Here is a 60948-nt window from a genome sequence, read left to right on the forward strand (position 1 = left end):
AATACAATAATAGTAGGGGACTTTAATACCCCCCCACACTGAAATGGACAGATCATCTAAGCAAAAGATCAACAAACACCTTAAATGACACACTGGACCAGATGGACATCACAGATATATTCAGAACATTCCATCCCAAAGCAACAGAATATACATTCTTCTCTAGTGCACATGGAACATTCTCCAGAATAGATCACATCCTGGGTCACAAATCAGGTCTCAATGGGTACCAAAAGACTGGGATCATTCCCTGCATATTTTCAGACCACAATGCTTTGAAACTAGAACTCAACCACAAGAGGAAAGTTCAAAAGAACTCAAATACATGGAGGGTAAAGAGCATCCTACTAAAGAATGAATGGGCCAACCAGTAAATTAAAGAATTGAAAAAATTCATGGACACAAATGAAAATGAAAACACAACTGTTCAAAATCTTTGGAACACAACAAAGGCGGTCCTGAGAGGAAAGTATATATAGCAACACAAGCCTTTCTCAAGAAACAAGAAAGTTCTCAGGTACAGAACCTAACCCTACACCTAAAGGAGCTGGAGAAAGAACACCAAAGAAAGCCTAAACCCAGCAGGAGAAGAGAAATAATAAACATCAAAGCAGAAATCAATGAAATAGAAACCAAAAAAAAAAAAAAAAAAAAACCACACACACAGTAGAACAAATTAATGAACCTAGGAGCTGGTTCTTTGAAAGAATTAATAAGATTGATAAACCCCTGGCCAGACTTATCAAAAAGAAAAGAGAAAGGACCCAAATAAAATCATGAATGAAAGAGGAGAGATCACAACCAACACCAAAGAAATACGATTATAAGAACATATTATGAGCAACTATAAACCAGCAAATTTGACAATCTGGAAGAAATGGATGCTTTCCTAGAGACATATGAACTACCAAAACTGAACCAGGAAGAAATAGAAGACCTGAAGAGACCCATAACAGTAAGGAGATTGAAGCAGTCATCAACAATCTCCCAACAAACAAGAGCCCAGGGCCAGACGGCTTCCCAGGGGAATTCTACCAAACATTTAAAGAAGAATTAATACCTCTTTTCCTGATACTGTTCCAAAAAATAGAAATGGAAGGAAAACTACCAGTCTCACTTTATGAGGCCAGCATTACCTGATCCCAAAACCAGACAAAGACTCCCATCAAAAGAGAGAATTACAGGCCAATATCCTGATGAACACAGATGCAAAAATTCTCATCAAAATACTAACCAATAGGATTCAACAGTACATTAAAAGGATTATTCACCATGACGAAGTAGGATTTATTCCTGGGCTGCGAGTTTGGTTCAACATCTGCAAATCAATCAATGTGATATAATACATTAATAAAAGAAAGAACAAGAACCATATGATACTCTCAATAGATGTTGAAAAAAGCATTTGACAAAGTACAGCATCCTTTCTTGACCAAAACTATTCACAGTGTAGAGATAGAGGGTACATACCTTAATATCATAAAAGCCATCTATGAAAAATATACAGCAAATACCATTCTCAATGAGGAAAAACTGAGAGCTTTTCCCCTAAGGTCAGGAACACAGCAGGGTTGTCCACTATCACTCCTGCTATTCTACATAGTACCTCTAGTACTGTGAAGTACCTTCTAGTACTTCTAGTACTAGATACCTTCTAGTACTAAATACCTTCTAGTACTAGAAGTCCTAGTCTCAGCAATCAGACAACAAAAGAAATAAAGGCATCCAAATCAGCAAAGAAGAAGTCAAACTCTCCTTCTTTGCAAACAATTTGATACTTTATGTGGAAAACCCAAAAGACTCCACACCAAAACTGCTAGAACTCATACAGAAATTCAGCAAAGTGTCAGGATATGAAATCAATGCACACAGATCAGTTACATTTCTATACACCAACAGCAAGACAGAAGAAAGAGAAATTAAGGAGTCAATTCCATTTACAATTGCCCCCAAAACCATAAGATTCCTAGGAATAAACCTATCCAAACAGGCAAAGAATCTGTACTCAGAAAACTATAATGTACTCATGAATGAAATTGAGGAAGACACAAAGAAATGGAAAAATGTTCCATGCTCATGGATTAGCAGAACAAATATTGTGAAAATGTCTATGCTACCTAAAGCAATCTACACATTTTTTTTCAATCTACACATTTAATGCAATCCCTATTAAAGTACCATCAATTTTTTTTCAAAGAAATGGAACAAATAATCCTACAATTTATATGAAACCAGAAAGGACCCTGAGTAGCCAAAGGAATGTTGAAAAAGAAAACTAAAGCTGGCAGCATCAGAATTCCAGACTTCAAGCTCTATTACAAAGCTGTAATCACCAAGACAGTATGGTCCTGGCACAAAAACAGACATACATCAATGGAACACAATAGAGAGCCCAGAAATGGACCCTCAACTCTAAGGTCAACTAATTTTTGACAAAGCAGGAATGAATTCCATTGGAAAAAAGACAGTCTCTTCAAAAAATGGTGTTGGGAAAATTGGACAACCATATGCAGAAGAATGAAACTGGACCATTTCCTTACACCACACACAAAAATAAACTCAAAATGGATGAAAGACCTCAATCCATCAAAATCCTTGAGGAGAGCACAGGCAGCAATGTCTTCAACTCAGCTGCAGCAGCTTCTTCCTAAAAACATCACCAAAGGCAAGGGAAGCAAGGGCAAAAATGAACAATTGGGACTTCATCAAGATAAAAATCTTGTGCAAAGCAAAGGAAACAGTCAATAAAATCAAAAGACAACTGATAGAATGGGAAAAGATATTCACAAATGACATATCAGATAAAGGGCTTGTATCCAAAATCTATAAAGAATTTATCAAATCCAACACCCAAAGAACAAATAATCCAATCAAGAAATGGGCAGAAGACATGAATAGACATTTCTGCAAAGACATCCAAATGGCCAGCAGACGCATGAAAAAGTGTTCAACATCACTCATTATCAGGGAAATACAAATCAAAACCACAGTGAGATACCACCTCACACCAGTCAGTATGGCTAAAATTAACTAATCAGGAAATGGCAGTTGTTGGTGAGGATGCGGAGTAAAGGGAACCCTCCTACACTGTTGGTGGAAATGCAAGCTGGTGCAACCACTCTGGAAAATAGCAGGGATATTCCTCAAAAAGGTGAAAATAGAGCTACCCTATGACCCAGCAATCCCACTACTGGGTATTTACCCTAAAGATACAAATGTAGGGATCCGAAGGAGCATGTGCACCCAAATGTTTATAGCAGCAATGTCCACAATAACCAAACAATGGACAGAACCTAGATGCCCATCAACAGATGAATGGATAAAGAAGTTTGGTATATATACAATGGAATACTATGGAACCATCAAAAATGAAATCCTGACATTTGCAATGAAATGGATGGAATTAGCGAAATAAGTCAATCAGAGAAAGACCATTATCATATGATCTCTCTAATAGGAGGAATTTGAGAGGCAGGGTGGGGGATTATAGAGGGTAAGGAGGGAAAAATTGAAAGAAGACAGGATGGGGGAGGGAGACAAACCATAAGAGACTCTTAATCTCAGGAAACAAATTGAGGGTTGCTGGGGGGTAGGGGGAGTAATAGGGTGGCTGGGTTATGGACATTGGGGAGGGTATGTGCTATGGTGAGTCCTGTGAATTGTGTTAAGATTGATGAGCCACAGACCTGTACCCCTGAATCAAATAATATGTTAATTTAATTAATTAATTAATTAAAATAAAAGAGAAAATAAAACTGAAGATCAATACCCCTTATAAATAAATCTAAATACAAAAATTCTCAATAAAAGGCTAGCAAGGACAAATAAATGTCCCATAATCATCTCAATAGACACAGTATATGATAAAATCCAATACTGTTTCCTGATAAAAACACAAGAGGAACTAAAAAAGAAGAGAACTTCTATAACCTGATAAGCAGCATCTATGAAAAACTTATAACTAGCATTTCATTTAAGAGTCAAAGACTGAATGCTTGTACTCTAAGATCAAGACCAAGACAACAGTGTCTCCTTTAACCACTCTGATTCAATTTCTGTTCAACAGGACAATTAGGCAATAATATGAAACAAAGATATTCAGATTGGAAAGGGAGAAGTAAAACTATCTTTACTGTTAGATGACATGATCTTATATACATAAAAAATCCTAAAGAATATATATACACACGCAAATTATTAGATATGAGAAATGAACCAAACAATGTTATAGGATCAAAATATAAGATCGACATACAAAAGAACCTGTGTTTCTATACACTTGCAATGACAAACCCTGAACTGTATTATTAAACAATTCCACTTACAATAGTATCGAAAATAATAAAATGCTTAGGAATAAATTTAACTAGATAAGTGCAAAACATACCCTGAAAGTTACAAAACACTTTTGAAAGAGATTTTAAAAGACTTTAAATAAATGGAAAGACATTCCATGTTCACGGATTGGAACAAATACTATTGTTAAGATGTCAGTACTCTCCAAATTGATCTACAGATTCAATGGAATTCCTATAAGAAAGCTAGCTGCCTTTTTTTCTTTTTGGCTGGAATTGAGTGAGTTGATTATAAAATTTACATGGAAATGCAAGGGATTCAGAAAGCCAAAACTATATTGAAAAAGAACAAAGTTGTAGTGGATCACACTTCCCAATATCAAAACTTATTACAAAGCTACACTAATCCAGACAGTGTGATACTGGTATAAGGCTAGACATAAAGATCAATGGAATAGTATTGAGAGTCCAGAGTAAATCCTTAAATTATGTTCAGTTGATTTTCAACAGATATTCTAAGATAATTAGATGAGGAATTAAGTCTTTTCAACATATAGTGCTGGGACAACTGGACAGCTATAAACAAAAGAATGAGGTTGAACCCCTACCTCCCACCATATACAAAATTAACTCAAAATGAATCAAAGACCTAAATGCAAGAGATAAAACCATAAAATTCTTAGAAGAAATGATGTAAATATTCATGACCTTGGATTAGGAAATGATTTATTAGCTATGATACCAAATATAAGCAACAACAGAAATTAAATAAATTTGACTTATAGAAAAGTTAAAACTTTGCACGCAAGGACATGAAAAAAGTGAAAATACAATTCACAGAATAATAGGAATTTTTTACAAATCATATATGTTTGATAAGGGACTCGTATCAAGAATATTTAAAGAAGTCTTTACCTTAACAATAAAAAAGACAACCCAACTTAAAAATTGGCAAAAGGTCTGAGTAAACATTTTTTCAAAGAAGATATACAAATGATCAATATGCACATAAAAAGATTTGCATTAGGGAAATGCAAATCAAAGCCACAATGGAAAACAACTTTGTACTCACTAGTATGGCTATACTCAAATAAACAGATAAATGTTGATGATGGTGTAGAGAAATTGGAACTCTCATACATTGTTGGTGAATTGTAAGGTGCAGCCATTTTGTAAAACAGTTTGACAGTTTCTTAAAAATATAGAGTTGCCACATTTTTATCCCAAGATCTATAACCAAGAGAAATGGAAACAACATCTGCCCAAAACTTGTATACAAATGTTTATAGCATCATTCTTTATAATATCCAAAAGGTAGAAACAACTCAAGTGATGAATGGATGAATGTCCACGAGCTGATGAGTTGATCAAGAATTGTGGTATATCCATACAATTAAATATTATTCAGTAATAAAAAGGAAAAATGGAGTACTGATACATTCTACCAAATGTATGAACCTTGAAAACATAAGCTACTTAAAAAAATTGTATGTGAAGGCCATAAATGGCATTATTCCATTTATATAAAATGTCCAAAATAGGCAAATTTAGAGACAGAAAGTAGACCATTGATTGCCAGGCACTGGAGGAAGGATAAATAGAGACCATTTGCTAATAGGTACAGCTTATTTGGAGAATGATGAAAATATTCAGGAATAAGGTGGTAATGAATGACTTCCTGAATATACTAAAAGTCACTAAATTGTATATTTTGGAAGAGTGAATTTTGTGATATATGAATCATATCTCAATAAAGCTGTTATTTAAAAAAACAATGAACAGATGGACACGAGTTGTTTCCATATCCTGGCTATTGTAAACAATGCTGCAATAGACATAGGGGTACATATACTTTTTTAAACTAAGGTATAATGCTAAGTGAAATAAGTCAGTAAGAGAAAGACAAATATCATATAATTTCACTTATATGTAGAATTTAAGAAACAAAACAATGAACAAAGAAAAAAAGAGACAAAATAAAAAACCAGACTCTTAAATACAGAGAACAAACTGGTGGTTGCCTGAGAGGAGATGGGTGGGGGAATGGATTAAATAGATAAAGGAGGTTAAGAGTACATTTTCATTTATCTTGATGAGCACTGAGAAATGTACAGAATTGTTGAATCATTATTTTACATACCTGAAACTAATATAACATTATATATAAATTACACTTTAATTAAAAAATGAGATAACTTTCACAACAACTAGGATGGCTCTAATCAACAATACAAACAATAGCAAAGTTGGTGAAGATATGGAAAAATTAGAACCCTCACACATTGCTATTGGGATTGTAAATTGGTGCAGCTACTTTGGAAAATGATAGTTCCTCAAAATCTTAAATGTGGAGTTTCCACGTGGCCCAGGAATCTCACTCTTAGGTATACACTGAAGAGAAATGAAAATATACATTCCCCAAAAAACTTGTATACAGATGTTCATACAGCATTATTCATAACAGCTAAAAGAGTAAAAACAGGGGCTCCTGGGTGGCTCAGTCGGTTGAGCATCGGACTCTTGATTTTGGCTCAGATCATGAGCTCAGGGTCCTGAGATGGAGCTCTTGTTGGGCTCCACACTCAGCAGAGAGTCTACTTGAGTAGCAGGATGTCTACTTGACTTTCTCTCTCCCTCCCTGGTTGCCCCTCCTCCTGTTCATGCAAGCACACGTGTGTTCTCTCTCTTTCAAATAAATATTTTTAAAAAATTAAAAACAATTCAAATATTCATAAACTAATGAATGGATAACCTAAATGTTGCCTACCCATAGAGTAGAATATTATACGTGATACAATAATGTAGCAAAAAAGCAACAGAAGTTTTTTATGAGAAACAATTGACTATATGGAATTTATAATATTTGATAAATCGCATGCTATACATGCTTTATATCAGTAAAATTTATAATAAATTTCTCTCTATAAACATATACATATATATGCATATATATTCATATTGTAAGTGTATACATACATTTTTAAAATATGAGTTGTGCTAATCCCCTCATTTATGGAACTAGTGTGCCTTTGACTTGATATCTCTACAGCAATGTCACTGACGGGCCAGACCGAATGCTTAGACCATTTATTATATTACTGCAAATCCATTTCCCTCTTTTAACTGTCACAATAATTTCCAAATCTTGGCTGACTACTTCTCCACTCAGGGTTGACATCTTTTATCACAAAACATGAAAAGTGATCAAGCCTCAACACTTGACAGCACAGAGTCAAAGGACTTGCAGATTCATCTGCTCCTCCAGGTCTTGCCACAGAGCCTGTCTGTAATACTTCTTCGTCAGAGGTATTGTAGTAACATGTACTTAGCTCATCTTTGGCAGAGACTCAAGGCTAAGAAGGACGTTAACATACAGTACACACCCAGCCTCCCATACCCCTGTGATTTCCAACCTCAATCTATGCCCAAGTAAGTCAGAAGGTGAAGTTTCTGGCCCATTTTGCACCCTCTTGACAAACTGGTAACACAAATACAGCAAATGACAGTATTTTTCTCAAAATTATTGAGTATTCATGATTTTTCAGAGATTGGACTGAATACTTTCTAAGGTGTCATCCCATTTAATTCTTTTTTATTTTATTTTATTTATTTATTTGACAGAGAGAGAGACAGCACATGCACACAAGCAGGGGGAGCAGCAGAAGGAGAGGGAGAAAAAGGTTCTCCTGAGCAGGGAGCCTGATGCAGGGCTGGATCCCAGGACCCTGAGCCATGACCTGAGGCAGAAGGCAGACACTTAACCAACTGAGCCACACAGGCACCTCCATCCTATTTAATTCTAAGAACTGTATGAAGTACATACTATTTAACTTCCATTTTATAGGTGAGTGAACTGAGACATAGAGCAATTCAGGAACTCACTCAAAGCCATAATTCACTCAAAGCCATATAGCCCAAAAGAGCTGGATTCTAGATTTTTACTCAGGTAGTAATACCAGGTATCACTCTTAAATACTATGTTAAATATGTAATATGTTAAAAATAAAATGAAATAAATTGAGAGACAATATTTTCAATTTATATAACAGAACTATCAGCCTTAGTACATAAACAGAAACAAAAGATAGGAACAGGCAATTCATGACAAAATTACAAAAGCTGAGGTGGAGTCAAGATGGCGGAGAAGTAGCAGGCTGAGACTACTTCAGGTAGCGGGAGATCAGCTAAATAGCTTATCTAAAGATTGCAAACACCTACAAATCCAACGGGAGATTGAAGAGAAGAAGAACAGCAATTCTAGAAACAGAAAATCAACCACTATCTGAAAGGTAGGACTGGCGGAGAAGTGAATCCAAAGCGACTGGAAGATAGACCGCGGGGTGAGGGGCCGGCTCCCGGGGAGGGGCCGGCTCCCGGCGAGCGGCGGAGCAACGGAGCACAAATCAGAACTTTTAAAAGTCTGTTCCACTGAGGGACATCGCTCCAGAGGCTTAACTGGGGTGAAGCCCAGGAGGGGTCAGCGCGGCCTCAGGTCCCACAGGGTCACAGAAGGATCGGGGGTGTCTGAGTGTCGCAGAGCTTACCGGTATTAGAACAGGGAAGCCGGCTACAGAGACAGAGCCGAGGAGTGAGCTCTAAACTTGGGGTTACCTTGAACCGGTCCAGGCTCGGTCAGCTTGGAGCGTGGCCAGAGGCCAGGGTGACGGGAGTAATTGGGCGCTGTGCTCTGACAGCACACTAAGGAGTGGGGCCCCGGGCTCTCGGCTCCTCTGGGCCGGAGACTGGGAGGCCGCCATCTTCGTTCCCGTCTTCCAGAACTCTATGGAAAGCGCTCAGGGAACAAAAGCTCCCAAAAGCAAACCCAGCTAACCAGAGAGGATTACTCAGCCCGGCCCCGGGTAAGGGCGGTGCAACTCCGCCTGGGGCAAAGACGCTTGAGAATCACTACAACAGGCCCCTCCCCCCGAAGATCAACGAGAAACCCAGCCAGGACCAAGTTCACCTACCAAGGAGTGCAGTTTCAATACCAAGGAGAGCGGCGGAATTCCAGAGGAGAAGAAAGCAAAGCATGGAACTCATGGCTTTCTCCCCATGATTCTTTAGCCTTGCAGTTAATTTAATTTTTTTTTCTTTTTCAATTTTATTTTCTCTTCTTCTGCTAAATTTTTTTAACTTTTACCATTTTCTTTTTTAACGTTTTTTAAATAGTTTATCTAATATATATATATTTTTTTCCTTTTTATATTTTTTCTTTATCATCTTTCTTTTTTTTAATAGTTTCTTTTTTTTTTCTTTCTGAACCCCTTTTCATCCCCTTTCTCTCCCCTCACGATTTGGGATCTCTTCTGATTTGGCTAAAGCATATTTTCCTGGGGTTGTTGCCACCCTTTTAGTATTTTACTTGCTCCTTCATATACTCTTATCTGGACAAAATGACAAGGCGGAAAAATTCACAACAAAAAAAAGAACAAGAAGCAGTACCAAAGGCTAGGGACCTAATCAATACAGACATTGGTAATATGTCAGATATAGAGTTCAGAATGATGATTCTCAAGGTTCTAGCCGGGCTTGAAAAAGGCATGGAAGATATTAAAGCAACCCTCTCGGGAGATATAAAAGCCCTTTCTGGAGAAATAAAAGAACTAAAATCTAACCAAGTTGAAATCAAAAAAGCTATTAATGAGGTGCAATCAAAAATGGAGATTCTCACTGCTAGGATAAATGAGGCAGAAGAAAGAATTAGCAATATAGAAGACCAAATGACAGAGAATAAAGAAGCTGAGCAAAAGAGGGACAAACAGCGACTGGACCACGAGGGGAGAATTCGAGAGATAAGTGACACCATAAGACGAAACAACATTAGAATAATTGGGATTCCAGAAGAAGAGGAAACAGAGAGGGGAGCAGAAGGTATGTTGGAGAGAATTATTGGAGAGAATTTCCCCAATATGGCAAAGGGAACAAGCATCAAAATCCAGGAGGTTCAGAGAACCCCCCTCAAAATCAATAAGAATAGGTCCACACCCCATCACCTAATAGTAAAATTTACAAGTCTTAGTGACAAAGAAAAGATCCTGAAAGCATCCTGGGAAAAGAAGTCTGTAATGTACAATGGTAAAAATATTAGATTGGCAGCAGACTTATCCACAGAGACCTGGCAGGCCAGAAAGAGCTGGCATGATATATTCAGAGTACTAAATGAGAAAAACATGCAGCCAAGAATACTATATCCAGCTAGGCTATCATTGAAAATAGAAGGAGAGATTAAAAGCTTCCAGGACAAACAAAAACTGAAAGAATTTGCAAACACCAAACCAGCTCTACAGGAAATATTGAAAGGGGTCCTCTAAGCAAAGAGAGACCCTAAAAGTAGTAGATCAGAAAGAAACAGAGACAACATACAATAACAGTCACCTTACAGGCAATACAATGGCACTAAATTCATATCTCTCAATACTTACCCTAATGTTAATGGGCTAAATGCCCCAATCAAAAGACACAGGGTGGGACGCAGGGTGGCTCAGTGGGTTAAGCCGCTGCCATCGGCTCAGGTCATGATCTCAGGATCCTGGGATCGAGTCCCGCATGGGGCTCTCTGCTCAGAAGGGAGCCTGCTTCCCTCTCTCTCTCTCTCTCTCTGCTTGCCTCTGTCTACTGTGATCTCTCTCTGTCAAATAAATAAATAAAATCTTTAAAAACAAAACAAAAAAAAGACACAGGGTATCAGAATGGATAAAAAAACAAAACCCATCTATATGTTGCCTACAAGAAACTCATCTTAAACCCGAAGACACCTCCAGGTTTAAAGTGAGGGAGTGGAAAAGAATTTACCATGCTAATGGACATCAGAAGAAAGCAGGAGTGGCAATCCTTATATCAGATCAATTAGATTTTAAGCCAAAGACTATAATAAGAGATGAGGAAGGACACTATATCATACTCAAAAGAACTGTCCAACAAGAAGATCTAACAATTTTAAATATCTATGCCCCTAACGTGGGAGCAGCCAACTATATAAACCAATTAATAACAAAATCAAAGAAACACATCGACAAGAATACAATAATAGTAGGGGATTTTAACACTCCCCTCACTGAAATGGACAGATCATCCAAGCAAAAGATCAACAAGGAAATCAAGGCCTTAAATGATACACTGGACCAGATGGACATCACAGATATATTCAGAACATTTCATCCCAAAGCAACAGAATACACATTCTTCTCTAGTGCACATGGAACATTCTCCAGAATAGATCACATTCTTGGTCCTAAATCAAGTCTCAACCGGTATCAAAAGATTGGGATCATTCCCTGCATATTTTCAGACCACAATGCTCTAAAGCTAGAACTCAAGAACAAGAAGAAATTTGGAAAGAACCCAAATACATGGAGACTAAACAGCATCCTTCTAAAGAATGAATGGGTCAACCAGGAAATTAAAGCAGCAATGTCTACAATAGCCAAACTATGGAAAGAACCTAGATGTCCATCAACAGACGAATGGATAAAGAAGATGTGGTATATATACACAATGGAATACTATGCAGCCATCAAAAGAAATGAAATCTTGCCATTTGCGATGACGTGCATTGAACTAGAGGGTATCATGCTTAGCAAAATAAGTCAATCGGAGAAAGACAGCTATCATATGATCTCCCTGATATGACGGAGAGGAGATGCAATATGGGGGGTTAAGGGGGTAGGAGAAGAGTAAATGAAACAAGATGGGATTGGGAGGGAGACAAACCATAAGGGACTCTTAATCTCACAAAACAAACTGAGGGTTGATGGGGGGAGGGGGGTTGGGAGAGGGGGGGTGGGGTTATGGATATTGGGGAGGGTATGTGCTATGGTGAGTGCTGTGAAGTGTGTAAACCTGGTGATTTGCAGACCTGTACCCCTGGGGATAAAAATATATGTTTATAAAAAATAAAATTTAAAATAGTAAAAAATAATAATAATAAATAAATAAGGAACGTCACTATCTTTCTTCCAGCCAATTCTCTCCTGCATTGCATAAAAGCAATCTGGTCTGATTTTTCTACTATACAGTAGTTTTAGCTGTTCTGGAATTTCACAGAAATGAAATCATAATTATGTACTCTTTCATGCAAGGCTTCCTTCATTCTGCATAACTTTTTGCATTTCATCCATGTTGTTGTATATATCAATAGTTTATCCCTTTTACCACTGGGTAGTAATCCATTGTGTTGATATACCACAGTTTGTTTATCCAGTCTCCGACTGAACTGCTTCCACTTGGGAGCCATTATTTACAAAAATGGCTGAAGATATATTTGTATAAACCTTTTTGTGAATGTATGTTTTCACCTCTCTTGGAGCAATACCTAGAAGGGAATTGTTGGCTCCTCAGGTGAGAAAGAACTAGAACTTTTCCAATGTAATTATATCATGTACATTCCCATGCTATATTCTTGTTGCTCCCCAACTTTGTCAACATTTGGCGTTGTCAGTCTTTTTAATTTTAGCCCTTCTGGTAAATGTGTACTGCTATGGAAGTAGCTACTTTTAATGTTTTTATACATAGTGAGACTTTTCTCATGCTAAATATTGTTCTAAGGCATGATTTTGGTTGGCCACATACTCTTATTAGTACTAATGCCCTGTAATTCATTTAATCACTTCCCCTGTTATCTCCTTTACAGATAAGTAAATAAGAAAGTATATCTGGACAGTGAGAGCAACCTTGAATGAAAGGAAGGGTTTCGAATGATGAAAGCAGAAATAAGACTTCAGCATTTGCTAAGAAACTTTTTTCTGACAACTAAATATAATGTTTTCTATAAAATATAATGTTAGCCTCTCCAGAATGAATGTGACCCATCCGGGGCCAGGAGCAAGCGGGGACAGTTGCTGGGCCATCTAGTAGCAAAGAAGTCAATGATGTTAAATGATGGTTTTTGTAAACTTGGAGTCCCTATGTACATAAAAGCTAAAAACAAAGTCTCCAGAAAAAGAACGATTACTAATCCTAAAATAGTAGGGGATGAAAGAAACAATGTGTAGATTAATTTTTTTCCAGATTTATTGAGATATAATTGACATATAATTTTGTGTGCATGTAAGACATACATTTTGATTATTTTTGAATGAAATGCCCCATCATTGCCATCTCTTTCACCAGAAAGCAACTTTATACTTTTTAAATGATAAGAGCAAGTACTTTAATAGCACAAGGACAACTTATTGGACTATGGCTAGTTGTTTCTTCGTTACTTCAGACACTGAGAGAATTTAGCAACCATTAAGCCTTACAGAGTACAAATTACTTATTTCAACAGAAATGAATAGAACCCCCTCAAATTTGTGAGCATGTGTGTGTGAGTGCTTTTAGTTCAAATAATGGAGAATTTTGTTTTGAGAATGAAGGATCAAAAAAACTAAGTGCATTGCCAGAAGAATATTAAGGATATTTGGCAAGTTCCTCGTTTCATTTAGTGAAAGAGCACTACAACTTCTTGCAAGGCAACTCTATGAGTTCCAGAATATTTGTGGATGGATTATGTCCCAATTCACTGTCTCCACCAGAGAGAATATAGAACAAAATCTAACATTCATCCAGCGCCTGCAGGTGCCAGGTTCTGCTTGACACTTTATTGCATGCACTTTATCACACTTAAAAAAAAATGTGCATGCACTTTATCACACTTTAAAAATGTGTGGCTTAGGGACACCTGGGTGGCTCAGTCAGTTAAGAGTCTGCCTTTGGCTCAGGTCATGATCCCAGGGTCCTGGGATTGAGCCCCATGTTGGGCTCCCTGCTCAGCAGGGAGTCTGCTTCTCCCTTTGCCTCTGCCTTTCCCCATGCTTGTTCTCTCTCTGTCTGTCTTCTCTCTCTCTCTCAAATAAGTAAAATCAAAGAAGAAATGTGTGACTTAGAAAGAATAAATAATTTGTAAAGTGTTAAACAGCTAATAAGTGCCAGAGCAAAGTTTTAAACCAAAGATTAAAATCTGATTATAGATCTGAAGTTCTTATCATCGGGATATACTCATCTCCTTGTTATCAGTTACTAGCAGAATAGAAAACACAATCAGTGATACACTGTTATAAGATTATGTTATTAATAAACCAGTACTGCCCTCACTAGTTATATCTTATTCGACATACTTTTGCATACCTGCCTTTTGTAGCACTCATCACACCTATGGTTGCTTGTGTAACTAACATTTGTCCTCCTTGCTAGACTGCATGCTTCAGCAGGACAGGACACATTTTTCTTTTCAATTGTTTCCTGCTTCATGCTCCGGGGCTTAGTACATTACCAAACACAGAATATGCACACAATAAATACTTAAGTTGGGCGGAGTTGAGCAGAACTGAGCTGAAGTTACAGTCTTTCGGTCTTCAAAGAATCAAACCAATGGTTCTCAATTTCGGGTGCCTGTTGGCATCTCCTGGGGAACATTAAAAACTACTAATTCCTGGGCCCTACCCCGACAGAACTCTGCTTTCATCAGTGTGGTCTTCATTCTAGTTGTTGCTACCATTTGTTAGTCTAGTAAATAAAGATGTACATAGTCTTGCCACAGAACCTAGCAGATGAAAGATATGGAAAAATTGTGGCCTGGGCATTGGGGCTTTCCAAAGCTCCCCAGATGTAGGACTGACTTATTTCTTATTTAACCACACATGCATAACATGAATAACTAACAATTCACACTTTATGTAATTCAAAAGTAATCTTCGCAAGGAAGTCTTGTTGACGCCTCTTAAAGGATTCTGACATTATTTTTTTCTCTTGGTCTGCTTTTTTCTAGAATAATATCACCAAATATGATGACAGCTCTTGCTGCTGACCTTGACGTGGATGTTTGTGTGGCTTCTTTCAGAGGGAGAGAGAAAGCAAATGAAGTTCAGACTGAAACTGAGAGGAAACACCTACAGCTGAAGCCTCAAATATGGAAATGATATGAAATGTACAAGGATAGACTACCTAGAGCTCCTTCCAATGCGAAAGCATTCTCACCCACCAACAGTTCCTGAGGTCTTCGAGAGTGCCAACTTTATTCCCAGGACATGGTCAGCACACTGATGATTCTTCTAGGCATTCAAACTATGTATGCAGTTTCTCCTATCATTTTTTTAATCTTTTTTTTTAATTTTGTTTATTCATTTGACAGATCACAAGTAGGCAGAGAGGCAGGCAGAGAGAGAGGAAGAAGCAGGCTCCCTGCTAAGCAGAGAGCCCGATGCAGGGCTCGATCCCAGGACCCTGGGATCATGACCTGAGCTGAAGGCAGAGGCTTTAACCCACTGAGCCACCCAGGTGCCCCTCTCTTTTAATTTTCCCTTTAGTACCTGAGGCTGTCACAGCCATTCCAATAAGCTCAGTGAATATAACGTTATTTACAAAAACATTAATGCAAATTGACCCAAATTTAATTTTTAAATAGATAATATCTGGTACTTTTAGAAAAGGGATAATTAAAAATAATTGCCTTGTAAATCAGTGTTTTAGGCTGATAATTTTTCCAATCAGATTTAAAGAAACATACTAGTTTTGTAATGAAAAAAAAAATACAGTTTACCTCACAAAGTGAAGGCTTATTTGTGTTGCCTATTAATTCCGACTGGAGTTGGATGATCATAACAAGGTCCTTAGTGGGACTGAATCTGCTTATTTGTTAAATATAAACTTGTAACTAATCACATTTGTTTGCATCTGGATGTGTTGAACAATTCCTAAGTTCTTTACTCCATAAGGGAAAAGGTTTACCTTCGATGGCTATATACTACTGGTTTGGGAAGGAAAATTATCTTCTTAATTAAGTCAATAAGGTATTCTCAACACTGATGTATTTGAATACATGATATGAACTCCCTTTTTTAAAAAAGTCTATACTTACTTGAATGTGCAGCTCACATACCAGTCATTTGGCAAACATTCTTTTTGTAAAGGATTTTATTTATTTATTTGACAGAGAGAGAGAGAGCTCAAGTAGAAGGAGTGGCAGGCAGAAGAAGGAGAAGCAGGCCCACAAGGAGCTGGATGCCAGGCTCCATCCCAGGACCCTGAGATCATGACCTGAGCTGAAGACAGACACTTAACAGACTGAGCCACCCAGCTGCCCCAATTTGGCAAAAATTCCTAACACCGTCTGGGTTTGGAATGGTTCTTGAACCATAACCACTAAACATCAATCTAGCTTTGCCTCTACAAGGTTCAAGAGCTAGTCAGTCATGTTAAAACCAAAACATGAAATTTCAAATAAATTAAAGTATATATTCTGTTAACCAAAGAGGGAGGATTCAATATATAAGATTTATCCCATTATATGAGACATAATATTTCTACATTTATACAAAGAAAGCAGTTTGACTTGATATGAACAAACTAGAGAAAAATTTGGGGACTAACAGAGAACTAAAACATTCCAAAATACAGTATTTTTAAGAGAATGAATTTACTTTTAACTATCTTTTAACTTATAATTATCTTTCAGTTATCTTTTACAATTTTGATACCTCTCTGCCTTCTTAAGCTAATAATTCAAAGAATTACTTAACCTTTCTTTATGTCTCAGGGGCATTCACATATCTTCTCTAACCAGGTTGACACTCAGCAGTGACTTTTGAGGGGCCCTTTATCTCTAAATAGACTGGTCCACACGTCCTCACTGAAATATCAGAAGATCTACCCTGTCAGCTTTGACTGCATTCAGACAAGAATGTATCCTGCTTCTAAGTTGGGCCTAAGGAGAGTCTTTTATTCATTCACTGATGCATTCAGGCGACACATATTTCCTGTGTATCTACTATGTGTGGCACTAGAAAGGATAGCAAGTAAGATAGTCACTAAATAAGGTAGAAGACCTATGTGACAGCTGTTGGCCACATAGAGCCTTTGGTTTGGTTGGGTTTTGACTATTTCCCAATTTATGTTGGAAGTTCACTCAGCTTCTCATTTAACAGATTTACAGTATTTCGAAACAGCATAGTCCACTCCTCTGTTATCTTTCATTTGTATTTATGCATCACAGGTAAAGTGTTAACAAAACCTTTTGTTTTTCTGCAAGAGAATTTTCTCTTAGGTTAACTTCCTATAGCTCTGTTCTCCTAGCAACCTATAAAAGCCAAATGTCAAATATGTTTCTAAGCAACGCTGCTTACGACTAAAAAAAAGAAAGAAAAAAGAAAAAGAAAAAGAAAAAAGGATCACCAATTGGTAACTTGCATCAGACTGAGAGAAATTATAAATGAATTATAAACTCTTGATGGGGAGGAGCACCATTCACTGGGCTTCCTGGAGCTAGAGGATTCTGGTAACTGGGTTTGCAGAATTTATGCCCATGAAACTGTGGGTCTATGGAGCATGAGACTTTAATGCCTGGGCAGATCCTACACTTGGCCTGTATCAGTCTCCTAACACCAGAGCTGGATCTGACAAGAAGTTTCCTGGACATGTGTGTTGAATTCTGTAAGGCCTACCCCCATACAAATCAGGGGAGTGTCTGCCACTGCCCCCTGGCCCCTGAAGCTCCTCTCATACCCTCTGGGTAGACTCTCACCACACCTGCCTTCTGAGTCTGAATGTTGAGTTGAACCTAACAAGACTCCCTAGTGGGCATTGAACTTTTCCTTCCCCTTTCAGCAACTTGGAACTTTTAGAATATGTAATAGTGTCCATGTAACTCTTCCAGATCTTCACATTTAGTCATGAAATCTATCCAATCAAAACTACAAAACTGAACTGATTGTGTCTAAAATTTGGTCACATCTATTCTTTTCTTCCACCAAGTTTTCAAAAAGCAGACCAGTTACTATAACACTTTCCATGTGAGGTCCTACCTTGTGTGATCACAGTACTTAAAGCATTTCTAGGCATGTTGTTTTGGAGAAGAGAAGATTCATTGGTAGTTACTCTCCTTCCACAAGTTTTCCTAATCAAATGCAATTAAGAATAGTCCAAAATGTTAACATGTGGAGACAGTATTTAATAATGAATTTGCCATTTTTAAACTAAATACTTGAAAAAAATTTAAAAGCTGAGGAGATAGGAATCGTTTTTGAGGACGCTAAAAGAGACAACTAGAATCTTCTGTGGGTTTTAGGAAATAAGAGCACTTTCTCTTGCAAAAGTTCTTTTCCTAAAGTAAGCCTTTCCTTTCCTTGATACTGGAAAAGACACAGATTTTGGCTTAACATAAGAAGGAACTCGGGATGTCTGGGTGGCTCAGTCAGTTAAGCAGCTGCCTTCAGCTCAGGTCACGATCCCTGGAGTCCTGGGATTGACTCCCACATCGGGTTCCCTGCTCAGGAGGGAGTCTGTTTCTTCCTCTGCCTGCTCTGCCTGCCACTCTTCCTGCTTGTTCTTTCTCTCTCTGACAAATAAATAAATAAAATCTTAAAAAAAAAAAAAAGAAGAAGAAGAGGTAACTGTCTAATACCAACAGCGGCCTGAGATCAAGTGACTCTTAAGTTTGACTCTTGAAAATGGACTTTTCCATTTCTGAAAATCAAGGGTTAATGACTAAATTATCTGGGTCCCTTCCTATCCTGAAAATCTCTATTTAGGGTTTATTTTTGCAATAAATCTGTATTGAAGAACTACATGTAAAGTATAATATTTGTGGAATTACTGAGTGTACTTTTGACTCATAAACAGAACTCAGTAAGAGAAAAAGGAAATAGGAGAGTCTGGGGTCACTTTGCAAATTTGATAGAACAATGAAAAGTAAGCAGAAAAGCCAGAAATAAAATAGAGAATATCTTATTTTAGAAGAATTATACCTTAGGGTGGAACGTGCTTTTTCTGGAAGGAATATTAGAAACTTCTCAGAATGAGGAATGATCCCCCACCATGAGCCAAGAGGCAAGATGGAGAATAGCAGGCTCTTCAAGCAAGGCTCTCAACTGGCTGTTGGGTCACTTGGGTATGCAAACTTCAGTTTAGGTCTGAATTGTCTAGGACATTAGGGTTCTTGAGACATGATGTGGGGAAAGAAAATTGTGATAAGCTAACTAAAGAGCAGAGGAACTTTCAGGGTGGGGACAAACTCCTGAAATGGAAAATGTTATTGTGCTTCTCCCATATGTTATGTGATAAAGCTTATTTTTCCCATCCATTCATACCACGCTTCACTTAGCCCCCAAGGAACTGGATCTGTCTTCGATAACACTATTAACATAAAATGGTAAGTAGGGTCTTCAGGTGCATTCAGAATGGAAGCAGAGTTGGCCCAGAAAAGTTCTACATACTTGGGTCACAGGGATGACAAGAAAAAAGAATATATGTATATATATTTTTTCTCTCTCTCTCTCTCTTTCTCTCTCTCTCTTTCTCTCTCTCTCTCTCTATATATATATATAAAAGAAAACAGTGAGGAAAATACACCATCCCTCCTTAAAATGAAAAGATGTGTCCAGCAATCATCCCAGACTCAGGAGCAGGAAGCAGGCTCCTGGATCACCATGGTCTCAGTAGCTTCAAGGCACTTCAGTGAAGAGGGGCCCTGGTGTGAGGACCAGGGAGCTGTGTGAGGCTGGGACAGAGGGTGCAGGGCTCAGCAGAAAGTAAAATGTGGGGATCTCTGTTCAAAAAGCAGGGAAAAGTGATCATTCTGACACATGGACAAACCTATAAATTTTTTTAAATTTGTTTCCTAGTTTATATAATACAATAAATAATACGTAGGTTATGATAACTTTATTGATTAGAAGATTTTCCTGGCTCTATTTTTTGCAGATTCATTTCTTAAACTACCAAAATCCATATTTTTGCAACTTCATTTTCAATCGGTAGAATCACTCTAGGCAAATAAAAGACTGCAGATAATATTTTTAACTTTGAAAAGGAACTTTCTGCTGATGAAATTGTTGCTAGAACTTATGAAATTATATCATAGACTATAACACTATGATAATTTTTTTCAATAGGACACATTTCCTGGTAAATTATTTTGAAACATAAATGTTACTACATCTAGAGCTGATAAATCTTATGGAACTTTTGTAAAAATATTAAGTCCTAATACAATCCAGATGCATGTGAAGTTTATATCTAATTTTAAATGCAAATGTGTACAATGGCATTTTAATGTTTTCTCTGACATTTCCTATAACTTGTGGCTGTTGTACAAGGAACCAAGATGTACTTCATGGTTTGTTCATAATTCAAAATGCCTGTTGATGCCTTCTGTCGCTGTATCTTCAATTACAAGAGAAAAAGTAATTTTGAAATTGTTTTCCTTACTAGTAATTGGTTCATATGAAACTGCAACTGAAAGGTATTTTTTCCATCCTATGCAAGAAACCTTAACTTTAATTTCTAGGGGCATCTGGGTGGTTCACTCGATTTAGTGTCTGTCTACAGCACTGGTCGTGATCCCAGCCAGGGTCCTGGGATCAAGCCCTAAGTGGGGCTCCCTGCTCAACGGGGACCCTGCTTCTCCCTCTCCCTCTGCCTGCTGCTCTCCTGCTTGTGTGCTCTCTCTCAAATAAATAAATAAAATCTTTTTTAAAAAATAAATTTAATTTTTATTCCTGAGTCTGTGAATGTTTGCTTGGCAACATACAGCAGTTTTCACAACCAGAAGTTCTAAATCTTTGAGGAATTCTAATAACTCTTTGATGTGCTTTATTACAATGTCATGTACACTTTGATTTTGCGATGATTTACCGACACAGTTTACTGCCAGGGAACTGGCCATTTCTGTGCTCGTGCTCAGATGGGAGATTTAATATTTGTGCAGATGCCTCAGGGCCAGGCTATGGGGACAATGAGCAAGACTGCCTTCAACCCCTGATCTTGACACTGCTCCCCACGTGGGACTTTCTGTCTCTTGCATCTATCACCACTGCCAACTCCCTGGCTGCTGCTGCTGCCACTGACCAGGGCCCAGGTTCAAGCGTAGCCACCTCCTGGGGTCTGTGGTACCCCAGACTGCCCCAAGGCACACGCATGCACGCAGAGCCCACTGTTGTATGTGCGCCCTCCACCCTGTACATGGGCAGCTGAGGACCACAACGCCATGAGCACACTGCCACGCAGCTTACTGTCTGTACTCATGCACACGCTACAGTGGGCTATCAGACTCAATTTATAAAAGTCAAGTTCAAAGACAAATGGTGACAAATTTTAAGATAGCAAAGGCAGACACAACACTGAGGATAAGGCTCTCCTTAGTGCAAGACCTTAAGTAGTTTACATATTGAAGGTCCTTAAAGTGGTCCCTGTACCTGTGTGTCACACACTATGCTGGATCTCCTATGAGAGAGACCAGGGGCCAGCTGGTTCAGACTCAATCCCCAACTTACCCACTAGTTGACCTTCACCAAGGTTGCTCAGCCCTGGTTAATCTAACCTGTAAAATGAGAGTAATAACATGCCACGAGTCAGAAAAGTGAGGACATGATGGATGTGGGGTGGGGTTGGGGGTGAAAGGATTGCTTTACAATAACCCACATAAAGCTCTTAGCACAGTGCTGGCATAGAGCAAATACTCAATAAATTAAAGCTCTCGGGGAGCCTGGGTGGCTCAGTGGGTTAAGCCTCTGCCTTTAGCTCCGTTCACGATCTCAGGATCCTAGGATCGAGCCCTGCATCAGGCTCTCTGCTCAGCAGGAAGCCGGCTTCTCCCCACCCCCCGCTCTCTGCCTGCTTCTCTGCCTGCTTGTGATCTCTCTCTCCCTCTGTATCAAATAAATAAATTAAATATTTAAAATTAATTAATTAATCAATTAATTAAAGCTCTCAATATTTTATTGCCCGTGATTAGGAGAAGGGGAGCATTGCAGCCAAGATCGTGGTCCTGATTCAAATGCGTTCCTGGTGCCACCAATTGCAAACCATGACTCCGGGCAAGTCGATCTGTCTGTGCCCAGGTTTCTCATCTGTAATAAAACACATTGATGAATCCAGGCAAAGAACTTAGAAAAGTGCATGGCACACTGCAAGTACTTGGTACTGGCTATTCATATATGTCAGTATCATAATGTATTCTCAGTGTGTGTTGTGATGCTCACCTTATGGATAAGAAACCAAAGCTCTGAAAGGTCAAGTAGCAGCTTATCTGGCATCACACAGACGTAAGGGGTAGAACCAGCTCTCAGACACATGCTACTCCACCACACCCAGCCCTAGAGCCTAGACTCACACCCACTAGCTATTCCCCAAAATAGAAGACATTCAAAGCAAAACTGATATAGTTGACTGGGCACTGAGGGTTCCACAGTGCCAGAGTTACTTCTGCAAAACCACATTAGAAAACTTCTGGGATTAACTGATTTCCAAACCCTTTCTGCTCTAACACCCAATAAATCCAAATAAAAATATTTGATCTTTTCTCCGTTTGAGTTTCACTCACTGGTGGCTTCCATGGTGTACACCCGAACTACCCTCGACAGTGAGGATCCTGTCCTGAACCCTGGAGGAGATCAGCAAATGATGACCACACACTGTTATCACCGGATAGTATCAGCTCTGACTTCAAGCTAGCTGTCTCAATTACCCACCGCCTGCCCCAGTTTCTGCTGAGCCAAGGGCCAGTGCAATTTTTACCACACTTCCCCATCCATCCCTGGAGGCCCTCTCCTCAGGCTCAGCCCTATGGGCATACCAGACACGCTGGTCCAGTCTCGCCCCAGCAGGGGGAAGCGGGCAGCTGGCTGGGAGCAGAAAGGGGACAAAGAAAGACCTCCCACAGTGGAAGACAAGTCAGGTGCAGGGACTGCTGATCTGTACAGGGGACAGGTATTTGTCCCTCCCAGGGAGAGGGCTCCCCACAGGCAAACCAAAAGAGCTGTTTCTCCAGAAGTTTTTATTTACTACTGTCATTCTTCAAACTGTGAAGATCCCTCCAGCATACGATGTGCAAAACTCACAATCATGAATTTGATTATATGGAAGCTCTTTGTGAATTGCTCTCTTAAAGACTATGAGTCTACAGTCAAACTTATTTTCTCAAGATTTTATTTATTTGAGAAAGAGTGAGAGAGTGAGCAAGCAAGAACACAAGCAGGGAAGCTGCAGAGGGAGAAGGAGAAGCAGACTTCCTGCTGTACAGGGAGCCCCAAGTGGGGCTGGACCCCAGGACCCTGAGATCATGAACTGAGCTACCCAGGCGCCCCCACTGTTAAACTTCCGAGGAATCAGAAAGAGATTGCCTGTCTTGGCGCAGGACTCTCCTGCTACATGTGCCGGACTCACCTGGGAGCACTGCAGGGGTGGGTGAGGCGAGTGGAAGGACCTGCGTGGGTAGGAAGGGAAGAGTGGGAATGGGAATGTGCAAACTGGGGTGTGTGCTTTGGTGCAGGTGCAGGAACAGGCACCACGTGCTAACGGTGGGAGCACCCCGAGCCTCCTTCTGGGGGCGCTGTGCACTGCACCCATGCACAGCTCTGGAAGCTTCACAGCGTCCTCACCAAGCACGAGCCTTTGCAATTTGACAAGAAAATCCTCAGGTGGACCTGGAATTTTTAAAAGCCCACTTTGGCCCTGCCAGAATGAGAGGTGCTGGAAGAAACCCAGCCCAAGTGAAAGCTTGTTGCATATGACTGAACTCACCATTACACCTATTTGGCAGGGACTGCCCCTGCCCAAAGGGCTGCAGGACATGAAGTCTTAACAAAGTGGAACTACCTAAGAATACTCAGTGGCACAACCAAGCTGCATTTTCTGCCCAGGCTCAGGCTGAAAGATATTCTACACGACAAACTATTCACCTGAATACCATCACCATTATTGGCAACAATAGGAGGTTGGTAAAATCAGGGGATACTTCACATAAAATAGTTGCCATGATTTCAAGTTGGTGAAAGCAGCACAATGTCTTTTTGTTTAAGTAAACTTCCTGTTGAACTACAACCTACATTAAGGCAAGTTCACCAAGTATGTACAGCTGGATCAGTTTCTCCATAGGGAACACACCTGTGTCACCTCTGCCCAGATCTACTTGGGTCAGTCTTTTGCTCCACATTATGTCGGTGAATTTTTTCCACAAATTGTGTTCAGCAGTACTTCAATCTTTTTCATTATCATATAATATACTGCTGTATGAAAAGGCCACAAGTGATCGGGATATTTGGGCCGTTATAAATAATGCTAAAATAAACACTTGGTATAGATTATAGAATGAGGTTAACAAATCACCAAGCGCTTTTTCAACTCAAAACTAATTTCTAACCCTAGCAATTTATATTTGATATTTGGATATGCTGTTTACTTTATTCCCTGGCTTCTAGCTAGATGAAGCAAGTTTCAAAAGTTTTACAAATTGGTAACTATTAATTGCAACATCTATTACTAACATGATAAAATGCTAAAATGGTCATTATCAAGGCAATAGAAAAGGCAATAAAAAATTTTTAAAGAAAGAAAACTTGCTCTATGTCAATGGTCTTCTAACTTGTCTGAAGAGCCCCTAAAACAACTTTTGTAGTGATATATCTTCTCATACATTTTTAACTTGTCATCTGTAATTTTTTATATTTTTAAAAATTATAAATGTAAGTAATTGAAAAGATGCAATTTCTTATGTACTGTGTATTTCATGTACTTAAAGTATATTTTTCATGATAGCTTGAAGCTGTAGAGTGATGTCTGCCATGTAAATAACAGAGCCAGTCCTCGGGGTCAAATGATTGTGAAGCAAAATTACACTTAACTATTAGAAGAAAATCTAACTTGGGTTTGAAAATCTCTGGGTAAACATTTTTTTATCTTTTTTTTTTTTTAAAGATTTTATTTATTTGACAGACAGAGATCACAAGTAGGCAGAGAGGCATGTGGGGTGGGGGGGAGCAGGCTCCCTGCAGAGCAGAGAGCCCGATTCGAGGCTCCATCCCAGGACCGAGATCATCACCTGAGCTGAAAGCAGAGGCTTAACCAGAAAAGTGGCCCCTCATTTCCTCTTTTATTTTTTATTTTTTTTTAAGATTTTATTTATTCATTTGACAGAGAGAGATCACAAGTAGGCAGAGAGGCAGGCAGAGAGAGAGGAAGAAGCAGGCTTCTGAGCAGAGAGCCCGATGCGGGGCTCGATCCCAGGACCCTGAGACCATGACCTGAGCCGAAGGCAGCGGCTTAACCCGCTGAGCCACCCAGGCGCCCCTCATTTCCTCTTTTAAAATCATCAGTTCAGGTGCACCTGGGTGGCTCAATCAGTTAAGCAACTGCCTGCATCAGGCTCCTTGCTCAGGGGGAGCCTGCTCCTCCCTCTCTCTCTGCCTGCCAATTCCTCTGCTTGTGCATGCACTCTATCAAATAAATAAATAGAATCTTAAACATGAAATAAAATAAATGAAATAATAATTCAGTGCAGAAAAGGAGCTAGGTAATAAGAAAGTAAAATTACTTGGGGCTAAGGCTATGTTGAGCTGGTTTGCCAGGAGTTTGTTTGAGTTTGTCAGGAGGTAGGGAAGAGGGGTATATCTGTCCAAACTGGGTGCTCATGTACTGGGGAGAAGAGGCAAAAACACAAAGCCTATAAATAGCAAGAGGATTGGCTGGGAACCATCCATATATGCCCAGAATCCCAGAAAGGTTACACTGCTAAGGGTGTTGAACTAGGGAAGAGGGGAGCGCCTTAGAGACAGTGTGTTGGGGCCAGAATTTACACCATATCTGTTACCTCCACTCTCCGATAAATAAGCCAAATAGTGAGTTTAAAGTGCTCCTAAGAGAAGATATTGGGGTGACTGAATGCACCCCAATAAGGCACACCTGCACAACAACGTAAATTTACTAAAACCAGACTAGACACTGAAAATAAGTGAACTTTCTAGCATGCAAATTACACTTCAATAAAACTTTATAGGGTGGGGGTTGAAGAGGGGGAGGATTGCCTGTCTTACTTCTCATCCTGATCACGGATCCATCCACCAGCAAATTGTTCTAAAGCTAATACAAGCAATTAATGTCCTTCAGTAGTAGTATTTCCACTGATTAAAGATAGAATGAAAAGGGGGAAGAAACTCAAGAAGAGAAAAGCAAAATAAAGAGAGGAGAAAACTTATAGGTGTACCATGACACACTGGCTGTGTTTGAAGGATCTCCCAGAATGATTACACAACCGAGGCAGAGAAAACCAGGTCAAATCTGCATACGTTCATTACTAAACTCATGATTGCTCAAAATTTTTTTTAAAAAGTTCGTTACAGGCGATAATGATCTTGGAATAAATAGAGGAGCAAAAATAAACTATAACACCACTTCCTTTTGTATTTTTCCGGGACAGGCAGAATGGGAAAGTTTGGCAGTGTGCTGGGCACAGGGAATTCCAGTCACATACCCTGTCCCATCACTGTCTCCCCTGAGCCTTAGTCTTCTGAAACTTCTTAGTTTCTTTGGAATATGATTACTTTCCCAGTAAGGTGGCAGTAAAAGTGTCCCATCTCTTTCAACCCTTGGATTACTATTCCTATGTGTTGTTCTTCGTACACTTTCACATGAGTCAAATATATCTAATACTGCTTCTTGTCATGGTAAGTGCAGATCTACCTATCAATGAATTCTGTTCCTAAATTTTAGAATCTCCTGCTACCAAAATCAAGTCTCCCCAGATAATATATTTTGGTAAAACTACTATATTTTGAATGCATCATTGGGTGACTAGATTTCTTCCACTATTTTGCAAAGTAATCCCCAAAGACAATACGTTCTTAAAATAGAGTCCTTTTTAGACAGCAAGTATGTACATTTTAATCATTATTTGCGTTTTTGATATAATAAAACAATGCATGAAATTTGTTTAAAAAATCTAATAATACAGAAACAGACATCAGAACATGGGAAGTCTCCTTTCATGCCTCTTAATTTTCTTTCCTGCTGGGGTAACCACTGGGAATGGCCCCATCTGTATTTACAAACACACACACACACACAGAGTCACACACTCACAATGTACTCATAAATTTGACTTCAGTGGAGTAATTCTGTACTTTTTTGTTCACTTAACACACCCTGGAGATCTTTTCCTGCCAGTAAATATAGTTCTAACTTCATTCGTTTTATATAGTTCCCAGAATTCTATTATGTGACTACACCATGATTAATAGGGTACATGGGCCTTTAAGTAGTTTCTAGTTTTTTACTATTGCAAACAAGCTTCATTGATTCCTAGACTTGGAGGAGAAGCATCACAAGGCATGATGGTTACTGCCCAATTGCTTTGCATAAAGGATGGGCCAGTTTATACTCCCACGCACAATACATGAGAATGCCTGTGTTCTCACGTGTTCACCATTCCTGAATTTTAATCTAACTTTTTAATGTCTCAGTATTGATGGGTAAATAAAAATAATATTCCAATTTAATTTGCATTTTCCTGAATATCAGGGAAATTTAGGATCTTTTCAGAGTCATTTGTATTTATTTGCCTATGAATTGTCTGTGCATTTCTTTTCTAAGTTTTAAGTTTAATTCCAGTTAGTTAACATATAGTATAGTATTAGTTTCAGGTGTACAATATAGTGCTTCAACTTTTCCATGTATCACTTGGTGCTCATGACAGCAAGTGCCCTCCTTAATCCCCACTACCTCTTTAACCCATCCACCCTCCCACCTCCCCTCTGGTAACTTCTGTTTGTTCTCTATGATTAAGAATCTGGGGTGCCTGGGTGGCTCAGTCAATTGAGCTTCCACCTCTTGTTTCCAGCTCAGGTTATAATCTTGGAGTTGCGAGATAGAGCCCTGTATTGGACTCCATGCTTAGGTGGGAGTCTGCTTGAGGTTCTCTCTCTCTCCCTCTCCCTCTGCCCCTCCTCCCACTAATGCATGTACTCTCTAAATAAATAAATAAAATCTTTTTAAAAAGAGTCTGTTTCTTGATCTGTCTCTCCTCTTTTTTCCCCCGTTCTCATTTGTTTTGTTTCTTAAATTCCATGTATGAATGAATTCATATGGTATTTGTCTTTCTCTGACTGACTTATTTGGCTTAGCATTATACTCCCTAGATCCATCCAGATCATTGCAAATGGCAAGACTTCATTCTTCTTATTTTATTTATTTATTTAACAGAGAAAGAGACAGCGAGAGAGGGAACACAAGCAGGGGGAGTGGGAGAGGGAGAAGCAGGCTTCCCATTGAGCAAGGAACCTAACACAGGGGTTGATCCCAAGACCCTGGAATTACAACCTGAGCCAAAGGCAGATGCTTAACGACTGAGCCATCCAGGTACCCCAAGATTCCATTCTTTTTTATGGCTGAGTAATATTTCATTATATATATTGCCTCTGCATTTCTTTACCTGTTTTTCCTACTGCCTTACTCAAATCAGTTTATAGAAATGCTATAAAATATGGCTTATTATCAATTCTTTATGTGAACATATTTTCTCCTACTCTATTGTGTGTCATTTTACATTGCTATACAGTATCTTCCCTTTCAATGGAATTTTGGGGAAAAAACAGGATATAAATGCATATACTCAGTTTACCAGCTTACATGGAGATGTCTGTATATCTGTATACTCTAAGAAACATTTTTATTTGGAAATACAAATATGTACATAATGGGAAGTTTGGAAAATACAAAAAGACACAAAGAAAAAAGTTCATCTATTTGAAAAGAAAAAAATGCTAAGACATTGGTGTATTTACTTCCAGCATTTCTAATGCATTCTAATGAAGACTATCAGAAAAACTGGATCATATATATATTTATTCTTATACTATGTTTTTATTTATTTAGTAAGTTAGTTGGTTTTAAAGATTTTATATATTCATTTGACAGAGAGTGAGAGAGAGAGGAGCAAGGGGAGGGGCAGAGAGAGATAGAGAAGCAGACTCCCCTCTCTGAGCAGTGTGCCCAACATGGGGCTCTGCCATCCCAGGACCTGATCCTGACCTGAGCCAAAGGAAGATGCTTAACTGACTGAGCCACCCAGCCACCTCAGTCTTATACTATGCTTTTTAAATAAACTAACATTATGTAAAAGTATTTTCCTATATACCCTTAAAAATATGATTTTATAAAAAATGGTTGTAGAGCCCTCAATCTGTGCATATTTGTTAGAAAATAATGATCAGTTTGTTTTTATTAACCTGCTCATTCCCCAAAAGAATAATGCATGATTCAATACAGTCTAAAATCTCCCTTCCAACCCATGACTCCCACTGACCAGTTTCCCTTCCTGAAGTCAACAAATGACACCTGATTATTTTCTAAATATAAAGTCCCATTGGTGGAACTAGGTGAGAGGGTATAAACCTTTCTAGCTCTCGATACATACTTGCTCTTCAGCAATGTATAAATTACACCACTCCCTTATGAAGACATGCTCTTTTTTTTCTAATATTTGTCACTTTGTAAGGCAAGAAACACTTCACTACTCATTTCCCTAAGAATAAAGTTAGAGCATGTTTTCTTTCCTATGTTCATCAGCCTAGTCTACAACTTCAGTCATTACATAGGCTTTTCCCAGCCTTTGCCACAAAAGACCTTTTAAAAATATTTTCTTGGGGTGCCTGGGTGGCTCACTCAGTTAAGCGTCTACCTTCAGCTGAGGTCATGATCCCAGGGTCCTGGAATTGTGTCCTGAGTAAGACTTCCTGCTCAGCGGGGAGCCTGCTTCTCCCTCTTTGCTCACTTGCGCTCTCTCTCTCTCTCTCAAATAAATAAAATCTTAAAAAAAGATAAGAATACATTCTTATCTTTCAGGATCATAGTCGACCTGCTGAGTTTCCCCTACTTCAAGTCAAATTGGGGTCTTCTCCAAACATCAAGGCTTATATTTTCCTTAATGACATCATTTATGAAATTGCCACTGTTTTACATTCAGACTTTGTTTTAACGGGATTTCTAATAATGCTTGAGATTTCTTTCCTGAGGTCTACTCTGACCTTCTCATTAGAAAGAAAAGTAGCAGCTCAGAACTTCACTCAAAGAAAACATGAAGCGTTCATGGGCTGGTGTTTTCCACTGGCCACCCATCTGACCTCTTGCAGGCAGGTGATGTGAGCTGGAGCCAGGTGAGACTAGTCTGCGCCAGAATTCACTACCACTCCCAGGTGTTGCTCACCTCCCCACCTTGGCCCATTCCATCTCCAAAATCTGAAAGACCTTTCCAGTTACCTCTCCTCATGGTGCAGGCTGGTTAGAGGCCCCTATTCTATGCACCCCAGGCACGGGGGTGCATGTCTATTGTGAAAATTAAAAACAAAACAAAACAAACCAAGAAAACAGGATGAGCCTTGAAAATTCGGAGCAGACAAAGCCAGTTGAGTCATAAGAGCAAAGTTTAATTTAGCTTATTTTATAAGACTAACTTGACCTGAGCTGTTTCTTGCTTATCCCTCTGACAAAACTTGCAACTGTTTCCCAAGGTCGATAGGTGGTAACCACTGACCAATTTCCTATCATTTAAGAAAATTCTAATATTATAACCAATCTCAGTGAAGAATAGTCACTGCCGTCTCACTATATAAGCTGCTTTAATATGAGACTCATTCCAGGTTTTGGTTTGAGCATTCCCAGTCTGCAAACTTTCTGGTGTCCGCCATAAACTTTCACTGACAACTAGTTCCTTGATTCACTGGTCTTATGTCTATTATTTCTGTACTTTTGACACTAACATCCACACATGTACAGTCCATGGATGTGCCCCCTTCACCTCCCCCACCCAGCTCCCCAAAGCTCTGCAGTGCTCCAGAGCCAAACACCAAGCTGGGTACAGCACTTGCCCGGCACAACACATGCCGGTAGGCAATGACTGCTGAGCTGAAACCCGTCCACACTCACCTGCCCCATTCACCTTCAGACATCACAACTATGCACTTTGCACAGCTCACCACTCCCTACAGAACACCCGTAATGCACCAAAATGACCTTCACAGCTCTTCGCTGCACTGGCTTTTCCAGACTTATACAACCCACCTGTTTCTTCTCATGGTCAAATAAAGAAGGAATGTTTAGTTCCTCACACAAAAATTGGGTAACCTGCTCTCCCTCGAGGTTTCACCACTTGTGTGTGTCTGACACAACCCTGAGTCAATTCCAAACACGGTCTTGTCCTGACTTGCTGGTTTTCCTTCAGCACTCTGTAATTTATGGATATTTCAGCTTCTTATATCACCCAACAAACTCCACCCTATATAATAAGCATTTCAGCAGTGACTTATTCTATATTAGAGGATTAGCTAATGTTGACTGAACATTTTTTTGGACAGCTATACCATTGTTATACTGTCTAGGTCTTGGTACACAGAGGTGTTCAGTGAACACTGATTGGACCAGAGTATGTTGTTGACTTTTTCTCCACATCATCTCCTTAGAACAAACCTCGCTCTCTCCTACTTCTTGGTCTCCCGCCAGTCCCGCACCCACTCCTGCCCAGCACCCCACCTTCCTTCCAAGAAGTCCCACACTTCTTTGGGCCATTGGGCCAGGGAAGCTGTTGTTGACCTTGATCCCAACTACAGGAGTCAGATTCTGCTGGGGAACTCCTGCCCTGCTCTGCACGCTGCAGAGAACTGACCCGGCTCCCTGCGCACTCCCTGCCGCCCACCCAAGGACTCCTGCTCCTGCCTCCTTTTTGGTCTCTAACACAAGGGTTCCCACTGGCCCTACCCCTCCAGGTTGTGCCTGGGGAACCTTCCAACCCATAAATTCTGACTTAATAATCCATGATGCATCCTGGATATCAGGATTTTTCAACATCCAGGGTTGATTATTGTATTCGAACCGTGTGCGTCCAGCTATAGCGATCCAATGTCCAGCCTTTATAACTGGCAGCCTGGGGGAAAAAGAGGAAGGGGAGGGTGGAAGGAAGGGAGGAAGGAAGGAAGGAAAGAAGGAAGGGAGGGAGGGAAGGAAGGAGGGAGGAAGGAAGAAAGGAAAGGAGGGAAGGAAGGAAGGAAAAGAAAAGAAAAGCCGAGTCAAGGGAGCCCCAAGGCGGGGCCCCAAGGTGGCTCCACCCAGTGCGAGGGCAGAGCCGTCCCCACCTCGGACTTGGCCTGGGGCAGACGCCGAGACAAACTCAGGAACCTCGCGCAGCCTGGAGCTTGCGACGCGGCGCCGGTGCCAGACTACTGCTTGTCGACTGATCGCGAGGGCTGCGTGTCCCGGGTGAGTTCCCGAAGTCCAGACCCGGGGCCGGACGAGACCTACGTGAGGAGGGGGCGCTGCACCCCTCCGAGGCGCCCGTGGCTCGGCGTCCAGCCAGCCACCCGCCTGCCGGCGGTAAAGCTGTGGCGGGGTGGCCTGAGGAAGGGGGGTGGGTGGCGTTGCGAGAGAGGGCGCGGGCCGGTGAGCCCCGGCCCTGAGGCTGGGAGTGAGCGGGCGAGAGCGCCACGCTGCTCTCTGCTGCCCAGCGCGTCTACCACTCTCTCCCCACCGTCCCCAGTTCATCACATACCTCTCACCAGGGCAGCTTGCTGCGTCCTGGCATGGGAGGCAGAAGACTTGTTTACATTGCATCAAGTTAGTTCAGCATTTTTCCCCCCCGAAGTAAGCTCTATGCCCAACATGGGGCTTGAACTCACGACTCTGAGATCGAGAGTTGCTGCTCTCCCGACTGAGCCAGTCAGGTGCCCCAAATTATTTCAGCTTTTGAACTAAGTAGTCAGGCCCTTTACACACCAAAGTGTGTAACCTGATTAAATTTAATGTGCCCTGTAACTTCCTAAGACAGAGTCTTTACACTAAAACAGAACCTTACATTTACTTTTGTTTTTAAGTATACTAACTGTTACCATCTTTCCTTGCTATGGGCAGGGATCTAATTTATATGCTAGCAGGAGCACCAGTCATAGCTCTAGCCAGTCCAGCCATTTTGCTGTTATGGGCCTGGCATTGTTCTAGGAAGGCCTCCACATTATGGGCATTAGGAGTGGAGACAGAGGTGATATGTAACTTGGCAGGTGCTGAAATCCAGCCCAACTCCTCTGGCCCCACCCCCACCCTATACACCCTGGAAGGAGGAGCTGTGTTCAGGGCAATGAGAACCTTAGCTCCCACCACCAGTTTGCTCAGAAATTTCATAAGGGATCTTAGGGACAGTATTACACACCTTAACACTTTACTGGTATTAAGTTTTAACTTCCACAGCTCCCCAATTGGTGTATCCTGCAGAATCCCCTTATTTAGAAGAGGAAACTGAGGCACAAAAGATAAAATATTTTAACCAAGTCTGCAGAAAAGTCAGTGGCAGATCCAGAATTCCAACCCAAACTTTAATCTCTACACCGCACTACCTGTGCAGATACTCAGCAGACACCCTAAACCCCAAATGAGAGAGACCTCAGGATGCCAAGCTCTTGAGAACTTAATAAGCAGCTGCCCAGACAGCAATAAGTGGTAAGACCTTGCTCTAGGTCTTACATCATGCCAACACTGAACCGTGGAATCTGAAGTTTAGGGCCTCTGGCATTAAGAACCTTTCCCCAGGTCAGTGGTGAAACTTCTAGCCACCATATGGTGTTGGAGCCCACTGAGGAGAGAAATAGAACTCTCTCCCTGGGGCGCCTGGGTGGCTCAGTGGGGTTAACGCCTCCGCCTTCCGCTCAGGTCATGATCCCGGGGTCCTGGGATCGAGCCCCGCGGCGGCCTCTCTGCTCTGCAGGGAGCCTGCTTCCTGCCCCCCCCCCCCCCCGCCTGCCTCTCTGCCTTCTTGTGATCTCTCTCTGTCAAATAAATAAAATCTTAAAAAAAAAAAAAAAAAAAAGAACTCTCTCCTCTGGCATGGACTCTCATAGTGGTGTGCCTGAAAGGGGGCATGGATGAGTTGGTGTGAGTCCTCTCGTGAAAGGAGTGTTGACAGTGCCCAGCCTGCTGCCTGGGGAGGGTATCCAGGGTGTTCCATTATTGTGGGAAGGCTGACCCTCATCCTTGCAGATCTGAAGACACACACCCCACAGTTGAGCTTAAAATGAGAATCTGAAAATCACCACTTGCCCTTCAGGACACCTTCCTTCCAAATTCTGCACCAGCCCCCCATGTATGCCCCCCCATAATAAGTCTTTAAAAAAATAATACCAATACAAACCCAAAAGGAGGCAAAAGTAAAACCAGAAAGGTAGCAGTTACCACATAAACATTGCAATATAGTTATGACTTTGAACATAAAAGCAGTCAGCGGGACTTGGGATTATTATGAAGAAAGGTTAACTGTGAGAAAGAATTAACTTCTCCTTCAGGTCAAATATTGGTGTGGTTACAGTTCCTGGTTAGGGAACATTCTGTCCTGTCCTACTCAGATGTGGGCCCAGCTTGGTTCTGTGAATGAAAGTTGGCCAAGACACAGTCCCTGTGTCTAAGTTCAGAGTCTGCTACCAAGATAGAAGCTTAAATAACACATCCTAGTTTCTGCTGCTATCTCAGAAAACATGAGCTCCATGTAGTCCACACACTCAGAGGGAGTGGTCACGGATGGCTTTATGTGGGTCTCTCTTCCTTTACAGGTCTCATCCACGACATGGCTTCCAGCCTGAAGTCATCCAAGAAATTGATCGTTTTCTTAGGAAAATCGATGATTGCTTTTGTGGAGTTTTTGATTTTCACCATCATCCCCAAACCACGGAAGAATGTTGCTGGTGAAATCGTGCTCATCACTGGAGCTGGGAGCGGACTGGGAAGGCTCTTGGCCCTTCGATTTGCCCACCTTGGATCCGTGCTGGTTCTCTGGGATATCAACAAGGAGGGGAACGAGGAAACGTGCAGGATGGTGCGGGAAGCTGGAGCCACGAGAGTTTATGCCTACACTTGCGACTGCAGCCAAAAGGAAAACATATACAGAGTGGCCGAGCAGGTAGATCTTGTGTCTTGCTGTTCCCTGTGGGTAGTAAGCCCCATTCACGGATACACTCGTGTGCCTCCATTTCTCTGTCCTTTTGCCTTGCTTGCTGTTCCCTGCGGATAGTAAGCCCTGTACACAGATACACTCGCGTGCCTCCGTTTCTCTGTCCCTTTGCCTTGCTCAGTGCAGCTTTGCCTGTCTCCAACTTCCCTTTAATTGAAAAATTTTTGAGGAGAATTAGGATTTGTGAGTTGTCATTGTATACCATACACCATATGAAACACCCCAGCTGTATTGTATCCTAATCCTATAAAGTGAGGTCCATGACTATCTCCATTTCACAAATAAGAAAACCAAGGCTTAGGGAGGTAAGTAGCTCCCCTAAGGAACAGGTACTAAGTAGCAAAGATCTGGCTCAACCTTGAGCCTGTTGACTCCATAGTACACACTTGGCCCTGCCAACCAGGTGGTACAGACTGTGTTACAGTATAGGAGGTAGAGGGTGGCCCTCTTATTGAAGGAGAAAGGAGACATAGAGATATTGAATAATCTGCTCAGTGGTCCCAGAGCTAGCCCTTGACTAAGCGAGGGCTTGAACCCATATCCGGTCTGAGCTGAAACTCCCCTATTTCTACCACACCACAGTGCCTTTCATTTGAATGTGTATTTCTCTTAAGTAATCATAAGAAAATCAGAATATTTCATTCACCCTAATGGTGCTTAACGACAGTTGCTCCTTTGGTGATGATACAGCTGTGCATTTAAAGAAGACTTTCAGGAAATCAAAACCCCAGTAAGCAGTGGTAAGAGGTTTTTTGTTGTTATTGTTGTTCATCGAGGTAGGTATTTGTTTACTGCCTCTTTTCCCTCATAAGGTTTTTCTTTATACCCGCATCGACATGAGTACTCCGCATATCAATCTCCTGGGCCACCTTTTTGGCGGCCCCCAGAATTCCCCAATTTAGCAAGAAAGAAGGAACCAGACTGGCCTGCAAAGAGCAGCCCAGCCCCATTGGAAAGTTCTTGCACAGCTTCTAGCCCCTACCTCAAATCCCCTTACTGTTTCCCACCTTACTTCTTAGTGGTAAGATTGGCAAGTCATTGGCAGGTGAGTGTGTAGCTTCTGTTGAAATTTGTCTTTAAATTCTATACATCTGTGACTACCATCTCCAGTCCCACGCAGCCCCATACAGTCTGGAGACCCCAACCTGACAAGCTAGCGCCTCCCTCAAAGTGCCAACCTCACAGATGAATGTCTGTGCGCTTACAGCGATGATCACCTGGCATGTCCCCTCATGCTGACTGCAAACAACTTCTGTAGCCACTCTTAAGCAATCTTCGGTTCATATTCACATACTGAAGACCATCCAATACTGAGCAAGCTAATACGAGGCACTCTATAAATAACCACCTCTTCCCCGTATCTGTGGCTTAGTTCTGACCAACATGCTTAGTTCAGAAATGGTCAAATAGTACATATTAGCAGTTCATTTTTCAGCTTTTCTTACTTATGGGTCTTAAAAAGAGTTGATTATGTGCTCTTTGGAATTCAGGGGAAGCAAACTACTCTCCACTCATAAACCTCTCTCTGGAGAGAGGAAAGATACCAAAGGATTTTCTAAAAGTATTCCAGAGAGCAGTGATCATGATGAAAGGTTTCAGAGTGGTATGACATTGTGTCATCTCCACAGACCCCAAGAACTTTGAAAGCTAGTGTCCTCAGATTATAGTTGGCATTAAGTTCAGAAAGTGTAGCCTTTGCTACTTGGCAACCTAGGTAAGCGATTATTTTAAACAATAAACACATGATGAGAGTGGGGCTGTATCATGGCTGCTTACCTTTGCTGAGGCATGTAGAAGTGTCCTGACTACATTTAATGACTGATCCCTTAGATAAGTCAAATCAGAATCAATTGACTGCATTGGTTCAACAGCGGCGGGGCGCGGGGGGGCGCTATTTGTGACATCTATGAGAATTCCATAAGGTTTATTTCTGCTTCCTGATGTTCAAGGTCAAATTTCAGGATCATTTCATCTTTTAAACTATGTCATCACTAGTAGAAGCAGACTTTTCTTTATTGCCCACCACCACTAATGAGTACTGGTTGGGAAGTTCATATCAGCCATCTTGGACAGTTTAAAGTGAGACACTGACTTGCACGATCTTCTGGCTTTTCCTTCTTTTCTTTTCTTTTCTTTTTTTTTTTTAAGATTTTATTTATATATTTATCAGAGAGAGCAGGGGAAAGCACAAGCAGGGAGAGTAGCAGGCAGAGGGAGAGGGAGAAACAGATTCCTGCTGAGCAATGAGCCTCGTGTAGGACTTGATCCAGGACCCAGAGATCATGATCTTAGCTGAAGGCAGACACTTAAATTGACTGGGCCACGCAGGTGCCCAGTCTTCTGGCTTTTATTATAGCTGGGTTGTTTGTAGAGAAATCCCCACCAGCAGGCAGGCCCAGTTTATGTGGGAGTCTCACTAGACTTGTCATCCAGGGTTGAACACACTGTTGCCACATTCTTACAATGAGGAGAATAATGAATGCAAAAAAAGAAAACTAGTCTGTTGCATTTTCCCTTAGCTGTTACCCTGTGTCTCTTATAAAACAACACAATGCAAACAAGCTTACTCTCATTTTATTGGGTTATCATTGGTCAGTAATACTTAAATATATGTCTCATACAATTAAAGCTGATCCTTTTTTTTTCCCCCCTAATGTGGTGGAGGCTGAATACTCATGATGTCTTTCCAAGCTAATTTAAAAGGCAAAAGCAGACTTTGGAGCAAGATAATCCTCATTTAAAAAAAAAAAAAAAAAAAAGGAAAAGATAAACCTATATACAAAACAGATAAAGCAATATAAACCTATATACAAAACAGATAAAGCAATGGGAAGAAAGATTATTCACATGAAAAATCTTATCACAAGTGCTTAGCCCAGTACATTTAAGGTATGATTCATAAAGATACAGTATTCATATACTGCAAAGACACAAGCCACAGATAATGAAACCAGGTGCCATTTTGAAATTAAAGTCTGATGTTAATTTTGTCAAGTTTATGATAACATGCTTTATTCAGGTGAGAGGGGGCAGTGGACACACATATCTGTTTATTTCTCTGAGATGTAACTTCTGGCTTTGCCATCCCTGACTCTGAGCAAGGCTATGAGCTACTATCCTACTGGCTTCCAGTTCACAGCCCTGTCCAGCTTTTTTTTTTTTTTTTTCCATTTGAGTATAGTTGACACACAATATTATATTAGCTTCAGGCATACATCATGGTGATTTAACAACTCTATGTGCTAGGGTATTCTCACCACAGGTGGAGCTACCCTCTGCCATCACACAAGGGTACCACTGACTATGTTCTTCATGCTGTGCCTTTTATTCCCGTGATTTATTCATCCTGTAACCAGAAGCCTGTATCCAGTTTTGCCTTAGGTAGGGCTAGTTATTTCTAGCCTTGACTTTTGTTCAGCTTGAAATTGACTAAATATTTTACCCACTCTCCAAATAAAACTTTAAGTCAGATCTGTTTCCAGTCCTTTTATCTGAAAATGCTACCATAAGGTGAGGTTTCCTTGGTCCTATTTATTTCATCCTCAGTTTTCCCTAGACTGCCACTCTGGTTGGCTCAGAAATCCCTACCATGTCACCCTTATTGCTGGGGCTCAGGCCTTCCAGAGCAGTGGATAAGGTGGTAGCTTCCACCTGGCTTCAGTAATACATCCTGCTCTGTGCCAGAATGTGCCATCCATGTAGAGAGCTGTACACACACACACATAGACACACACATGCATGCACACACACACACACACACACAGCTAGCATTGTAAGGGGTACTGCTGTGAGCTTCCTGTTCAGCACAGGGCAACTGCAACCAGGGGTTCTCTCTAATCGGGGGAGCAGAGCCCCTGCTTGGGATACAAATTACAGGAATGGAATTCCAAGCACAGAAAGGAACAAAGGGATACCACCATCTTGTGTCACCAATCCTGAAAAATCCTGCACTCACTTCTGCCATAATAGCCAAGATTACAAGCTAAAGATTTACTATAAGTGAAAGGCTCCAAGGTCCCATGCAGAAATTATATTTCTTAAATACAAGTTATGGAGTACCTACTCTGGCCAGCATTACAGCAGCAAATGGGGCTTACTCTAATCCTCCCTTCACATATCTTAATACCTAGAAGCCTGTGGTAGGGGGAAGAAAGCCAGCTAGTTGGTATAAGCAGGACAGACAGGTTTTGAGCTGTGGCATGTGCATAAAACCTGTTTAGAAATGTCATGCTTCCTCTGTGCCTTCCTGCTCCACCCCATCTCAGTGTGTGCTGGGTCTTGATTTATATCACATGACTATAATGCCTATCTCAGTGATTGAAATAACCTACTACTTATATGGAGCCTGAAAAAGGGACTAGAATGGCTCTAACTGCTCTGTTAAGGAAAGTAGCCCTGCAGCGTTGGAACCTCCTAGGAAGGGGGGAAGAACTGAGAAGAAAAGCATCAGACGTGGATCTCTGATGCACCGTACACTCAGCAGAGGAAATAAAGCATACTTTGCAGAGTACATAACCTCTGTCTGAGTTAACTAGGATAAGAAGCCTGTAAAACTATGGAAATTTAAGCTTAGATCATGTAAAGAATTACTCCATGGGTGGTGTGTTGCTCTTGTTATTCAATGCAGGTTAAAAAAGAAGTTGGCGATGTCTCCATCCTAATCAACAATGCCGGAGTCGTGACAGGCCAAAGTTTCCTCGACTGCCCAGATGAATTGATAGAAAAGACTTTAGATGTGAATTTTAAAGCACATTTATGGGTAATTATTTTTTCTTCTCATAATAAATCTAAAGTTACTCTGAATTTAGAAGTACCTTCCTCTTGTTTTCTTACAATTTTATTCACCTCTAACTAAAGCACGGACTTTTCAATTTCAGATTTCTCCTGGTTGACCCCGATGCTCCCCCTCCCCCACCCTGGATCCAACTTAACCTACACCTGCGTGAGCCTTTGCTCAGGAATCCTGCAAAAAGACAACTGTCCTATGGTTTTACTGTCATGTATTGATTATATCAGGTGCTGTCCTAGGCACTTCCTGTATAATCATTGAAACAGTTCAGTGAAATAAGGGATCAGAGTTAAAAGATTTGCTCAAGGCTACACAGAAATGACATCACATAAACTTGACCAAGGTGACCTTATAATTTCCCAAAACTGGAACCCTTTTGAAAGTGGAAAAGATAAAAAATAATAATAATAATGATGATTAAAAAGAGAAAGTGAAAGAGAGCATTATTAATAAACAAGCATTAATCAGGTCTATTCTGGGCAAACCAAGATGTGCAGTCACCTCACTCTATCTAATCAAGGAAAAGAGAGTCTCTACCAGTAGCCTGGGTGACATTAAAGGGCACAGGAAGGTGCCATGGGCATCCCTGACTTCTAATATGATGTGCCCCTTGTAGAATTTGGGTTTTCCTAGCTTTTGCTGAACCTAGTCTTGCCACACCTCCCCATCCACAGGCATGCCCCCCATTGCCTCTCTTTGCTCCACTGCCCGGGTGGCTCTCTGCTGGGAGGGTGTATTTGCTGGAGACTTCTGAGCTCCCTCCATCCTCCTTACACCTCCCCAACAGACTCCCTGCCCTACCATCATTGGCAGCCTTCAAATGTTATTTGGACTTTGTCGGTTTCTTTCACCTAGTTTCACCAAAAGTGTCCTGGCACTGGTGGTATTGTTGGTGTTCTGTATTGTTTTCAGGAGAAAGATGGAAAGATTCTGAACTAAGTGAGCACCGTGTTCCTTTGGGAGCTACTGCAAGTGATTTATGTGTTCTTGTCCCAAATATCCCTCTCCTTTGTTAGAATGAAGTTAGATTCTTGGGCCAGAATGAAAATAAAACCATCATCTCATTCATAGTCTCCACTTCTGTTGCATTCTTTTTCTTCCTGGGTCTCTTCTTTCCCTGCTTTCTCTCTCTTCCTCTAATTGTCTTTCTAGGCAAGTCTGCATACGTTCTTTGAGCCCCTGCATGGAGTAGGCACTTAATTGCTAGTGGGTCAGAGGGCTCCTGGTGGCCATGCTCCCAAGGAATGCGTCCCCAGGGAGAAGTAAAGAGACCTCAGACCATCAGAACTCAGGGAGCTTTTCCTTATGCTTCGCTGTGGGCTCGCTTTGATTTTCTGCCTCTAAGTGTTAGTTTCTCTTGGAAAGTCATTGTGATGCACACAAAGGTCATTTGACTTCTATAAAAGATCCCTTTTCTCATATTTACTCATACGATTCAAGTGTGAAAACAAATATGAAATAGAAATTCATTGAAATATGCAAGTATTCCTGTCTAATGAGTTATTTCTGTGTTGTAGAACATATCTTCTGTCAAAGCTCATTTCTCTCTCCTTTACCTTCTTTTTTCAGGTCCCACATCAAAGGTAAAGGTGCTCTATATTACTGAGACACAGCACACACCCATTCTAACATATCCTCTCTGCTGACATGGAATAGAAATTAGAAACCATTATTCAAAGAAGCAGAGATGAACTTCAAAACAGAGTGATTTTTTAAACCAAAGCCAATAGTGGCATGTCTGGTGCACAACGTTCAGAAAAATTTGAAATCCAGATATGATCCAAGAGGTGAAAAAAGGCAATATAAATCTAAATTATCATATCTCCAGTACTCTCACTGGGGTGTGGTTTGTGCCTGCCATAGTTAAGATTCTCCCATACTTCTTGAATTATTGTCGGAATATTGTTTTTGGAATTTTGTCGGAATATGTGCCACATTTACACGAAATATAAGTCTAAATAAGTTGTTTTGAACAATATTGGAACCACCATCATTAAATACTGATTTGCCAGGTTGAACAAACTAAGAGGCTTGCTTGCCAGATGTTGACATTTTTTTATACCCCAGTGCCTTCAGGTAGTTTGATGAGCTTAAAAGACTCTTTTCATCACAACGATCATATAAACATCTGAAAACAGTGTAAACTGTTAACAGTTCTTTCTTGCTCTTTTTAGACTTACAAATCCTTTCTTCCTGCTATGATCGCTAATGAGCATGGACATTTGGTTTGCATTTCAAGTATGGCTGGATTAGTTGGAGTGAATAAACTGGCAGGTAAGAGAAACGTATTATTTAGCAGTTGCAAAAAGTTTTGTAACTTGATCTTACTTTTCCCTAAACAATCAACGCTGATTTGAGGTACGAATGATAAAGGGTTATAAATTAAGAAACATATTCAATAAGATAAGTGGTTGAGAACATGGTACAGCAGAACTGCCTGTCAGATTTGCTTACATGCAGTTGAACTATGCCCTTTAGAATGATTAAGTCAGCGTAATCTCCTGGGCTTTAAAAAAAACAGAGAGGGCGCCGCCTGGGTGGCTCAGTCGGTTAAGCGTTTGCCTTCTGCTCAGATTGTGATTCCACAGTCCTGGGATCCAGTCCCTCATCAGGCTCCCTGCTCAGCCAGGAGTCAGCTTCTCCCTCTGCCTCTCCCCACTGGCTTATGTACTCTCCCTCTCTCTTTCTCTAGCTCTCTGTCAAATAAATAAACAAACAAATAAAAGTTAAAGAGGAAAAGAGAGACCTTACTGATAAATTCTTTTTATGCAAGTGATTAGCATAGTCACCATCTGGGGGACCCCTGGCACTGTTATTTGGATGATAAGGAGGAGCACTCTGGCTTCTGAAATTTCCATTAAGTGGTCTCCTTCTGCTGGGCATTTGGAGAAAGTTTCTCCAGCCCAAGAAATCTAAAATTAACCTCTCTGCTCACCCACTGGTTGAAGACTCACAGCTCAAGATGGTAAGCACAGTTCAGCTCAGTTATGGGAATAGAGTTCCCAGAACCATCAGTCACCCCAAATGTTATGCATGTGTACACATCTCCCCATAAGCGGGACTCCCCTTCCTCCATCCTTCTTAGAGTTCACTAGGTTTTATTGTGACCTCGTGGGTCTCTGAACTCCTGCTGGTCTATTTGTAGTTCCTATGAATCCTTTTCCTGGCACAATATCTTAGGATACAAGACTCTCCCACGCCTTGCTCACCCTAGAAGCATGTGTAAGACTTTTGTAATTTCCATGGTGTGGGTCTTGGCTCCCCTGCTTCATAATCACTGGGGGTGCTATGTAGAATGCAGATTGCCTGAGTCCAGGTTGTTTCTGCTCATCTGAATTTCAGAGATGCAAGGGCTCAGTGAGCTGCATTCATGCCCCACGACTCAGGTGATCCTAGAAGCTGCTTGGGACTCCCCTCTCCCCTTCCCTTCCTCTACTGTCTAATCCACCGCAGTCTAGGAACCTGACTCTTGTTGGTTGTAGTGGCTGCTTCTCCCCAAAGGAAAGATGGCTCATTTGCCTCTTCTGACTTTGTGAGGAAAAGGAGAGTCAGAGTCCACCTAAATGCCAGTTCTTCTCCAAGTGTTCTGTGAGTTCAAGATTCAGATTTCACTTGGAGTGAGTGTGATTGTAGACAGAAAACTCAAAACTGACATTGATGCCACTTCCCACGCCCGCTGCATTCTCAAGATGGGTAAGAAGTAGATGTTGACGTTTGCCAGTCTGTTTTTCTCCAGCAAAGAGAAAGTTAGAAGTTTAGTTAGGAGATAGTTAGAATAGTTAGAAGAAAATTTGATCTGAGTATCTTGACCCATGGTGATCTCTCTTGCCTGGACTCCTACATCCCTTATGATTTCATTTCTTCTTTTGTGTGTCTCCCTGCCCTGATGCTGTTGAAACTCTTTGGGTCAGGGACTGGACACACATGTCACGTTCCATGGAACAGTTCACACAGTGTCTGACCTCTCATCAGGGTAGAAGTAAAGTCTAGCAGGGTGACCCGCAGGGGGCTCCCCGAAGCCCTGCGTCTCCCGGAGGGCACTTGGTCCTTGTCAACAGACCTTTAGGTGACGCTGCTCCTCCCCACTCATTCTTTACTTCCTCTGGTGGACCAGACCAAAATCATACAAAATAAGAGCTCTGACATGACTGTCCCATTCTCCATGTGTATTCCTCTTTATGAGGAAAGCTTGATGTAATGCTGCTTAAAAACTCTAGAATATACATTGGCGGTGTTTGCCTTTTTCAGATTACTGTGCAAGTAAATTTGCAGCCTTTGGATTTGCTGAATCTGTATTTATGGAAATAGTAGTCAAGAAACTAAAGGGGATCAAAACCACTATTGTGTGCCCATTTTTTATAAAAACTGGAATGTTTGAAGGTTGTTCTACTGCGTAAGTATGTCCTTTGATTTCAAAGAAATGACATTTTTAAAAATGATTGACTATTTTATATTGTTCTATTCATTAATGTTGTTTTAAAAAGGTATTTCGTAGGATTCAGCCTGATTTATAAGTGATTTCAGAATTGTTTCTTTCTTCAAATGTGTTTGCGATTAAGACATTGAGTTTGTTAATGGTTTGGTTTATTGGGATGGTTTAATGGGATGTTTTATTAAGGCCGGGTCCAGCTCACCCCACACCGTAGCCAGATCTGCTAACCATCCCCCCAGCGTTCCTGGCCGTAGTTTCTCTCTGCCACCAAACTCCATTCTGCACTCTTCCCTGACTGATTCCACAGCAAGACTGAAAATCATGGGGGTAGGAGGCACAAATTCCCAATTCTGCATCTTGTGGAGATGACAGGAAGTTGTTTAATATGGTTTCATGTAGATGTGTATATTGTATCATCAGTGTGTTAATTAGAGGCATCATTTGCCATTTTAAAGTTAAGTTGTCACTAGCATGTTGATAATAAAGGAGTAAAGAGAGAAATCGATCATATCTGGAAGGAAAGAAATAAATAAGTGATAATGTTTGCAGCCTTTTTTTATCCCTAATTTATAAGATTTTTTTTTAGTAATTGATCATTTTTTTTTTCTTAACTCCTTAGCCATCCTTTCCTGTTACCCCTTCTGGAACCAGACTATGTAGCTGACAAGATAGTAGATGGCATCCTGACAGACAAAATATACTTAAATGTGCCAAAGTTTATATCCTTCCTATTGTTCTTAAAAAGGTAACCATATCAGCTTCCTATTATTTCTCTAATGAGCCAGTCAATAACTCATTCTCCTTACAGGAGGAGCCACTTTAAAAAATATCTGTTAAATGAATGTACTTGGATCCCTTCCTTGTGCCTGTCTGCCAACATGACCTCAAATTCGCATAGCCTAGAAGATGGAATTGGATCCTCCCAGCCACCTTAGTATTGCATTATTGTCAGAGAGAAGTAGATTTACTGAATGACCTGTGGACAGATTGAAGTCATTTTTTTTTTCTTTTTTAGGACAGATGGTCTTCTTGTGGGTATCATAGAATAATTGCATTGGAACAGATATCGTGTCCACACTTCCTTGAGTACAGATCCCCAGAATCAAGGGCAGACAGTAAGCCAAACATTTCAGGAAGTTGTGGTATGGGTATAATTGGCAATAGAGGATAAATTTGAAGTATAACGGGTTAAGAGCATTGGAGGCAGGGACTAAAAAGATAACCACCTCTTGAAAACACCCAAGGGCATCTTTGCTTACGCTCTCTAGTCCCATTTGGATTTTAGTGCTGAGACCCATCCACGGCAGTCTGTGAACATGGGACCTGGTTCTAGGAAGGGTGATGCCAAATTGCTGAGCAGCTGCAGATTCCCACTATCTCAGTTTGTTTTCTGGACTGGAACAGGTCATCTAATTATACAGCACCCCCCAACCCATCGAGGTTTCTGCTTTGCAAGGAAGCACATTCCATGTTTGAACCACTTTCCTCCATGGCGCTGAAATCTGTCTCGTTTGAATGTTCACTGACTCTAACTTTGCCCTTAGCATTATGACTAATTCCATCCCTCTTGACAGCAGTTCTTGAGTTATTTGAACATAGATAGTATGGCTGGCAGCCACTGTCCTTCTTACATAAGGAAATGCCTTTTTCTCTCCTGTTAATTGTATCTACTTTGCACAACGCACCAAAATCATTCCTGTCCTTTCACGGACCAGGTTTCACCTAGCACAAGAGAGATATAGCCGACAGGTTCTGGGAGGCAGGGCAAAGGACCTTGGATAAGCACTTTGAAATCTGGTGTTATGATCCTGTGGCTTACTAAGTTTATGACTCTGAGCATGCCCTTTATTCTCCCGGCCAGTTTCTTGTTTACGATTTAGAAATCATTGCTTGTTAGAGCTTGTAGATTAGTGAACATCACAGAACTTATAGGACAGTGTGGGCGTTCACAGGACAGTGGCTATCTGTTGCCTAATCGATAGAAGTATGTGGTATAGTAATGCCAAGTGTAAAGAACAGAGGACTTAATTTTTCTAATGTTTTTGAATAATCATAGAGGTTATATTTACTTTTATAAGATATGAGAGATCTACATAGTTCCTGAGTAGAATTTGGAAACAAGAAGTTCGTTAAAGGGGATGACATCACACATTCCCTCAAATATTCATTCAGTAAGCATTAGAGAGTGCCTAATGTGTGCCACAAATTGCCGATCATCCTAGGACCCGGGGTTATGGCAAAGAAGGAGAGAGAAAAGAGTCCTTGCCCTCATTGAAATTTTCTTCTTGTGGGGTGGGTGGCAGGGAACGGACAAAAATGTTAAGTAAAAGAAGAGGCATGCCGGGTAGTCATAAGTTCTAGGAAGAAACAAAGCAAGCAAGAGAAATCCAAGAGTAGGAGGCAGGTGGTGATGCAAGTTCAGTTTGGACGTTCAGTGTGTTGCTTAGGGGAGGGATCATGGATAAGGTAACATGTGACATTCTAGGGAGCCCACAGATGGACAGTGAGCTTAGTGTCCTTTCCTTTCCTTTACTCTGAGGACAAGTCTTAGGTTTAATGTGCCTCCCCTTGCTCTGCATTGTGACTGTCGGAGGGATGGGGTCTGTGCTGTCTTGGGAAGGGTGAGCGGGCATGGAGATGAGTGGTCCTAGTTAGGTCTTGCCAAAGGTCCTGGGACCTATCTAATCCCCACAGGAGTTCCAGAAACAGAGACTGAGGACTTCATTTGATTCTGGAAGAAACAGGCTCAAGAGTTAAGTAATGGACCTGGGATGGTTTGTAAGTGACAAAGCTAGGATTCAAGCCAGGTTTATCCAACTCCACAAGACTTCACTGCTTCCTGTCAATCATGATATAGTGCAGTGAAGCTTTGGAAACCAATGTGAGAAGTGAGTTGAGTAAATGTAAATAAAGCCAGAAGAGATATAAAGGCCCTGAGCCAGTTCCCCCCATATAGTGGACAAGCCCCAAGTGATCCTAAATCATGCACACTGATGTGTGCACATGCCAGTGACTCCCATCTGCAGCAAGTCAGTGACCCTGCATTTCGACAGAGGCGCTTCCATGATAATAACCAAGAAAACGTCTCTTGTGTTCTCTTTAGTATCTTGCCTACCAAGATGGCAGTGCTTATGGCTGACTATATGGGCGCTTCTAATATGATGGACACCTTTGTTGGCAAGAACAAGAAAAACTAAAGACCAACTCAATGGCTGATAGCTAGCATTCCATAATCCTGATTTCAAGAAAAGCATTTTTGTCCAACAGTGTATCTGGAAACTACAAGTACCATTCTTTCTCTGCTCTCTGGACTATTTTCAACCTATCTGCTTTCTGGTTGTTGTTGTTGTTGTTTAGTTAAAAAAAGAAGAGCCCATTTTTGTCATTTCTGCTTGCAACTGATTTGTTAAGAAAATGAATCCTGTCTCTCGAACTGCCCTTCACTTTGGTCATTGGGGATAAGGCCCAAGTGGAAGAGGTGGCTTTGCTTGAACCTGCAGCAGGGTACAGTGAGGAGTGAAGAGGATGGATGAGTATTTTGCTTGAATGCCCTCTATACAAAGGACACAGAGTTCAGGGTTCCCTGTCACCTTGAGTCCCATGTCCTTCTTTCCAAAGCCAGCCATACAAATCCTTTGTTCTACATATCCCAGGTACTCAGACTACATACCAGTCCCACTCAGGGTATGTTAGGGGCCACTGTGTCCTGCACATTCCCTGAATGAACTTAGTAGGCAGTGATTTTAGACCAAATTCTATGTAGGAGCATTTTTTTTTTTTCCCCTAGAAGAGATAAAAGAATGGTGGCTACTTATTCGGAAAATGACATTCCTCTGAGTTAGATGAACTGCTGCCTAGTGGACTGGAAAACATATTCATGTGATTAATTTCAACTGTTTAATTTAGTATTTCAGGGTGAGATTCGTGTTGTATTTTTCCACAGAATGGACAGGTCTATGAATTGGCATTCATCTGTGATGCCTTCATTTCAGATCTATTGTATGCTTACAGTTTAATGAATTGGCCAACTGGAGATTGGAGATTCACTATAAAAGGAAGATTGAGAAAAATATGTTAATTACCATATCCCTGAAACTCCTTTCCAGGCTGGGAGGGGCATCTGCCTTTCGAGAAAAACAGGTGCCTTTGTCTCTTACCTTCTTTTGTGTGGGGAGCAGGAAAGGATGAGAAGTACCTCAGAAGACTCTTTGAGAGTCAAAAGAAACAAGTCGTGAATATCTTGGGGGTAAGATGCTCTTAGAAAGGCAGTGGCCTCAGGGAATATGGAAGCTGGAATCCACTGTGGACTGATTTAGCTTGAGCTGCCTGAGTGATTCTGACAACTCTGCCCCTATATTTCCTGTCCATGCAGAAAGCCTCCAAAAAGAGGGAGAGGGGGAAAAAAACAACAATAACAACAACTTGTTTTATAATAATAAAAGTAATAGCTGAGGTTTTATTGTGCCTGGCACAAATCTATGCCCCCAACACACATTATTTCTCTAAACAAGCATATCACACCATTACTCAAGGAATAATGAAGGTATTTGGTGTATGCTGAAGAATAAAAGACATTTTATTTCACAAGAGTGACATCCTACTCAACTGCAGACGTGTACCAAGCAGCTCAAAAGGCCCTCTTAGCCTAACCAGCTAATGTTCCAAATCCTTGGTTAACAAGGTTAATTAAGAGAGAGGCACAATATTGCTCCCCTATTACAATTCCAAAAGCGTACATTCCAGGGGCCTGTCTATTTAGCTGAAGAATAAAGAAGAGACTTGAGGGATTTCCAAGAACAAAGGTCTGGGGCACAGTGGGCAGCCACCACATCGTCACAACATTAATAGCAATTTTTTCTAATTGGAGTGCATCTTGGCTGGACTACTACAAAGGCCTGAAATTCAATTGTGGTTTTACAGTACCCACGAAATTGTCTAAACAAATTTGGATTTACTTGAAGAGCTTCTATGAGAAAAGACCACATGTAAATTACAGCGTTCTAGAGGGTAATCTACAACAAGGTGACTTCATCCAAGGGGAGCAAGTGCTCTCTGCATCAGTTTCTTAGCAGTTTCCACTTGAAGTTTTGCCCTAATGAAGCCATGATCCTAAGCAAGTCTTGAGACGTGGAAGCCTTAAAGATCATCCAGAATGACATGATCTGGCATCTAGGAGTCAGCCTGCTGCTCAAGAACCGAGAAGAATTCTTGACATTAGAAGGAGTTTGGCTGAATACAAATGTGCAACCACGCCCTTGTTCTGTTCCTTTGGTTTTTACACTGTGATGTAGTATTAGGCCACAACAAAGTACTGTGGGGTGGGGAGCTGAGACAACAATTTATTGCCTTACAGCTTTGGAGCCTGGAAGTCCAAAATCAAGGGGTCAGGTGATTTGTTTCTGTAAGAACTCTCTCCCTGGCTTGCAGAGAACATCTTCCTTCTGTGTCCTCACACAGCCCTTCCTTTGCATGTGGGTGCAGAGAGGGAGATGTCCCTCTTCCTCTTCCTGTAAGGCCGCTAATCCCATCATGAGGGCCCCACTCGAATGACCGGATCTATCCTTAATTACCTCCCTGAAGCCTCATCTCCAAACACCACCACATTGCGGGTCTAGGGCTTCACTATATGAATTTGGGGAGATATAAACAGTCCATGATAGAAAAGGAAATCCAGGCTATACATGATCTTTACACTCCTCAGTGTTCTAAGGCTGAGGTAGTCATGATTCGTCAAATGAAGTCACTTAGAATCTTAGAGGTAGAGTGACTCAGATGTTTGGAAAAAAACAAAAACAAAAAACCCTAATAGCAACCTCCAAGAGTTAGCCCTTGAGAGAAACATGACCAAGAATTTGGGCCAGTAAACAAGAGCTGACATGAGGCAAAATGTCCTATGCAGAGCTAGTTTGTGAAGAGCTCTTAGGGCAGTGTCTGCACCTTCATTTCTGGGATAGTGGCCTATTTGGGATTTATTCAAACGTCCCAGCTCACTTCCCTCCCAAGCTACTGAACAGTTTCCTTCTGCTATGAACAGGCCACAGCTGAGCCACTGAGATTGCCATTCGTGGCCTGTATTCCTTTTTTTTTTTTTCCCTCATAAGTTTGCTATCAACTTGGAGACCAAACCAGTAACAAGTGCACCAATCACTGGTGCTCAGCCCTTGGGAAGTCTGCTTCTAAGATGGTAACTATGAGTGTCCTTGCACCTGGACCCCCTTCCTCTGGACCAGTACTGAGTAAAGCAGTGATGGTAGAGGTAAGGCCCCTCAGCTCCATGTCCTCAGTTCCTGCTACAGGGCTTGAGCTTCATTGGTTGGCCTCACATTGTCTTCATCCTAGCAGTTTCCAAGGGCTAGCCTTGATCGCCCATGGGGCCTCAACTCAGAGCCAGGCAGATCTGTCCCCCTTCACTCCTTCTCTTTCCGCTGGCGGGTTTTCTGTGCTTCTTTCTTCTCAAGTTCACCACAACCCATCCCATCGCCCACTCTTTCCCAAGGGTAACTTCTCTTACCTCACCAAGAAAATGGAAGTTGATAAGGACAAATTCCTTTAGCAACCCAAACTGATATCTTCACAGGCACTTCCTTCTGCCTTCACCTCCCTGCTCTGGTTGACCCTGTGGCTTGCACTTTCCTTCCAGCACTTTCCAGGGCTTTTCGCCCACAACTCAGTATCTCCACCTCCAAGCTGCTCCCTGCATCTTGTCAGTGCACTAAACACTGTGTGAAGCTGAAAACTAGCAAAAATAAATTAACTTTACAAAAACCTCCATCCCACTCCATCCCAACAAATCTCTCTTCATTGGTAACATCATCTAAAATACAGCCTAGAGGAATTTGTCCATCTCCTCTCCTCACATTGGTTCCTAAGCCACCCTGCTTCCACTTCCAATGGGTCACAGCGATTTCTCTGAAAAGATTCCTGGGGATTTCACTCCACATCTTATTTACTTCTTAGGACTGATATTAACCTCTCTGCCTTTGTTCTTGGTATCATCTGCCTACGGGCCTGTTCTGCTGTCCACTCCTCAAATTATTAATGTTTGTCAGGTTTTTGTCCTTGGATTCCTCAATGTGTAGATCATGTCCCACCCCCAGGACTTCTAACCATGTCCACTGTTCCTCCTTCTGGGCTCTGTCCATTATTATCAGCAAGATGGCCACCATCATGGCCGCTTTCCAGGCAGCAAATGTAGGAAGGGACAAAGGCTAAAGAAACAAAGGCATCAATTTGTCTTTTAAGAATATTTCTAGAAGCAGCCACACAACACTCTTCAAACATTTGGGTCAGATGCTAGTGAGACTGAGGACTGTAGCTTTTCCTGCAGTAGCCATGACTCCATCTAATAACTGTAAGAGTGGGAAAATGGGCATTCAAGTCATCTTGGTCACAGACTCTCCCAAGTCACAGCTGGGGATTCAAATGAGTTTAGCTATGCAACTTAGGTCAAGTGATGTGAACTTTCTGAAACCCTTTTCCAATTCTGCCAATGACTGTAATTCTTCATATGATTGTTGTAGGGATTGAGGTGGCAATTATAAAATGCCTAATGTAAGGTTGGTTATATATGCAATAAACACCTGTCTCTACTATGTCCCCTAACTAAATTCTGACCTTGAACTTCCAGTTTGTGACAATGTGTGTGGCACTACTTGAAATCTCTTTATCTTACAATTATATTGACACTTTCTAACCTGTATGTGAAAGGTATTTTAGTATTTCACAGTGAGAAGTGGAATTATTACCTCTGGATGAACATTTGTGAAGGTTACAGCATTGAGAAATAAGTCCACTAGAAGGCTGAGGTCTAATCAGAAGCTAATAGAAAGCTCCCTTTCTCCCCACTCCATACTATACACCAACAGACACCCAGCATAGCAGCAGATTACATTGCTATAAGACACATGCTCTCTCTCTGAAAAGAAATACTTAGGGAAACCCAAAGATTACAGGGGAGACAGAAACAAGGATGCTAAGGGAATTTGAAGTCTTTGGCACTTATTGCCACAGAGAACATTGAACACAGCCAAGCTCCTAGCCAGATAACATCAACGCTCACACCAAAAGCCTACTTACCCAGTTTCTATGACCCAATAAAATATGCTCATATTTCAACAAAAACTCACAGAATGTGCCAAAAATCAAGAAAAAACACTGTTTGAGGAGAGAGAGTACCATTTGACCCACACTCAGATATAACAGAGATGTTCAAATTATCAAGAAAAGAATTTAAAATAACTATGATTCCTATATTAAGGTCTCTGATGGGAAAAGTAGATAAAAGTAGATAAAGTAGACGTTATCCATCTAACAGGCCTTTTTCTTCTTTCCACAACACCTGAGTCATGTTAATACAGGGAATTTGGGGAAGCCCCTAGGAATGGGGGCTGATTGCCAGGGGAACCAACCATGACTAAAGGGTTGGAATTTTCAGACCCACACCCTAGCCTCCAGGGAATGAAGACGGGCTAGAGGTTTAATCAATTGCCAGTGGCCAATGTTGTAATCAATCATGCCTAAGTAATGAAGCCTCTTTTAAAACACAAGAGGACAGGCCTCAGAGATATTTCCATGTTGGTGTATGCTTCTACCTGCCTGGAAGATGGTGCATTCCATTCCATGGGGACAGAAGTTCCTGCACTTGGGAACTTTCTGGGTTTTATGTACCTCTTCACCTAGCTATTCACCTACGTCCTTTATAATATCCTTTATAATAAACTGGTAGACACAAGTAAATGATTCTCTGAATTATTTGAGCCTTTCTAGCATATTAATCAAACTGGAGGAAAGGAATGGGAACTTCCAATTTATAGCCAGTGGCTCAGAACCACAGATAACAACCTGGACTTAAAATTGCCTTCTAAATGCGGGAAGACTTGTGGGACTATGGCCTGTCAACTTTAAAGTAAAACAGCCAGTTATTTTACCAGCAAAATGGGTCTATTCAGGAATAACAGAGAAATTGCAATTCAGGACATGCCATGGCAAACCAGAAAGTCCAGAGATCAAAGCAAATGAAGGTTACTTTCTAGAGAGAAAGAAGAAGGTGGGAGGGGCTGCTTTGAATGAAATCCGTTGGAGGCAAATGAGAGTTCTAGGCTCTCATGGTTTCTCATTGGCTAAGTTGTGGTGTTTTCTTATTGGCTGAGCTTATTGCTGTGTCAGGAGTCCTCAGACTGGAGTAGTAGAGTGGGCTCCTTCTGCTAGTAGTAAAAGGTCCATCTTTTCCCATTGGGGTTGTGATTGACAAGTGGTAGGGCATGAGAGCTCCCCTTTCTGGCCTCCTGACTCCATTTTAGATGAGGTTTCCTTTACTGAGTTTCACATTTCCTGCTTTTGTTCAAGATCTTTCTCTGAAAGCATCCTTGAATTAAGAGTCAGGTTTTCCACATTTAGTGGTTTTTTGCTCCTCATGCCAGGAAGGACATTTCCTTGTGATGTTCTATGTTGGAGGGAAAGTAGGTAACAGTTGGAAAACACGTAAGACCACATTTGAGTAGCAAGGAAGGTTAGGAAAGAGTACTTTCAGGTACTTCTTATCTAAAGTCTGTATCTAATCAAGGTCATAAATGTTAGAGATCATCTGGAAGTGCTGAACCTAGCATCACCCTATTGGGTATGTCATTTCTACAAAGGTTTGACAGGCAACAGGAACAAGACTTTAAAATAATAATGTAAAACAGAATCAAAAGTACTATGACAAATGCAGCTTGTATGATGGTTCTAGCCAGGAGTCCAAACCTGAAGGTGACTAGCTAAATGGGTTTAAAAAAAGAAGGTGTCATTAGGTGCAATTTGTTGTAACCAATGGACTTGTTCCTTGATTTTGTGTAATTGAATTTCTACCTCTCCAGAGGCATTTATCCAGGTGCAACAGGTGGGATTTGCTTTACATAAACATCTTATTTAGCAAGTAGGTACTCAAGGGCAATACAGCTGTCTAAGACCACTTTAGCCAATGAGTCAAGTGATCAATTTTCGACTGCTACTGCTTTGGCTGTGGAATCAGCTAGCACACTTAATGTTAGGGAGAGATTTCTGATCATCTTTCATTGGCACTTCAATATAGGGGAGAAAGTTTCTCCTGGTGGAAGCAAACCCACAGCCATGTGTACTTCCTGGAACTTCCTGTTTAAGACATCTATGAAGGGTTAATGAGGGAAACCAACTGGAGGCTTCTGATTTATTATGGATGTTGACAAGGACAGTTAAACATCCCAATAAATATTGACCTTCAGCTCACCAGCTATCTAAATATTCATATGCCCACAACTTAAAGCAGGTAGAGTGCAGAGAACTCCCAACTAAGGTCGGTTATTGATATATCCGTTAGCTGGAATTTCCTGATTGATTTTTTCAAGCCACGGATTAGAGAAATTTGGATGATATTCTGTGAGGTACCATCCCATCCAAAACGGGTCTCTGAAAAATCTTGCAATGAGAAGTTAGCCCGTTTGTATTTCCCTTATGTACAGGGAACAGATCATAGGAAAAATTGGCTCCAAATAAGGCTAAGGAATCTTTGGCATGAACAGAACAGAATTTCTGGTGACAAGTCTAATAGTCAGAAAAGTCACCCCTCTTAACAGTGGCCAGGGAGATATGGATAATGATGTTCTCTTCCCAGGCCAATCCAAGAGTAAAAGATGTAAAGAAAAGAATAAAAGATTTTGTGTTTAGTTAAAGTAGGAAGTCCTGATCCTTCTAATTGGGAGGAAGCAGTCTACCTTGATGTCAGGTTATTGTCTTCTTCGTCAATTTGATTTGGAGGCCACTGGCATTTGCACAGGAGGGAGAGGATATCAGGCAGAACCTTCTTCGGGTGTGAGATGTGTAGTCAAGGCTCAAGTCCCTGAAGTTCGGCTGCCATTTCAGTAATGAACAAGACCTGCTATTGTGCCCTCCGAGACTTAGGAGCAGTCTTTGTTCTTATTGATTCCAAGTCAGAAGAGTGGGACAAACCTGGAAACATTAGTTTGGAGAGTTGTAGCCAGATATATGAGGAAACTAAAAGAGTTCAGGATCCAGTCCAGTTTACTGGTATATAACAAAACCTCAAAGACAAGTAACAGGACTAGAATCTAATAGAGACAAAGATGCAAACACAGTTTTTCTCTCTGTAAGTATGCCCATATTTTGCCAAAGATAATCACAGTAAAACTCACGTGTTTGCATTAAATTTGCCCAGGTTATTCACATAGTTGTACTGAAAATAATGACTGACCATGTAAGTTCTTTTTAAGACTGTTTTGCTGGAACTTTTCATAAGGAGTCTCAGACTGAACTATCATAGGTACTGAGGCCAGGAAGTCACAACAAAGACTGGCCATCAGTTTTACCTGTAACCACATTCCAGTCAAAGCCTTGGCAATATAGCCAGTGTCTCTGATTGTGTCTTGTTATAAGGAGAACATATTTTTATTGAACTTACGCAAGTAACAATAATGTCATGAAAAAATACTCAAGAGTTTCTAAATTCCAGAAGGACCAGGGAGGGAGAAAAAATAAATGTTTTCATCCTTCTTTACAAAGGTATCCTTTATCGAATTGCTGTAAATCATAGATAACTTAAGAAAAGTGCTCCTTAATCTGAAAAAACCAAAGCATCAAGGAAGGAGCAGTATTTCAAAGAGTCATAGTAATTATGGTCACCCTCCTTAGTTCATTTAGTCCCCTATAATTAGTACTTGTTTTGCCTGAATCTAGTTTGTCCACTAGTTCTGGAAATTCTTATCAAGTCCAGTTTTATCATCTTAAAGTTATCAGAAACCTATATTTGTCCAAAAAAAAAAAAAAAGTCCTCTCCACGAATCTCCTTAAAGATCAGGCACTTTTTCAGGAAAACATGTAAAAGCTTCAGAGAAAAGCAGTAACTATCTGTAAAAAGACTTAAAGATGCTTATTTTTAAACATCTGATGAGAGTTCATTATAATGGAATTGACAAGTAAATTTGCTTATTTCTGTAACATGCAACATTTGAAGATAATAATTAGAATTTATGACTGATAACATTATACTGGAACATACCAGATTTCCAACATTTCACACAATTTCAGAAATGCTTATAATGTATACCTACACAAATAAAACATAAAGAAGGCTTAGTATTACTTCTCATTCAACAGCACTTCCTACATAATTTAACATAACAAATTAGCATAATTAGTTTAACATCTTCCTTTTTATAAGAAGAGAGAACAAATCTTTTGAGAAGCTCCATGGACTCTCTGGAAAATCCAAATGTCAGTTTGACTAGAAAAGACAGTATTTAGAATTTTATTTGAAGGAAGTTATTAAAAAATATCAAAAAGGTTTAAAACATTTGATCAAATAGCATCATAGGTCACTGTGAAACAATATTTAGTTACACATTTAACCATAGGGACAACTAAAGACTTCATGAACAAAATATAGAAGATTACATAGTTCTGAGCAGAACGTAGCTCTTTTAATATAGTGAGTTCTACTAGATTTAAGACAATTAAAGACCTGATTCAGACAACAAATACAGAAAACTATTTTGATATAAAGATCACTCAAAAGGTAAGGAAAACCCTGTTTACAATTTCTTATTAAAAGTTGACCAACAGGATCATCTGGGAGGTTCAGTCAGTTAAGCCACTGCCTTTGGCTCAGGTCATGATCCCAGGGTCCTGGGATGGAGCCCCGCACTAGGCTCCCTCCTCATCAGGAAGCTTGCTTCTCCCGCTCCCTCTCCCCCTGCCCCAATTCGTTCCCTCTCTCTCTCTCAAATAAATAAATTTTTTTAAAAAGTGACCAGCAATTCAAGAAAGTAATCTACTGTCCTTTCAGTAGATGAAAGAAAATTAAGGTTTGGTTTTACATAAGTACATTATCGATACCAAAGGTTTTTTTCTTTTTTTAAACCTTGAAGTTCATTTAGCTTGACCATGCATGAAATTTCTTTCCCAAGGTTCCTTTCCACGAACCTTCTACAAGTCTTTTCATCTTTTTGTTTTGTTTTATCTTTTTTTTTTCATTCAGGTTTTGATATATGTTTTTCCCCTCTAAATAGTCTCACTTTAGGACAAAAATACTTCCTTTTCCTTCAACAAGAATGCATCTCTATTCTTCATACCTTCTCTTACTGAAAACACACATCCTGCTTTCCTTGCATAAGATTTTTCCCTATTATTTCCAGTAGACTTAATTACATTTATTAGAATTTTTTTGTACCTCACAGTTGCATTTATTCACACCAGAAAGGAAACAACATGTCTACAGGCACAGAGCAATGCTCTGTGTTGCCATCTAACAGAGCTTACTGAGATTTATAACCAGGCTGATGGTCCATCTGATGTGCACTCCAAGTAAAGATGGTTAATGATGACTACAAGCAGGTGCAGGACTCAAAGCTTTCAAAGCTTTACTTCTTTTATCAGCACTTCTGATGTTATAAATGATGACACCCATCAACCCCATTCCTACACAAAGCTGGTAAATTTGAGTATAGTAGGGCTTCATGGGAATCCAAACTTTTTTAACAAGGCTTTGGAGCATTTTGACCCAGAACCCCCAGATCAGGCTGCCCCAACCTGCATTGCCAATGACTTGCAAAAGTCACCAAGTGCCTATCATTTATTAGAATTCTTAACGCTTTGAAAGCTTAATTTCTAGTGAAAACTAAGAAGTAAGCAATGTTACATCAGCCTTCTTTAGACTGGCAAATTTATTAACATTTTATAATTTCTTAAAGTATATGCTTTTTTAAATTTCATAACACAGCACTAACACATCTAAATATCTTTTAGTTTCTTTGTCATAAGAAACCAAAAGTAGATAAAACTCTGCTCGTAATTAATGTTCCAGTATTTTATTTTGTTTGGAAATGATCTAGATATTTAGTGACTATCCATCATCTAATTAACTTAGCAAAATTCTAAGGTTTTAAGTTACCAAAAAGACTTGGATAATCTATTTAAGTAGACATGAGTATTGCTGAAAAGTTCATTTGTAAACTTCTTCTTGCATCTTTTTAATAATAAATATTCTTAATATTACATTAAGATTAATCATGGAAATCTCATGAGATATTAAACAGCTAACCATAACCTTAAATTATCTTTTTCTCTGACAAATTTTTAATACCTAACATGAATACATTTAACCTTTAGTAAGTCTGAGATAATTAAAAGTATTTTATTTACTACTGAAAAGTCTAAAAAGTGCCTATTTTAATTAAAGCAACAAGCTTAAAGTAGCTTAAATACTGAATTTTTTCCTAAATCACATGAACCTGAAATTCATTTGGATTAAGTTTCTATTATATTTCTAAGAACTTAATTTATTTAAGTGCTTAGTTTTCTTTATGTTAATTAAATAGATCTCTTTTAAATATTAATTTTGGCAATACCATCTGGAGGTAAAAAATACCACATATCTACACATCTACATATATAGACACACATGAACATACAAGAGAGATGCAAACAGAGACCTTAAAGTTCCCATGTTAAAATTACTGTCATGAATTAATTAAAATAATACAAAGCTCACTAGTTATAAAAGAAATCAAGTCTATTCAAATAACCTTTCCTCCTTTCCTTAGCCTTCTGATAAAAATTGCCTCCTTGAAGTTTGCATATCAAAGAGATTGTCCAGATAAGAGCTCTGGAGAAGACCCTGGGTAGAATCTTGACACCTCAAAAGCACATGGAGAAAAAATGCAAGATTTTGTTTTCCTTGGGACAATATGTACAAGCTTTTTGGGATGAATGATAGAGGTTTGGGGATTGATAAATGGGATTGGTGGGCTTCAAGTTGTTTTTGGAGCCCCACCTCTGGTCTTGCAAAGACTAAATTTGTACAAGCACAGCCTTTTTAATTCATGGAAGAATTCAGTTGCCATCTAAGTGATATCAAAGGATTGGCACATCCATCCACCATTCACCTATTAGCATGCTTTTTTTCCCTCTGAGTACATTCACCTTAGAGAAGAAAATCTAAAAACAAAATTTCTATCAGGCTCTGAATACCAGCTTCCAATCTGACCAAATTTCTGATCACAAAGTTATTAAATCCTTCCAAATGTCTTGCCAGGTTGTACCTGGGGACAAACAGTACATATTTCTGACAACATTAAACAACTCTATGGACCTAAGAAACATGCTCAAGGAGAATATAAAGATATTATCGTCACAAGATTGATAGTCACTCCCAAAGATTACCAAAAGGACTGACAACCTGCACATCCCAGTCAGGCAGAAAGCCAAGCCAAGTTTGTAAACTGAGGCAAACAAGGAGGCCATAGTCATCCCTGCCTGGGAGAGAGAGTATCAATAATGAATTTTTCTGGATTTGGAAAGGAAGGAAGAATGTGAAATTTTATTTTCCTCTCAAGACGAGGTGCAGTAGGTAATCGGTTTACAAAAACTTTCAAGAATCCTCCCTCGTTTAAGAAATTCTTTAACTATGGCTCCTACTTTGGCATTTGACCAAGGATTGCAAAATACCTGAAGAGAATCACCCATAGCATTGGGTGGTCTTATTTCAAAAGGTAACCGTTTAATTATCTCTTCAGAATAGAAAGGCAATTCTAGACAATACTTAGTACTAGACTGAGTACTCAAATAAAGAAAGTAAAGGGGAATTACATCAGTCTTATAGGTCAGTCTTATAAGCTTTTGTGTGAGATACCTTTTATCTCTTTACTTTTTCATGAGCCTTTTGCCATGAATCTTTCAATGAAACTATTCTGAAATTTTGAAATCTTTTGGAGGTTTCTGTATGCCAATTAAAATAGGTATCTCATTCTCTTTGTCTTTCAATTTTGGAGATGCAGCTTTCTAATCTGCTTTTGAGAAAAACAAGTTTGGCAAGATAGAAATTTCCCAGGGTGCTTGGGTGGCTTAGTTGATCATGACTCAAGTCATGATCCCAGGGTCTGGGAATTGCGTCCTATGTCAGCAGGGAGCCTGCTTCTCCCTCTGCTCCTCCCGAGTGCTCTCGCTTTGCTTTCTCTCACAGGCTCTCTCTCAAATACATGAAATCTTTGAAAAAAAAAAAAAAAACGGAAAGAAAGAAAGTCCCCCATAATGACCATTGAAAATTTAAATTATTTCTAGTTAAATTGGACCATTTGGTTAAAAATGCACCTGAGAAAGGACCGCAGTTTTTAAACATAAAACCAACAGGAACTCTTGAAGTGGATGTGGGGGACTCTCCACAAAGTATTTAGAGGATTGAGATCCCATTACTCAAAACCAGAGGTTCACAAAAACAAACAAGTACTCACCAGAAAGGACAAAGCCCTCATGAAAACAAAGAGGACAAAGCCTTTGAACAGATTCCTAAATACAGTCTACAGAGCTCAAAACATAAAGAGAGTACAGCTTGAATACAGGAGAAAACATACCCTCAAATTCCAGGGTCAGGGACAAAGCAGGGAGTTCAGTGGCCTCAATGGTTACTGGCAAGTGTTTGATCACCAGCCTTGGAGCTGTTACCGTCTTCTGTGGATATTATTTCTCTGACACCAAGTAATGTCAACCTTAAAAGTAGAACAGCCCATTATTTTACCAGCCAAATTGGTTTATTATTATTAAAAGGTAACTGTTTATTATCTCTTCAGATATTGAAGAGATATCTGAAGAGATAAGATGGAATTGCAATCCAGGATGTGCAAGCTGTGGCAAACCACAGAAGAGATAGCTGAAGAGATAAAAAGGAATTGCAATCCAGGATGTGCAA

At 40.4% G+C, this 60948-nt stretch overlaps 2 protein-coding genes across 3 annotated transcripts; one reads left to right on the forward strand and one right to left on the reverse strand.

Moving 5' to 3' along the window:
- Nucleotides 1-15470: 15470 nt before the first annotated feature.
- On the forward strand, nucleotides 15471-48819 carry SDR16C5 (short chain dehydrogenase/reductase family 16C member 5). Of its 2 annotated transcripts, none has more exons than XM_047727699.1 (7): nucleotides 15471-15505; nucleotides 34594-34965; nucleotides 39644-39775; nucleotides 41980-42079; nucleotides 44054-44198; nucleotides 44857-44982; nucleotides 47341-48819. In XM_047727699.1, the coding sequence occupies exons 1-7, from the start codon at nucleotides 15503-15505 to the stop codon at nucleotides 47432-47434; spliced, it is 972 nt and encodes a 323-aa protein (XP_047583655.1). In that variant the 5' UTR covers nucleotides 15471-15502; the 3' UTR covers nucleotides 47435-48819. The 2 variants fall into 2 exon arrangements, with proteins under 2 accessions (XP_047583655.1, XP_047583656.1); XM_047727700.1 differs by lacking the exon at nucleotides 15471-15505 and adding an exon at nucleotides 32115-32285 and having other exon boundaries at nucleotides 34619-34965.
- Nucleotides 48820-57535: 8716 nt separating this feature from the next.
- LOC125098676 (ATP synthase subunit ATP5MJ, mitochondrial-like) lies at nucleotides 57536-57759 on the reverse strand. Its single transcript, XM_047727701.1, has one exon. It carries the CDS (start codon nucleotides 57757-57759, stop codon nucleotides 57580-57582), a length of 180 nt encoding a protein of 59 aa, XP_047583657.1. The 3' UTR covers nucleotides 57536-57579.
- Between the last annotated feature and the right edge of the window lie 3189 nt (nucleotides 57760-60948).

This window comes from Lutra lutra, chromosome 4 (assembly GCF_902655055.1).
Source record: "Lutra lutra chromosome 4, mLutLut1.2, whole genome shotgun sequence".
Lineage (NCBI taxonomy): Eukaryota > Metazoa > Chordata > Mammalia > Carnivora > Mustelidae > Lutra > Lutra lutra.

What these genes read in the sequence shown, in the direction of transcription:
- SDR16C5 (XM_047727699.1), top strand. An exon ending in TGGAGTGAATAAACTGGCAG is followed by an intron (nt 42,080 to 44,053) that starts GTAAGAGAAACG and finishes TGCCTTTTTCAG; the next exon opens with ATTACTGTGCAAGTAAATTT. An exon ending in TTTGAAGGTTGTTCTACTGC is followed by an intron (nt 44,199 to 44,856) that starts GTAAGTATGTCC and finishes TTAACTCCTTAG; the next exon opens with CCATCCTTTCCTGTTACCCC.
- LOC125098676 (XM_047727701.1), bottom strand. Translation starts at nt 57,759, where the DNA reads ATGCTCCAAAGCCTTGTTAAAAAAGTTTGGATTCCCATGAAGCCCTAC.